At 41.2% G+C, this 72,089-nt stretch overlaps 1 protein-coding gene and 1 long non-coding RNA gene across 2 annotated transcripts; both read right to left on the bottom strand.

Moving 5' to 3' along the window:
• Nucleotides 1-25,973: 25,973 nt before the first annotated feature.
• LOC142369934 (uncharacterized) lies at nucleotides 25,974-28,808 on the bottom strand. Its single transcript, XR_012767743.1, has 4 exons — nucleotides 28,605-28,808; nucleotides 27,669-27,860; nucleotides 27,387-27,483; nucleotides 25,974-27,162 (listed from the first exon to the last, which is right to left on the bottom strand). It is a non-coding gene; the product is annotated as an uncharacterized LOC142369934 (long non-coding RNA).
• Nucleotides 28,809-30,434: 1,626 nt separating this feature from the next.
• On the bottom strand, nucleotides 30,435-62,678 carry cnn3a (calponin 3, acidic a). The gene is made up of 7 exons (XM_075452470.1): nucleotides 62,435-62,678; nucleotides 37,838-37,959; nucleotides 36,692-36,758; nucleotides 36,412-36,549; nucleotides 36,182-36,298; nucleotides 33,581-33,727; nucleotides 30,435-31,517 (listed from the first exon to the last, which is right to left on the bottom strand). Exons 1-7 carry the CDS (start codon nucleotides 62,489-62,491, stop codon nucleotides 31,176-31,178), a joined length of 990 nt encoding a protein of 329 aa, XP_075308585.1. The 5' UTR covers nucleotides 62,492-62,678; the 3' UTR covers nucleotides 30,435-31,175.
• Nucleotides 62,679-72,089: the final 9,411 nt, after the last annotated feature.

Genomic DNA, 72,089 nt, shown 5'->3' with positions numbered 1-72,089 from the left:
TTTCTACAGAATGATTTGTTTTAAAAGTTTTGTTCTAGATTCAGACCACATCTTAGCACAGAAACAGTACTACTGAAACCAAATGATCTCCACATGGTTTTAGATTATGGATTTGTGTCTCTTCTTGTCCTGTTAGATCCAGGCAAATGCCTGGTATCAGTGTGATACAAGGCTTCATAGCCAGCAGACAAAACATCACCATGGTACATAACATTAAAATCTTACAGGAGTAAGGTAGCTACATAGGACAGGTCAGGCACTGCAGTTGTTCTCCGCCATCTCCACAAACTGTGGACCACTTTTAGCAAAAACTGATGAAAATAACAACTGTTTCTGGTGTGATTTTTCTTCTAAAATTCTGAGATGTGGCAAAATAGATTCTCACTTCTGAATCACTAAACTTCGTAATAAGTTGTGTATAGTTCAGGAGCAATCTCTGATCTAAAATAACCTACAAGTTCAGCTGCTGTTGTTACATCACATGTGTGAGGTTGAGTCCAACCAAAGTGCAGACATTTTAGTCTTACATCAAGCCAACAACAAGCCAACAACAAGCCAACAAGCATGTCAGAAGCATCAGTGAACATCTTTTTGTTTCTTGTTGTTCCCAGTGTGTAATTCACTCTCTGCATTGTAGGACATTTTTTTCGGCAGATTTAACATGCTGAATTGACAGGAACATAATAGTTAACTTAATGTCACACTCTTCGCATTTATCATTTTTCGAAATAAGTTACATTTTGGCCATGTAGAGTGAAAAAATTGAAGACCAACCATGATTTAAGAGAGACTAGCTCTCTAAAATATTACTGAAAATTCTTAGAATTTATTAATTGATGAGGTCAATCACTAACTTACCTCTCTCTCACTCAGAGCCACAAACCCGCTTACAGAGAAACATACAGACCAGCTTTCACCAGTGTCCACCTGAAAGTTCATGTTAATCTTGTCTTCAATTTTTGTCAAACTTGTTTTTTACCCAACTATTCCAACTCAGTTATTTCCGGATCCTGCCGATCTAAAGCCTTAACAGGTGCCTCATAATGCCTCATACACTGACAATTTTAAAGGTTTTGTATGATGTGTTGATGTACACAGCTGTGTAAATCCAAAGATATTTTGTTGTTCTTGGATTTACTTTCTATATTATAGTCTCAGTGAGACTAAATGATATGAATAATAATATATGTTCTTATGTCTGATCTGTTTCTGTATTAGCAGAAAAGATTTCATCTCCATTGCATGGGTAGGTTAGGGTTAGAGGCCTGCTGACAGCATAGTTGCATTCTTTGGGAACTGGAACCGGGCAACACAGAAACTAAAGACCTGGTTTATCCTGCTGACAGGAGCAAAGCAGCTTTAGTTAGCGCTTCAAAAGTCCCAGATTCAGTAAGGCACAAATGGAAAAGGAGATGTGAATAAAAAGAGTGTTATGGAAATGTTGGAAATAACTTCATTTTTTTCTTTTGTTTTTACAGCAAAATATATATATATTTTTAAAAAAAGGAAGTAAGTAACTTTACTACCTTTTCCATTAGTATTCTGTTATTGCAACTCTGACATTGGCCATGATTCACTTCGTGTCTCATAAGTGCTGTATTGTACAGTAACATAGGCCTTTCCAGTTTGTCACTAATTTTGGAAATGCAGAACATTACTTTATGTTTGGTCATCAGCATGAGTTTAAGTGTTTGAAGTCTCGGATTTAAGCAACTGACTGTAGTCCTGTTCTACTGCCTGACACATGGCATCCGTAGTGTAGCGTTACTTGATAAAATATAAGGATTTACCAGAAGTTCTCACTGTCTCAATGAACCTTATTTAACCTTGTATGTAGGGAACCACCTTCAAAGAAGGAAAAACACAGATCACACATCTTACGATTCTGGTATGTTAAGTTAATATTTCAATTAATAATCAGTCTCATATCTCGCTATTTTCGTGAATTCTCGTTTGGTTTGACAGACATTACATAAAGAAAGCATACACACAACCTGTTGATTTTGTGTTATATTATGAGGCAAGGGAGTGTACAGGTGCTTTGGTGCTGGACATTTTCGGCATGGAGCCAGAAAAGGTAACCACGCTGTACACATCCTCCCTCACCTCTCCAACACCACAGTCCACAGACCTGCAGTCCAGAGAGTCCCAGTCAGAGAGCTAGCTAGCAGCCATGGAGTCCACAGAGCTAGTAGCCATGGAGTCCACAGAGCTAGCAGCCATGGAGTCCACAGAGCTAGCAGCCATGGAGTCCACAGAGCTAGCGCCCATAGCTTCCACAGAGCTAGCGCCCATGGCGTCCACAGAGCTAGCACCCATAGCGTCCACAGAGCTAGCATCCACAGAGCCAGAGCTAGCGCCCATAGAGGCCAGAGAGCCAGAGAGGCCAGAGAGGCCCAGTTTGAAGCCCCTCCCTCCCACCGTATTTTTGGGATGTTTGGATCCATCCCTTGAAGGGGGAGTTCATTCACCGCTAGGAATGAACAAATGTCCAAGTGTCAGAGTTGGTTTGGTTGCTTGGTCCGATAGCCGACAGCTCTCATGAGATGAACTTGCATTCACAAAATTATTAACAAAAAGTTGGCAAGCTTACGCTGGCTTTCTTTGTAAGAAAAACTAACTATGTGACAATGTATGCAGCAGCGGATGTTCCTGTTTTGCCATGTTTTTCCTCAGTCACTCTTGCCCTGGTCATCAGCTTCACTCACGTCACCTGTGTTTCTCCCCTCAGCTACACTCACCAATCACCCTCAGTATTTAGTCTCCAGGTTTTCTCATGCTCATTGCCAGATCCCCACTGTCAGGTTTTTTTTTTTTTTCAAGTTTTGTTTTGTCATAGTTATTTTGTTTTTGGTATACCGGCTGAGCTGGGCTTTTTGTTTGGATTGTTTAGATAAATCGAGTTTAATTTTGAATATCTGTATCCGGGCCCTCCAACACCACGCTACACCACCCAACGTGACAGAATCTGAGTAAAGTAATTTTGAGTTTCATGATACGCCTGGGTGGATCAAAGCCAATGTCCTTCTTTGATTTACGTTTGTCCAGATAAGGTAGAGAGTGTTTAGTCTGGTTATTCTCCAATGTTCTCCTAAGACCGTCTTTTGTTTGTTCAGCTTAGTTAGCACTAAGTCGTTAATGCATGCATATGAGTTTATGGGGCAGGTCTGGGGGAAGAGAAACTCTCCAAATACTTTCCATAGGGCAAAGGTTGTTGTAAATGAGATGATCTCGGTTTCTTCCTTGGTGTAGAAATCCCCCATATGGTCCTTACACAAACATTACCACACAGGAATGTTGCTGAGCCTCCAAAATGTTTAAGTTTTGTATTAACTCCATGTTTAAGTTCACTACAGCATTTATAAAGAAAGAAAAGGTTTATGTCTTGTTAGCCACAGCCATTTATATGTATATCACAAAAAAAAGCTCTGATACATGGGCACTGATCAGTGCTATAAATAGACATTTATTCTTATTTGTAATCTAGAGGAGTTATATACAGTGTCACAAATGATTTTTTTTTCTTATTTCCTTTCTGATCTATTTAGAGATCAGTGAAAACCAAAGTTGTATGCACTAAGGTGATTATTTTATTTTTTTATTTCTTTGTAGATATTTTACATCTTTAAGCATATTTGGTTTGACAATGATAATACAAAGTTTAGCGTTGTTAAACACATTACCATTTCATGATCTACATGTTCATTTCTAACAAGGTCAATATGATTATTTCAATACTTATTTGCTTATAGAAACCTATTTCTCAGTAATTATCAATACGCTCACTTGCCTCTGACCAGAGGTCAAATGAAAGGAACTCCCAGTCTTTCCATACCATTTGATGTAGAGAACAACATGAACAACAGACATCTGGATTTTTGTTTTATGTCCGAGGCGTCAAATGTGTTTTCAGTGCTCTAATTAAAAAGTTTTTGCACTCCTATAATGTTGTCATTTCTTTTCAAATAACTCTTTACTCCCCTCTCCTGGCAGATGTAGGTATACACTGATTTAAAAATGTTTAGATGTAACAAGTGCTATCAGAGCAGCCATGCTATATATTGTTCTGCATAAGTGACTGCATCTGCATCAATCAAGGACAGATTGTTCAATTATGCCAAACGTGTTTCATTAAACTCAAATGTAAATACATATGTACACTGAAGAAAGCTGCATTCAATTATGAAAAACAACAGATAAAAAGCACCAGAGTGGTGTAAAAAGAGAGTGGCGACACTCTCATAGACTTCTATAGAAAGAAAGGAATGCAGAAGTCACGTGGGTTGTGGACCTGCCGAGAGTTCCAAACACCAGCAATTCCAGGATTGAACCCCATTCATTCTTGTTATATCGGATGTATTTTTCTCGAGTAAGTTGATGAAATTACAAATTTTCGTTAGCATTGTGAGGCATTAACTGAGTGCTCTGTAGCAAATTAAGTCAACAGCGTCATTTTATGTAGCCAGTCATTGTTAATTAATCGTGTTAACCAGCTAGTTGTAGTTTAACTGCAGTTAGTTAATGTGAGCACGACTTCAGTCGCTGTAGAGCCTGCATTTAATTCAAATGTATTGTAGTTATTAGCAGTTTTTATTTTTTCATATAAAGGCTTTCTTTAATTATTAGATTTGTCCTTTGGTGGTGACTGTATCAGTATGCCTTTAATTCCTGGTAGTGATCTATCTCAACTAGAAAACATATTTAGCTTTTGATCTGCAAGATTGATATGGTAAGAAGCCCTGACGAGTGGATCGTGGAAAAACGGAGATGGCAGAAAAGGAGAGCAAGAGTCACTGTCCCCGGGGAAGACCCAGGATACGTTGGAGAGACTATGTTTCTTACTGACATGTTTGCAAGTGCTTCCACCACGACCACAGCACCGGGTGCAGGGCCAGGGCCGTCAACATCATCAGCAGCCTCCAGTGCACGAGTGTAGGACAGTGTTGGCCAAATACAGAGGAAGAAGCTATCGAGGTGGATTCAGAGGAGGAGGAGACAGATGTGACCCAGGGACAGATTGAGGAGGTCAGAATAGCCAGCCCGGTAACAAGTAGGCTAATGTTAGGCGAAATGTTAGCAGAATGACGACATGTTTTTTTAATGGGAGGACTGAGGGCTCTCCGTGTGCGTGGAGATTTAAATTAGGTATTTATAGATAAACGACTGGTAGGCTACATATAGGGCTCGGGCACACGCGTTGCATTCTGGGATATGGTCGCCATATTGGAGGCACAATCTCGTAAACAAACCCTGAGGCAAGACGGAGATCAAGGACCAAACAGTGAGAGAAAAGTGAGAGAAAAGCATGTTAAAATCGAAGAAAGGATGTGGGATATACCGGGATACATTACAGAAGGAAGCCAGAGATCGGTACATACAGAAGATTGGCGTTATAAACGGACTGGACCCTTATGAAATACCGAGCAAGGAATGGATTGTCGACGAAGATTTACTGCCTAAGTTCACCCTTTCGGACATAATTGCGTATATCAGGGCTCTCAAGTTTTCTTGGAGTGAGATTCGGGCGGGGCAGGGGCCGGGCCGTGTGCGCGGGGGAGGGTTTCTTTCGTTTTTTTGGGGGGGGGGGGGCTGGTCCCTTGCAGTATTCCATCGCCATAAACTAGCTAAAGAACAATTGTTTTATTTATACCAAAATCACAAATCTTCACTTTTACACTAAATTCTGCTATATTTTAAAATAAATTGTTTTAGGTATGCAAAGTCTTAACAAACAAAATTTTTTTATGAGTGTTGTTGTAAGTGTTTGTGGCAGATTTTGATGCTTGACGACTGATATTAGGGGCTCCCATTTAAAGCACTGTGGCTCAATGTCAGCCATTTTCACAGTCATGATGGATGACAGAGTTCCATTCAGAGCCAACGTGTTCCTGGTCTTGGTTTTATTAAGCCCCACCATGGAAAAAACCCTTTCTGCATCAGCATTTCAGTGTGGCAGAACCAGTTTGGCAATTGTAGATAGCCTTGGGAACCTGCTCATACCAGTCACCTTTGAAAAGAATTAACCACGGAAGCCTAATTACACTCCTACATATATTTTTCATTTTTCATTAAGTTGCTCATGTCAAAGGGTGTGTGCTGAATATTTAGGCCTACTACTCCAACGAACACTTTAATCGGCAGGTATTGGTCTTTTACAAAGAGTAGGAAAACTATAGTAACTAACAAAAGATTCAAATAAATGAAGATATGACCTGCTGATGATCCTGACGGTTCTCTTCCACCTCCAGCTTGTCTTCAACTTCTGCACGCATTCAGAGCATAATAGGCTATGTCCGCTGTGCATTCATGGGACGCGTGCTTGCAGCTTAAAGCTATTTCAGACCTCACCCGGCAACAAGAAATTCTGTTTTCTGATTGGCTGAGAAATTCTATTTTGTGATTTTCCGATGGGTTGCTAAATCAAGACAGCTGTACCAGAGCTATAGTTCTGAGCTGTACGAGCGCACCTGCCATTGACTCGTTTATAGTATCGGCCATTATAATTTCTGTGCGACGAAGTTGATAATTTCTCAGCGTGAGAAATGGCATGTGTGGCGTGTGAGCGTGTGAACTTGTTGAAATGCGTGTGTCTTGAGAGCCCTGCGTATATAGTATGTGGTGTCAGTGCTTATACTGCAACAGTTTCAATTATAATGACACTTTACACTTTTGTCATGTTACTCTACTTGTAAATAAATAATGAAACACACACACTTGGCTGTATCTCAAAGCATATTTATTTCAGACGACTTCAACTTTGCACAACATTCCTGCTCATGGTGGTCAGAGTACAACATACAGACACAATCTTGTCAAAGAATGTTTTGTCTTCACCTTCGCATGGCAAAACTATGTTGATAGGTACTTTTGCTGACAAAAAGGTGTATTGTTTCTGACAGTTCCAATCGCCCTTTCCATGTGAATTTGGAGATGGGCAATTTTCCTTGTATTTTCCACATTAAATTAAGATTAAGATCAGATTTATTGTCATGTATACATGCGTACACACGAAATTTGTCCTCCGCTTTTAACCCATTGAGACATCCCTTGCTTCCAACTGACAGTGTCCTCTTGTGAAGGCGGGGATCTTTCCCTCAGCACACAAAAGTCTGTAACTTACCAGAATGAAAATACAGAGAACACACTCTCATCGACACCGGGATTGAGTGGAAAGTTATGCTTGATCGTCTTACAGCAGCGATCCATGCTAGTCGACGACGCTTTGTTATCTCGGACACTTGGTCTCCATGGGTGCGCCTCCAAGCAAGCAGGAAACCGGTAAAAAGATAAACCATTTACGATTTCCCCCCCATTCCTGTCACGGCTTACGCTATTGCACCCCACGACACAGCAACGTGCGACCATAGTGGCAAAGACAATAAGTAAAATAGATAAACCAACGAAGAAAGTTCCGAGACCAGGCGGGAGTACGTCTGCGCGCAGTGGAAAACAATGTAAACAAAACAGTTCTGAGCCTCCAGTATGGCCGCCGCTCACGTAGTGACGTCACGTGCCCGAGCCCTATTCACTACATCAGTATGGGGGGAATTGATCATGCTGAAATTATTATTTATTTTATCCAGTCTGGCTGGAACAGGAATAAAAAGCCTAGCCTGTTTTTTGCACAACCTTGTTGGTTAGGAGGTGGTCACCGACTGTGGTGTGTGTGTGTGTGTGTGTGTGTCTGCGCGTGCGCGTTTCTGTCACAGAGATCATTCAGAGTCTTTATTTTCAACTAATGCTATGAGTAGATTTACTTTAGTTTGATGACCTGCTCGGGAGGATCGGTGCCGTGATCTCTCGGCAGGACACCAACTACAGGCGCTCCATTTCAGCTGCGGAGCGCCTGTGTTTGGTGTCCTGCCGAGAGATCACGGCACCGATCCTCCCGAGCAGGTCATCAAACTGGGTCCTGGTGAGCCTGAAATACCGCTGGAAGCGGCCGTCATCCAGACACAAATCCTGGTGAAGGCGGTGAAATTCTCCGAGCTGAGTGCACCTACGGATGATGTCACTGACCCAGACACTACTCCATTTCAGCTGCGGAGCACCTGTCCAGTGGTGTAGTCTACGTTGAACGCAGGTTTTTTGGTGGATTTCCGTATACCCACCTAAAATGCTCAGTATACCCACCTAAAATTCGTTTTTCAACATTTAGAATTGCACAGCCACGTTTCATCAACTACCACTTCTCATGGAAGCCTTGTTATAATTTAACAATACAACGACAACACTTCAGAATAGCATTCATTCGGAAATTGCGGCAGTCAGTCAATCTCCCAGCGATTCACTATCAGTGTTTTGACAATAACGTCCCATAGAAACTCTTCTTCTTTGTATTAGTTGAAAGCGGTGATTCTCTAACGCACAACAGCGCCCCCTATAGGAGTGGAAGATGGAAAACTAAAATGGATGTGTGTGTATGTATATATATTTTTTTATGTACATATATAAACGAATGTAATACACATATATATATATATTACAATTAATTAATTCTGACAGCCCTTGTGTATGTGTGTATATATATATATATATATATATATATATATATATATATATAAAACAACCTGTCTCAAGATGTGATGGTGTTCTGCTGCTTTAAAACAATCACTCTGTTAGGCCTCGCTCTATGAGGGATGAGTACAAAGATTAAGTGTCACAGGGAGTCCCATTGCCACTGAGATACACAGCACACAATCCACACAATCAAAGTGAGTTTATGCTGTCCCTCATGCATGCAAGGGGCAGGTAAGTGCAAAGCTGCGACCCCACAAACATGTTTGTCCCTTAACACGTTAAGACAGCATTATAAATGTGCTGTTACCAGAATGGCAATGACCAAGTCGTAGTGCCTTATTAAAAGCCCTGTGTTATGTCATAGTATTGTAGTACTATGGAACTTAACTTTTCAATGACTATTACAGCGCGCCACTGGAGGTACGGCGTGCATTAAGGGGCTACTATTGGTCCCGAGGGGTCCCGAGTCCCGACCCCTAGTTTGGTACCACGGGCCTATGACTGGCCAACTATACAGTATATCCACCTCAAAAAGGTAGACTACACCACTGCACCTGTCCATCTGTCTCCACGTCACTGTTGTCCAGAATCTCAACGCTGATAGGCTGTCGTGACGCGAATATTTCGCCAAAGTTGGATTTTCTGAACTCGCGCGAATTCGCATCTTGTCATTCGCGTGGCGGTATTCGCCTCATTCGCGCCGCCTCAAAACCGCCATTCGCGCCGCCAGCTCGAATCCGCGTCTATTCGCGTCTTTGCATTGACTTTGTATGTAATCACGTCGCGTGAAAAATTCCGGTCTGAACGCACCGTTAATGCGCTCATACAGCGAGTTTAAAACCTGCTTTGTGATACGGACTTCAGCTCAGCAAGAGGCTGAATGGAGCCATTTTCAGGCTTTATATACACACAGCATGGGGAGGAGCTAAGGGAGGTGTGGGAACTTAGCTGCAGCTTGTCGTAAAAACGAAGCAGTACTTCTCGTTGTCTTTTCTGGTTTTTACTGATTAAAAAAAAAAGACTATTACAGGACGATAAAACAACGACAAAATTTCAACTCGAGATACAAACGTTTTTTTTCCAACTGAACTTTTTCTTCTTCTCTTATTCAAAACCTGACCTATTCTCAACTGACATATAAACAAAGAAACGTCCCCTTGTGGTCTTAACATGTAACACCACATACCAGAATAAATTAAATCAGGTTTAGAAATAACTGTTCTTTTAATACTATCTATATAATATTTAAACTAAATCTGAATGTAAATAATAATGATTAAAGATACAACATCCTCCCCCTCATGAAGACAGTTCATATCAGGCTGAATGGAGCCATTTCAGGCTGTAATCTGATCCAGGTCATGTCAATTCATGTCAGCTCTAGGGGGTACAGCAGTTGAACTCTTCTTAATATTGTCCCATCTGATGTGCGTACAGCACAAGATCTCACAAGACCATCTGTTCCTGGAAAGAGTTCCCTGATGATCCCAGTCTTCCAAATCTGGCGCGGTGTCCTGTCCTCTCCAATGAGCACCAGATCACCCTCCTTGAGAAGGGTAGAATGTGAGTTCTTACTGGTATGGGCAGATCTCAGCTCCAGTAAGTACTCCCTTTTCCACCGGGTCCAGAAGTCGTTGAGAAGACGCTGGCAATATTTCCATCTCCGTGTTAGCTCCTCTCTGCTGGAATGGGGGGTGTGACTCTGGCAGCATGAAAGGGCTTGGGTGGCAAGGAGCAGAGTCTCCTTCCAATCAGAAAGTGAGCTGGGGTGAGGGGCTGAGGCTCTTCAGGTTCATTATAAACAAAGGTGAGTGGCCTTGAGTTTATTGTTGCTTCTGCTTCTGCCAATAGAGATGTCATCTCCTCAAAGCTCAGTGAAGCCCTTCCCATCACTTTCCTCAAACATGTTTTAACACTGATCTAACCAGCCCCCCCCTGCAATATACTTCCATGTGATTCCCTTTTCATTGAAATACCTTAAGAGCTCAGGCTCCTTGATGGCCGTCCAGAGCTCTCTGAGGTCCACTCCAACAGTCTCAAATGGAGGTGATTCTGTGATCTGATCCCTTGGCAGGGGTGCTGTTGTCTGCTGCATTGCCTTTATTCTGAATCTTTTACAAGTAGAGCAGGCTGTAATTATTGTCTTTGTCATTTGTCTGGCTCGTGGAATCCAATATTTGTCTCTTAGTTGCATTAAAGTGTCTGTCATACCTGAATGCATCACTTGGTCATGACAGCGCTTGATCAACATTTCAGAGAGTCTGTGGTCTGAAGGCAGGATGTTTGGATGCCGCTCACGTTGTTGTTTTCTGTGACGTCTTCGCATATTCCTTGTTGAAGATAGTCGTCTATTACATCATTGTATCTCTTGAACAGTGTTACATCAGCCTTCAGTTTTCTTTTCAGACCTTCAAATCTTTTTTGGGCAACTCTCAGGTTGTCTGGAAGCTCTGTTCTATCTTCATGCTATGACAACTTAACCTCATATCGCCCTTCTTTGTAGCTGACTGACCTGTTGAAGTGTTCTTGAGCCTCAGTGTCCGCTGCCCATTCTTCACCCTTGCAGGAGATGCCCAGAGACTCTATTTCCCAGAATGCACGCAGCTGGTTTGAAACCTGCATGATCTCTTCAGTGCAGATCTTCATGCATGAAGTCTCACTCATGCTTAACATGGACATTGGGCCTTGTTTGGCTGGACACAGCCAAACATGGTCTCTATGGCAACTGAGGGGTCTGACAGTCTTTCAACTCTACCAGAAACCATCTTCCAGTAGACATCAGCACCTATCAATACAGAAAGTTCCAGGTCCTGGTCAGTGCTGCCTGAGACATCTGCTGATGTCAGTCCTCTTCTTTCTAACTGTTGCTGGATTTGCTCTCCTGGAACCTGCATGATGGCAGAACTAACTTGTGGTGTTTCAACAGCCTCAATCTCAAGGGTTTTCTCTTTGTCACAGATGTTTTTCAGAATTAATTTCACAACATTTCGTTCCATTGCTACTGGGGTGTCACTGCCAAAGATGTGGAGCTTTAAAGTCTATTTTCGCACAACCGGTAATCCTAATGTCTTTGCCTGCTTCTCCAGGATAAAGCTTTGTTGACTTCCTCCATCCATCAGACAACGTATCTTCTTCTTTCCCCTTGTTCCCTATGCCAATGCTGTTACTGTTTGCAGGAGAACCGTGTTCTGCCTGGCTGTACTTGTCTTAACTGTGTGTGAGGTCACAGATGAGATGACAGCCTCAGTTGTTTCTTGAGCGCTGCTCTGGATTTCACTGGTTTCGTCTTTGTCACACATTGTGGGGTGGTGTCTCCGTCCACACACACTACAGGACACTTCCCTTGGATTTGCAGAATTTGGCCATGTGTCGCTGTCCTAAGCATATGAAACACCGTCCCATTTTCTTCAGTTTTTCTTTTCGCAGGTTAAGTGTGTTGACTGTACACAGTTCAGATTTATGACTTGTCTTGTCACAGAATATACATCCTGGAGGGAACTGCGAGCTGCTGGTGTAGAGCATGGCAGCTGATGGAAGACTTGGTTTCCTGAACCTTCCGCTTGCTGAATCAGGTTTGTATCTGTACTGTTTAGGGGCCTGTGATTCATTGTTGTGACTTCCTGCTTTGGTCAGGTGCATGGCACGCTCTCTGCTTTCAACTTCCTGCTGTAGAAAGACAATGAGCTCTGGAACCTTCATTTCATGGTCTGAACCTATTTCACGTGTGTAAGCAAGAGCAAGGTCATCTGGGATCATCTGCAGTAATATGGGGCACGGCAATCCTCCATATGTCTGACACTACTCCCATTGCCTCCAAGAATCTAATCTGGACCTCACATTCATCATAAAGTCTGAGAGCACCAATGTCTGCGGATCTTTTAACTGGTGTCAAGCTCAACAGTTTAGACATGTGTGCACTCACAATCAGGTCCTTTCTTCCAAATCTCTCCTTGAGCACATGCTCACGGTTCCCTTCTTCAGTCATTAAGTCTCCCGTTTCCCAGGTTTCTGCACCAAAAAATGTGGGAACTTAGCTGCAGCTTCTCGTAAAAACGAAGCAGTACTTCTCGTTGTCTTTTCTGGTTTTTACTGATAAAAAAAGACTATTACAGAACAAAATTTCACAACGACAAAATTTCAACTCGAGATACAAACGTTTTTTTTCTAACTGAACTTTTTCTTCTTTTCCTATTCGAACCTTGACCTATTCTCAACTGACATATAAACAAAGAAACGTCCCCTTGTGGTCTAAACATGTAACACCACAAACCAGAATAAATTAAATCAGGTTTAGAAATAACTGTTCTTTTAATACCATCTATATAATATTTAAACTAAATCTGAATGTAAATAATGTAAGAGGAGATTTATTTTGGTGTGAATACATATTCGGCAGATTGCCTTATTTTGCATTGTTCATTATTTTGCATTGTCCCCATTATTTAACTAATTGTTTCTACATTTATAAATATTATATTCTGCTGCTTAAGTGTCATCTGGAACTATGGATATAATATGGCGCACTTTACGTGCAGGTAATCTGAGTGATGATTAAGATTGGCGGAGTGATATGTAAGAGGTGAGAATTGACGTTTTTTGTTTTGGTCGAACATTAATGTGGATCGAGTTTTATGGCCGAAGTTGTCCTCGTGCTCTTACTTTACCCACAGTCCTCCGATAGTTTGTGTAAGACAATAATTCAAACATCCAAAACCCGGTCTTACAATAATAATGATTCAAGACACAACAGGAGGTGCTAAAGGGTTGACTACCTGGGTTACGTTCAAGACCCTTAGGTCCACTACATTTTCCTGAACGTTTTAAGAGTATGATCTTCCGGAAACGTTTGTCAGAGATTTTCCAGTTTTGGCTATTCGCGGAACAAAGAATGCATCCAACATCAAACAGCCCATGTCATTGAAAATGGTCGATAAAATGTAAGTGGCATAGCCTACCAACCGAATGCAAACAAGGTTTGGATTTGAATTGAAATGTAAACGTTTATTTTCATATTTGTGAAGACTGTTTACAACATACTGTATTTAAACAAATGTATAGAGGCTAGTGGATAAAGTAATAGAAATTAAGCAAAGGCTTCTTTGTTTCTTTAAATTTTAAGCCCTCACCTTCCCTGTAAGATTGGCTATTACACCTGAGGTCCGTTTCACGTAGCAGGTTTAGTGAAAACTCTGAGTAGGTTAACCCTGAAATGAGGGAAACCCTGAGTTTTCCGTTTCACAAAGGGAGGTAACTCAACCCCGAGAAAGAGGGGTAACTCTAGCCTGTTTCACAAAGAGAGGTAACTTAACCTCACGGTCAGTTACCGGAGTAACAGACTCTCTGAACCTAACCTGGTCGGGACCAGGTTTTATTCAAGAAACCTCGAGTTTCTTTCTGTCTCCGCCCTCTTTCAGCCACACACGCCATTTGAGTTCCTCATTCATTCAGTCAGCAGAGCGAGTTCTTCTACTTCTAGAAGTCCATTAGGCACAGTAGGAGATTACTTTTTTCACGAACATGTCCTTTTGACAACGATCCCGTGGATGAAGGTGCAGCATAATTGCACAGAGAAATAAATATTCGTCGGAGATGGTTATCAGACCGCGCATAGATTTTTGCATTTACAGACAATTATCTTTCTGAGCGGCACCATCAGAATGTGTTGGGACAAAAGAAAAAAAAGACATAAAAGACAAATAAATATTTGTATGAATAGGCTTAAAAAAGACATATAGGCCTATTATATTTTATAAAGGCACTCGTGTCTTGGGGGTGGATTCCCTCCGGGGATTCCCTCAGCCACTGCTCCCGTTAGAGGTGGTGGCCACCACCCGTTTTACGGGCATCTGCCTTCTTTCTGTTGGCTCAGTAGAAGTCTGTGTTTGTTTAAATAGGCTTAATTATTTAACATAACATGATATAGATGATGACTCTAAATTGTCCTTAGGAGTGACTGTGAGTGTGTATGGTTGTTTGTCTCGTTTGTCTCTATGTGGCCCTGTGATGGACTGACGGCCTGTCCAGGGTGTACCCTGCCTCTTCCCCATTGACTGCTGGGATAGGCTCCAGCCCCCCCGCAACCCGACGGATTCAGCGGTATGGATGGATGGATGGTATATATGAGAAGACATAGTTTATGTGTGTGAAAACAGCATTATGTTGGGAATAAAATAACTGCACAGTGAAATAGCCACTTAATATTTACTTTACAGTGTAAAACATGATCAAAATGAGGTACCTCCATGCCGAGGTCTCACCTGTTTGAACAATGTTTTTATATTTAATCTTAAACTGCTGCCAAGAGCGCTTCTCCCCCGCGAGATTGCACCTAAATTAAATAAATGAATGGGTTACCATTCAAGCAGTTTTCCTGTAATATTATTGTGATTGCAAAGGACTACATTTAAACTTACACTTTTGCTGCTGCAGCGGTGTTGCACTTATTTCTAAAAACGTATTGAAACTCGCCGTATGAGCGCATTAAGATTTCCAATTCGAGGTTGGTGAAAAACGTAGCCCCTCCTCTTCCCCGTTGCCAAGGTGACTCGTCGAATCGGGGCTCCATTGATGCTGGCTTTTTAAAGTTGTGGTGCACGCGCTAAACTCAAGGTGAACTTACTCAGAGTTGATTAACCTCACTCAAATCAGTGTTTGTGGAACCGAAAACTCAGGGTTTTCTATCTCAGAGTAGATCAACTCAGAGATCAGGAATAGACTCAGAGTTGGTTGAACCTGCTACGTGAAACGGACCCCTGATAAATAAATCATTTTATTTAAAGACCAAAAAAACTTTGAAAGATAAAAAAATTCCTATTCTCCCCCTTTTCTCTCTAGATATTGCCTTGATTACATGATGGTATTAGAATTAAAATGGCAAAATAGCCCAGGTGCTTTGAAAATAAAGAAAATCATAAAATTAAGTTTACAAACATGAACTTACTTGTTCATACTCAATGCAGAGCACCACCCATGTGCCCCCAGTCCCAACAGTGAAGAAGTTTCATCACTGAGCTTGAAGTGGAAATTATAAAGCTTAAGCCATGGTTAGAATCTTTTGATGAGTCTGTGCCGTGACTGAAAATGTTCATACAACTTGGTAGAGATCAGAAAAATATGGTTTATTATTTCAAATCCCAAATTTGGCAAAAAATGTAAGGCTTTCCAGGCAAGAGACAGGTTATCCTCGGGACAGAAAACATCTTAACAACTGAAAGCAAAATAATAACAGATTGCTAAACCTAACCAAACAGCAACTGAAACCAAAGTAACAATAGCCAGATAAAGATGACATAATGAGGCAATGAAATAATGTTTCCACATTGTCCTGTCTGTGTTTCTACAACCTCCATTTAAGGGGAGTATATACTGTTCACCATAATAAAGCTGCTAACAGACTTTCATCGGTAGCTTCCATGGTTTCAGCTTGTAATTTCAACAGAGCAGGTGCTCCCGCCATGAATATAAAACAGCTACCCTGCCCTTAAGACTTGACATACTATGCCTAAAAATTTGGGCCATAAGAATATTGTTGTAAAGATAGTTTAGAGTATAGTTACACAGTATATGACATTTGTTTAATTTGATATGCTTTTTAAAACCAAGCTTAAAGGGATATACCATCCCCAGGCCAAATTAAGTGTATCCCCGCATTCCCGAGACATAAATAAGTGTGTGGGAGCATTTTCCTGGCGACCCAGGCATTGTCCGAATCTCACAGCACTGACCACTGCTTGGTTGCGCATAATACATACATGCTAGCGTCGCCAATCGAAATATTTCGCCCAACGTGAATTAATTTACTTGATTTACGTTCTAATTACTGTGTGAGTGGTGTACTTTCACATCGAGTGCAAATGACTGTGTAAATCTACACCTACAGTAATTAGAACGTAAATCAAGTAAATTAATTCACGTTGGGCGAAATATTTCGATTGGCGACGCTAGCATGTATGTATTACGCGCAACCAAGCAGTGGTCAGTGCTGTGAGATTCGGACAATGCCTGGGTCGCCAGGAAAACGCTCCCACACACTTATTTTAAAGAGCATTACACATCTGCAGCTCATCCAGAACGCTGCTGCTAGAGTTTTAACCCGGACTAAGAGATCTGAACACATCACACCAGTGTTAAAATCTTTACACTGGCTTCCAGTCAGTCACAGAATAGATTTTAAAAGCCTGTTGATGGTTTACAAATCCCAGAATGGTTTAGGCCCAAAATACATCTGTGATATGTTCAGAGAATATAAACCCAGCAGAGCACTTAGATCCAAGGACTCAGGCCAGCTGGTCCAGTCCAGAGTTCAAACTAAACATGGAGAAGCAGCATTTAGCTGTTATGCTGCAAATAAGTGGAACAAACTGCCACTGGAGATTAAACTTTCACCAAATGTAGACATTTTTAAATCCAGGTTAAAAACATTTCTTTTCTCATGTGTCTATGCATGAAATATCTTTTAACTTATCTAGACTGTTGCCTGATTTTAAATTCATTTAAATGATTTTATTTGTTTCTCTTTATATTCTTTTATGTATTTTTAATGCTTCTTGCACTCCCTGCTGCAATGCTTTTATTTTATGTAAAGCACTTTGAACTGTTTGTACATGAAATGTGCTATACAAATAAATTTGATTTGATTTGATTTGATTTGATTATTTATGTCTTGGGAATGCGGGGATACACTTAATTTGGCCTGGGGGTGGCATATCCCTTTAAGCTTACAGTTTTTCACCCACAGAGTGGCACAAAATGTTTTCACTACTTTTCCTTGTTTTGTATGTCACATTTTTTAGGCATTTTCCAGTATGGGTAACAAAACTTTTTTTCACCTCTGTGGAATGACTTAGTACTGTTCTGAGTTTATACTGCAGTGTATAAACTGTGCTGCTCACATCATATGTGTATAAACATATGAACATATGTTTCAAATATGCTGCTCACATCATATGTGTATAAACATATGTTCATATGTTTATACACATATGATGTGAGCAGCACAGTTTATACACTGCAGTATCAAAGCTCCAAATAACTACTAACTGAATTTACCACTCATTTGTCTGCTCACCCGAATTGGTATGTTCATAGTGAAGACACTGACTTACTCTCCAAGCATCAAAGGTACATCTAATCCAGTGTGGGCTGGACTCTGGATCCTTTATGTTTTGATAAGAGCTCTGTAAGCTCAACAAAGGAGACTGGTGGGGAGTTACGCATACCAGACCTAATACTCACTAATTGCATGTTAAACAAAGGGGTCTTTTTCTCTGCCTCAGTAGATGAAGAAAAAGCTTGCAACACCATTATTTTGCAATTGTGTTTCCTGTATTAGTAACTTTGTGTTGGACACTGAACCAAAAATAAAAGTTTTCACTCTCATGAGACCAAATAAACCTAAAATAAATGTGATTTACTGGAGGGTACGGTGCACAATCTGATTAAATCTAGTGAACCTAGACTATGTTAACCTGTGGGACAAACAGGGACAGGGTGCATCAGGTAAACTCTTTCTTAGCCTGAGTTAACTAAGAAAGAGAAAATGTCAGGCTTTCAGAACTTTTTGTGCTTTTATGCCTTCCAGGAACAGGCTTCTGTAGCTGCCATGGTTACCGTGTTTTCTCGGGCTCTCTGCAACTGAGTGCTGTGTTTTCACCCTGGATTCTGCAAACCAGCACAAAACAGTGATTATTCTTTATGGGGCGGGGGGAAGTTGGAGTTAGGAAGGGCTTTGAATGAATGCCATTACATTCTCATGAAGCTCATTGGCTGCACATTCTTTGTCTTTAATGTTCTGTAATCCCTGGGTGCCTGACCAAAGGCACCACAATGGGAAGTGTGTTTATATTTAGACAGAAGGACATAGGCTGCCACAAGATAGTCAGATGCTTGTCAGAACAGTTAATGATTAAAAATCTTGTATATATAGTGATGCTTAAAATGTCCTAAAAGCAGATAAAAATACATACCCCATTGCAAAGTATTTGCAATAGCGCCTCCGTCTGTTTAGTGTCTGTTTAGTAAAAGTCATTCATTAAAAAGCTGCTGTCATTATTTAATGTGAGTCTCACATCCACTATCATACACCCAGATTTAATATATTTATGAATACAATACACAATATTTATTCAGTATATTTCTTAACACTATTAGAATTACAAGAAGTATACTTCCTGCATCTAATAGAATAGAATAGAATAGAATAGAAAAATACTTTATTTATCCCCCAATGGGGGAAATTCAAATTCGTCAAGTAGCTCAACATTTTTTTAAATATTTACAATGATTGAATTAACAACAATAAAACAACAATAATAATACTACTACTAACTAAATAATAATAAATGACTAAATGGCAAAATAAACAAATAAACAAATAAATAAAAATCAATCAATCAATTTGAGAAGAACTCAGCAGTCACTGTTAAAAAGCCTTATGGCTGTGGGAACAAAGGACCTTCTGAACCTCTCAGTCCTGCAGCGCAGAGAGATGAGCCTCCCACTGCAGCTGCTCCTCTGTCCTGTCAGGATGCTGTGGAGAGGATGTTTATTATTCTCCATCACAGAATCTAACTACCTCCTCATCCGTTTCTCCGCCACAGCACAGAGAGGGTCCAGCCTTCTGCCTACAACAGAACCAGCCTTTTTCACAAGTTTGTCCAGGCGCCTACAGTTTCTGTCTGTAGTGCAAATCCCACAGCAGACAGCAGCGTAGAACAGTGCACTCTCAATGATAGTGTGATAAAACATGCACATCATATCACTGCAGACATTGAAGGACCAGGAAAAAGAGATGGCTCTGGCCCCTCCTGTACACTGCGTCTATGTTGGCAGACCACTCTAGTTTATTATCCAGCACCACCCCCGGGTATTTGCAGTTCTGAACAGTCTCTATCTCCCCTCCATCAATGCAGACTGACTGGTATGGGGTTTTTAGATCTCCTGAAGTCCACAACCAGCTCTTTGGTTTTGGTGGTGTTCAGGAGCAAACAGTTCTTTTTGCTCCAGTCAGTAAAGGCCTCCACGAGGTCCCTGTACTCCTTCTCCTGTCCACCGCGCACACATGCCACAACAGCCGTATCATCAGAATACTTCTGAATGTGGCATGACTCTGAGTTGTACCTGAAGTCTGATGTGTACAGGGTGAAAAGAAAAGGAGCCAAAACAGTACCCTGCGGAGTCCCAGTACTGCATTCCAGTGTTCCAGAAACACATTTCCCTATCCTGACATACTGTGGTCTGGCAGACAAATAGTCTATAATCCATGATGTCAAGGAGGGGGCCACACCCATACCGAGCAGCTTGTCTTTCAGTATGGGAGGCCGTATGGTGTTGGAGAAGTCAAAGAACATGATTCTCACATATGAACCAGGCACATCCAGATAAGCATATGCCCGATGCAACATGTACAACATCGCGTCTTCCACTCCTATGTGTTTCTGGTAGGCAAACTGGAGGGGATCAAGAGCCTCAGCAACCTGCAATCTCATGCAACGAATAAGAAGTCTCTCCAAGGTCTTCATGATATGAGATGTCAAAGCCACCGGTCTTTAGTCATTCAGCTCCACCGGTTGCCCTAATTTGGTATGAGACAAGAAGTTTTCCACAGTACTGGGACTTTTTCCATCTGAATGCTCATATTGAAGAGCCTCTGAAGAGGGACTGCTAGTTGACCAGCACAGTCCCTCAGAAGCCTTGGACAGACTCCATCTGGGCCTGAAGCCCTCCCTGACTTAAGTCTCCTGAGCTCAGCTCCAACCTCCTCAATAGTTAGACACAGAGGTTGTAGCGGAGGGATGGCGACAGGAGTGATGTTGCTATCAACCATAGATATGGGGGTGGGGGTGCAGCGGGGCAGAGGAGGGCTAGTGGTGGGAGTTGCTGCAGAGGTGGAGGAGCAGCTGGACCGAGGAGGCCATGCGGTGGGAGCAGCCACAGATGTGGAGATGCAGCTGTGCTCAGGATGCCTGGAGGTAGAAACTGCCGCAGAGGTGGATGTGGAGCTGGGCTCAGGATGCCTGGTGGTGGAAGCTGCCGCAGAGGTGGAGGTGCAGCTGGGCTGATGAGGCCAGGCGGTGGGAGCTGCCGCACAGATGGAGGTGTGGCTGGGTTCAGAAGGCCTGGCAGTGGAAGCTGCCGCAGAGGTGGATGTGCAGCTGGGCTCTGGATGCCTGGTGTTGGAAGCTGCCGCAGAGGTGGAGGTGCAGCTGGGCTGATGAGGCCAGGCGGTGGGAGCTGCCGCACAGATGGAGGTGTGGCTGGGTTCAGAAGGCCTGGCAGTGGAAGCTGCCATAGAGGTGGAGGTGCAACTGGGCTCAGGATGCCTGGTGGTGGAAGCTGTCACACAGGTGGAGGTGTAGCTTGGCTCAGGAGACCAGGCGGTGGAAGTTGCTGCAGAGGTGGAGGTACAGCTGGACAGAAGAAGCTTGTTGGTGACAGCAGAGGTAGAGGTGCAGTCAGGCGGAGGAGGAGGCTTGGTGATGCAGGTTGCCATTGAGGTGGAAGTACAGCAGGGCAGTGGAAGCAGTATGTTTCCGCTGTATGTTATGTAGTAATGTAGAGGTTTCAGTCAGACTCAGGAAAGTTTATATTCACATCCTATAATTTCCTCAAATAACAAACATACCACAGAGTTTTCCAATTCTTGTAGTTTTGTTATTATTTCCATTTAGAATAAAACATTTTTTTCTCCAATTTCAATTTTTACTACAAAAAATAAGACTTTATTGATGTAACGGTCACCTCACTTTATGCTGCCAATGGTCCTGAGCCAGGAGAAAACAGTAAGAGATTTTAATGTATTTGAATGTATATCCTGTAGTGTTAGGAAACTTTTGTGAAAGTAAAAGTCTTTTATAAACTTTGCAGATAAAGGTTTTAGGAGATATAGAGTTTTATAATCAGAGCCACTCAGTCCAGGTAAAATATTTTCAACAACTTAATCAGTGGTAAACAGAGTCATCATCTATTATGTTACAACAAGAAAACAAGTGGTGCTAGCAATAAATGGTATTATGGGATTATAATTTTACAACAGTCCTACCAATCATCAACAGAACATGGACTTTTCTTGATTGTGACTTCCTTTTGTCAAGCTTGGCAAAGCACTTACCACAAATTAGAAGACTCCTTTGTTATGCCACCGTTGCTTGCCAATGCACCATACTGACCAAATAAACGTGACAGCACTGTAACGGCACAAAAATTCAGGTAGCATATCAATATTGCAGAATTGGTGCGAAGAGTGACTGACTATCCTTTATGTAAAAATACATTTTTTTACACTACCTGTTCAAGGTGGGACCAATGCACATCTAGGATGTCTAAATCTTTTGTTTATAAAGGTACATACACAGAACGGTAGGTTGTCTAAACATTGTTCCAGAAGCAAAGATTGGTTGATTTTTTTTTTTTTTTTCATCCTGTGATAGACCTAGAAAATGTATGTTTTTTATTTTCATTTTTTCCTTTTTCCATGCAAACCAATTGATAGGTGGTGGGATGTGAAGAGAACATCAACACATCGGAGAAAATTTGCATTTTGATAGGATCAGATACTATGCCTTTTAGTTGTTTTCTCACATGAGCAACAGAGATTTTCGAGAGAAAGTTTGCACAATTTTGCCTGGACTTTTTCTGTGGTGGCAGTTCAAACAAACACATTACTTTGGAAGATGTTCTACAAGAGTTGCGCAGACCAGCTAGATTTGAGAGAGGAGCTGTGGGGGAATGGCTGACTAGAGCATGCAGGAGGTAGAAAGTAATGCAGATGTAACAATGGGCAAACTGATGTATGCTATTCATTTATTAATTTTAAATTGTATTTGAATGTATCCACAATAACAGGGAGAAAGTAGATAGCACATACAGGTAAGCTGCTCGAACAAACTATTTCCAACATACAGTCATTAATGCAAAGCGCTATCAAGACGCTATTTGCAGACCCATTTGTATATTATCTCACCCATTGATTTAACAAGGGGGACTCGGTGGAAAACCTCTGCAAAGGTTCGGAGTGAATGTTGTGGACATTAGCATTCTCACATGCCACAGTTCCGGAATATCTCTTGAACATTTCAGGACTATAGTCCATGTGTGAAAATGTTTTTGATGTGTTTTCCATATTTAGAACTATCAAACATACTATTCAGCATGGAATACCAGTGGTACTGCTGTCTTTATATTTGTATCCTTTTAAATGTAAAAGGGCTCTGTATTTCATAAAACTAAACTGTAATAATAATAATAATTACCGTAGACTATCTAACTGTCTCTGGCACACCCTAGTGGTTCTTAAACCTAAACGCTAGAGATTTTGGATGGATGGAGAACCTCTGTGTTTGTTTTATGACATATGGAGAATAGCAGATGAGGCATCTTGTTGTGTTGATATAAATACCAGATATTGTTGTACAGTATAGATTCAAAACAACAATGGAAAAAGCAGGATGCAGGTCAGTAGAAAGAAAAGAGCAGCTCTTATCACATATACTCAGTTGCACGTGGGCTGTAAATGCTCTGGAATATTTTCTGGTATGTAGTCTCATTGACAGTTTACTCGTGAGCAGGGTGAAAGATCCCCAAAAGAAGTCTTGAGTAAAAGTTGTGGACATTTGAGTTAATATATTCCACCACTCCAGTGCATCTCTCCAGTATATTGGGACTGCATTGTATGTGGGAAAACTCCTTTCTTATGAAGATCAGATCATAACACATAACTACTACACATAATGTATGGTAGTAGAAGGAACATTTCAATGTGTCAAAGTTCTGGACGTTATCAAACCAACCAGAAAGTTATCTAATATTTTAACTCAGTCCTTGAGACATAATCATAACAAACTCTAAGGCTGTGTTCGAAACCGCCTACTTTTCATACTATTCCTACTAGTCATACTTTTTTAAGTTCCCGGATGTACACTAGATGCATACTAGATTCGCCGAAATGTTGAGTATTCATCATGAGGTTACTTGTCACACTCAAACTACCCAAGATGCAACGTAACGTGACGTCGTCCATCGCCATTTGAACGGTCAAATAGGCCTTTTTCAAAGTTTGAAGGAAAAAAAAAAAAAAAAAAAAAAAAAAAAAAAAAAATAGGCCTTTTTCACACTTCCTGTATTTTCTACCGGAAATACGCAATGGACATGGTAACTTACTTCCGCTAACAATGGCCGAAGCTAAGAACAGGAGCTACTGTAGTGTACCGGGCTGCTCGTCTTATGCCGTGAAGAATCCTTATCTGCATTTCCACAACTTCCCCAGCAATGTCGAGGTTAAAAAAAAGTGGGTTCAGGCGATAAGGAGAGAAGAAGGACCAGGTTTTGTGATTAAAAAGGGCTGTACGTTAGTGTGCAGCCGTCATTTCACATCGGAGAATTACGTCCAGGGGCTAAGTGTTAGCAGGCTAAAAACAGATGCGGTTCCAACCTTGTTTAGCTGGAATAAGTTCACTCCTCATAATATCAGGGAGTCAGTGTATGATCGTGCCCAAAAACGGCAGTTTGTACAACTGTCTTTACTGGCATTGGAAGAACAAAAAGAAGAAATAGCAAAGAAGGCTGCTAAACTGGACCACGACTATGCTACGCCACCCCCGGCAGGTAAGACATTTTACTTCTTGTAAACAACTAGCATAATATAATGTGTGAAGTGACAGAACGTGCCATTGTGCTGAACTCACATAGTTTAAAAGTATTTCTTACCTCATATTGCTGTCTTCCTTGGCTAGTAGTACGTTATCAGTGTTTCCCGCAGGAAATTGCTTAGTCAAGGTGGTGAGTCGTCGGCCGGGAGGGGTGTGGTACTTGGAATGGGACGGGGGCTGTTAGAGCAATAACGGAGCTGTTTAAGAGCTGTAACACTTTTTTATTTACATTATTAACTATTTACATTAACAACCAGTAGGTGTCGCAATTCAATGTTATCAATGCTGTCTTTTAATGTCTGAGCCTGGCAAAGCATTATTACTTCGGTTTAAAAAAAAAAAAAAAAAAAAAAGTTTTTTTTTTTTTGTTTGTTTTTTTGGGAACGTTGGTAAGGCGGCAGTGCGAGTTTGCTAAGGTGGCCGCCTTAACTATAATGCGTTGCGGGAAACACTGGTTATGTTCTTGTCTTAGTGGTCTACTTTGTATAGGCTAACACGTTATCAACAGGGATCTAGCATTTCCACACAAAGTGGTTGTATAATTTCAGTAAATTGTATAAAGGACTGAATTAATTTTGTCTTCTGATCACCACAGGTGTTGTACATGAGGTGACATCTTACATCGAAGAATTAGAAGCTCAACTGGAGAGGGTAGCCTTGCCATCCCCAACTGTCTTCAGTAAATACTGTGTGTCTGATGCTCAAATTAAATTCTACACTAAATTTCCATCTGAGCGTGTGTTCAAGATCTTCTGGGAACACATTGCACCATCTGCGTCTCGACTCATCCACTGGAGCAAAGCTCAGAGGATGGGTGAGAGAGCCATTGTAGACATCGGACCCAGCCCCTCTCGCAGGATGCCATTAATTGAAGAGTTCCTCATGTACTCTATGCGAGTAGCTGTTGGAATGAAGGAGCAGCTCATAGCTGACCTGTTCGGCACCAGTGTAGCCACAGTTAGCCGAGTGACCATCACTTGGGCTAACTACCTGTTTGCAGTCCTGGCGACGATTCCTCTTTGGGTGGGTAGGGACAAAATAAGGTTGGTCATGCCCGACAAATTCAAGACACACTTTCCCAATGTACGTGTGATTCTTGATTGTACCGAGGTTGCTGTGGCTGCAGCCTCTTCACTGACCTTGCAGTCAGAAATGTTTTCCCATTATAAAAACAGGACCACCTTAAAGGCACTAATTGGAGTCACCCCCCATGGGTTAGTGTCATTCTTTTCAAAGCTGTACACTGGAAGCATCTCTGACAAAGAGATAACAAAGCTCAGCGGAATCCTTCCCTTGCTTGAGCCAGGTGACGAAGTGATGGCAGACAAAGGCTTTCTCATTGATGATCTCCTCTCTAATGTTGGCGCAAAACTCATCATTCCACCCTTCAAACGTTCAGCCCAATTTGCAAGAGAGGACACTGAGAAGACACAGGCGATCGCCCGTCTCAGGATTGTAGTTGAGAGGGTAATAGGCCGAATTAAATCGAATCACATCTGGGACTCACCTGTACCGCTCACTTTGATGGGCACCGTCAGCCAGATCTGGTACAATTGCTGTGTAATGGTTAACTTTCAAGGACCTTTATCCCGTGAGGAGTATTAAGCTCACAGTTCTGAAATACTTCCTAAGCACACATGAATGTATTTTGTGTTTTGTATTCATGCCACCTTGTTTATCATTTTTAATATTTACATGTAACTGCCTCTTTGTCACTGTTCCTTTACGAGGTAGGAATATAATTTAGCCAAACTACCACAAACAGGTAAAATGAAATCATAACACTGCAATAAATACACTTTCAACTGATTCATCTGAGACTGAAGATATTTATTGGAATTCATAACCATTCTGGGCCTTGAGTGCCATGACTCAGGCAATGTTGAGTAATTCATTTAACTGATGAGAGTATGCACAACTGAATAACTAAAAAAAAAAAAAAAAAAAAAAAATCACATTATAGCAACACAGTAAATAAATTTCAAGACACACAAGCCATTAGCCTGGGTAAACCCTGCCTCTGCTTCAAGTGGATTTTCATTTCATTGCAGTACACATCCATGTATGTGGTGTAGTAAAAAAGGTCTAATTTGTCCTTCATTTTGAGTATGAATGCATCATCTCGGAAAATTCTTTCAACATATAATTCTGCCTGAGTATCTGTCACAAAGTCACACCACTCAAGCCCGGTTACTGCCAACTGTCCCTGGACCTGCCAGTAGTACCGGTGTGACTGCCTGAGGATGACATTTCCATTTTCCCTCTTAAGGTGTGCAACCTGCGAAACATCATGTTTTGTTGTGCTCTTCACTTCTACAAGTCCAAATGGCGGTGACTCTGAAGGGTCATAGACCCTACCATCAGGACTAGCCCCAAGATGCGGTGCTTCAGGGGAAATGACAAGCCCAACAGGCAGCACGTTAACTCGCATTAATTCAGAATAGCTTGCCAGGACCTCTGGCTCCATCTGCAAACCTCGCTTCATTGCAGCTGTTTGCTTGCTAGAGCCCCTTATCATCTGGGTAGCAAGGGCTTTTGCTGAAGCCACAGGATCCACATTCCCCCCCCCAGGTGGCACAGGCCTCTCGAAAGCGACTGGCTGTTAACCGTGGCTGGCGTAACTGCACCCACGCTGGACATGTTGACTGTTGTCTAGTACCCTTCTCAATTTCACTGGCCATTTCAAATGATACTCGCAATGACAGTAGGTGCAATTGCTGGTGCAATGTAGGAACAAAGTCCAAGTTAGAGACAGGATACTGATACCAAGGAAGCGGTAGATCTGGGAATTCAGGAGCCAAGTTGTGCTGGATAAGGTCATTGGATGTTTCAGGTGGACAAAGGTATGACATAGGGCATCCAAATGGGACTGGGCCAAATTTAGATGGAACCAGCTCAATTTCAGACAAGCCATCCAACACGAGAGCAATGAGAGGCTGGGGTTCTTCCTCACGTAGCTTGGGGCCAGCAGCCATCAAATCAGGGTCAGGAAATGGTCCTAAAAAGCAACAAGATAAATAAATAAGGCCCCTCTTATTTATTTCAGCTGATTTGTTAGGAAAAGGGGTGTGTTTTAAAAGAGGAAAAATAGGCAAATACTGTGGTAATTTTGTAAAACATTTCCAGGGAAGCCTCAAAGGTTCAACATAGATACATTTAACCATCAGTATGAAGTCAGAACTATTTAGCAGTAGCAACAGTAAAATGGGCATATATTGTTACCTGCATATGCCTGGTACAATGTGGACCGAAGACCACTCTTGCCAGCTGTGGTTGACTTTCGGACCACCACTTCACTTACAGGTTCTGGATGGATTCCCTAAAAGTAAAGATAAAATATGACAACTTCTGCAGGAGTTGTTGTACTACACAAGCTACAGTGTCTCTCTCGCTCCGTGTGTGTGTGTGTGTAGCCTGTCTGAGCATAGTTACTCCCAAATGTGAGTATGCCGTAGGGTTAGAGTAAATAAACAGAATAAATAAACCACCTTATCTTACACGCACCTGAGTTCTCGGTCTATGCCATCGCTGAAGATCGCTTGTGCAGGCCAGAGCTGGAGGGACAGACTGCATGCCATACTGTGAATAATGTGCTGTCTGATGTAGTAGGGCCACAATGTGGTTGCAAAACCCTTTTCCTGCTGCACAGCTACAAGAAAACGTCACCAGGTGTCCACTGTCAACAGCAAGTGATATCTGTACATAAATGAATAGGAATTACTTGACAAACATGACAGAAACAGATGAAATAGCAGTAGAGACTTTTAACTTGTGGAATGAGATGAAAGAAAATGAGCAGAGTCAAGGCTACAGAAACAAACAAGTCTGTAGTCTAGAAAGTATTCCTGCAATATCAACTAGTTGGCCTAGTACAGTATCTTTGGAATTGAAACTTCTTATAATCCCAGATTGTGTACTGAACTACGTGTGCTGTATTTGTGTCATTTAGCATTATACATTTGACTGGGTGGTTGCTTTGTGAAGTGAAGCTTTATTAATGGCAGAGTAACTGATATTTTAGCTCACTACAATTTCAAAGTACTGTATTTTGCCCAACACTGCAAGAGTGAACGTTGCAGTGTTGGGTTGCAGTGGTTCTCGAGCCAGAACAGTTGCGCGTTTGCGCCGAGTATGAATCAGCCTTTAGAGGAAGAGAAGAGAGCTGCAACGGCAGCGAGCAGAAATCCTGCAACAGCAGGGAACTTAACAGGCTAAATTAGCCTGGCTAATGCTATCTATGGTCAAACCTCTAGTTTGTGAGGCTCCTCGCTTTTCCTTTGAGACCGGTAGCACCTAGCCCTCACAAAAACCTGGCCATCTACTACATTTGATACTATGATGATGACACATGTAGAAAGACACACAATACTGTTAGGTTCACAGTTGTTGACAGTTCAGTAGCTAGCCGCTAACATGCGAACTACCTCTCTAGCTACTTACCTTCATACTTGTTGATGAAGTCTTCGTGAAAAAATTTGTATCCTTTTTTCATTTTCGTTTTCTTCGTTATTGTCCTCTCCTCCACGATCCTTTCAACATCGGCGAAAGAAATGTTTGGCAAATTGCGAAGATACGTTGAGTATACCTTATCCATTACAGTTTTAGCGTTTACCGATACCGTTTATCTCTGTGGGATGAAGTGAATTGACGCTAGGCCGGAAGTAAAGTACCATGTCAATGACGTATATCCGGTTTTTGTGAAAAAGGCCTATTCAGTTAACGGGACGAGAGCAGTCAAAACGGCGAAACCGGAAGTGCGTTGCTCACAGCGGCTAGCTTTACTAGCGGCGAATTCGTGGGAACAAAATTGTAAATAGCCGGTATTTTGTCAGATTTTCAACACCTTGGGGGTCTAAATGACTACTTTCTCGCCTGAAAATGTTTCAAATGTTGCTAAAGTTATATATTTACAGAGTTTATAGCTTAAGCGAAATCAGCTTTTCAGGCCGGCTGATGTCGGCTCGGGCAGGAGTGAAGTGCACTGTGTGTAAACGCTCTGCATACTGTCTGATCGATGAGTATGTCGTTTTCAAGTATGTAGTATGTAGTAGGCGGTTTCGAACACAGCCTAAGTCTTTTATAATAAAATTAACACACAGGAAGCCACCTACTATTCAGTAAAAATCAAAAGGAAGTGTTTACAATGAGACTAGTAAGTAAATTCAAATTATATTATTTACAAAAGACAAACTTTTGAACATGAAACTTAATTAAACCAAGTTCCCAGCTTTTAAAAGCTGGTCAAAAAAGCTGCTAACACCCACGAATATCTGGCATTTGACTGACACATCTCATGGACAAAAAGAGATGAGATTTTTTTTAAACCTTTAACTAAAAACACCTGGGAAACTTATTCTCAGACCAGCTGTGCAGCCTGATTATCTCAGAGAAGTGATTATCAGAAGCACGACCTACAGGATGCAGTAGAATGCATGTTGTCTAGTAACATACCAGTCCTCAAAGAGTTTGCGGTATACTGGTCTGGTAAGTTTTAGCAAACAGGGCATTGATGAAAGTCCGCTACTACAAGCATTAAAAATAGACTGCAATTTGTTTGTTGTAATGTGTGTACTCTCATTCCAAAGGGGAAGTTAGTTTTTAACTGTGAAAGTCAGAAGATATTTATTCACTCGAGATTCACGTATATCCATATAACGGGAGTGAACAATATAGCCTCTAAAAAAAAAAAAAAAAAAGGCATCATCTGTCTCTATTTCATCAATACTTTAAGCCAAATGAATGAATGTGTACTATTGCACTGTTAGCTCATAGCTGCCCTGTTCTCTCCCGTTATATTGATATACGCAGATCTCAAGTAATCTAAATATCTTCCGAAGGATGCAGACTTTAAAACTGTTATTGGTGAGTAGATGAACGTATTTTATGCCAGAAATAAGGTCCAGCTAGGTTTAAAAAAAAAAAAAAAAAGACGAACTTCCCTTTCAGAAAAAAACAAACTAAAAACATGAACACCCAGCAGTGCAATCTTTTTTGAGTTGCAAAATATTTATGCCATTTGCAAATCACTGCATTTTTTTTAAATTCTCACAGCCTCCCAGATTTTTTGGAAAGAGAGTTATAGAATAAGAGTGACTGCTATTGACAGTTTGAAACAGGATTGTTTAGCTGAACAGCACACTGTCATGTCAGAGCTTCAGTTATTCTGCTCCAAGACGACATAATCGGAAAGGACTTTTAATGTTCTTCGAGGTTAAACCTTCCTCCAACATGGCTGGACAAGTGATGTTTCAAAAGAAGTGTGCAGACAGGTTTTGAAAATTAAAGAATTTCAGGCTTTATTTGAAACATACAATTTTCATTCTTGATCACAAAATAGTAGAATGCCTTACAAAGAATCACTGCTATAAATACAGCTTGGAAATACAAAGGAAGAATAAAAAAAAAGGTTTGTAATGTGATGCATAAGGAGGTCTGACTGGAAAGTGGTTCAAGTTTGGTCATCTGGAATATATGGTAGCCATCAGGATTTGTATACATATCTGATCATTTAAACAGGGAAATCTTAGTTATTAACCAAAGAAAAACATTAGAGGAATTGTAATACTATTAACAATGGCAGTAAGAACCAAAACAGAGAAAATGCTGAAATCAGCCTACTGTTGAGAACTTCATGAAGGAATTACTTCCACATGGACAATACCACATGGTCAAGGAAATTCAAAACATTACAACGCAATATTTCATGTGTTTCACTTCATACTTCATGACTGCTAAACATGATCACTACTTCAGTGTTACATCATTAAGACTTTAAAACTTTTTTTAAAAAGTGGAATTTGAAAATATTGCTTTCGAGTTAACTATTTCTGTATCTCATTCTATTCTATTACAACCTCTTAAAAACATTTGCTGTTCAAATAGTCAAGTTGAAGAAGAAAAGCAAAACAACACTTCAATAGATTAAAATGACTACTGAGGATAGCAAAAGGCTTGCTCTGTTGGGTAGTTGATAAAATATGCTTAATACTGCTCTGAAAGTAAACATCTCCACTAATAGTCAATGCTCTGATCATTGTAGTGGGAGTCGTAGTCATTACTGTAACTTCCATGCAACTCGTCCTCGTGGAACTCGGCTTGATAGTCACTGTCGCTGATTTCCGAACCGTTGGTGCCGGTGCCTTGGCTGCCGTTAGTGTGAATAACTGGCTCAGTTGGGGGTGCGCAGTACTTGGGATCATAAACTTGTCGTCCCAGACCGTATACGCTCATACCCCTCTGGGATGCCACCTTATTGGTGCCCATTTGGAGGGAGATGGTGGAGTTGTCCAGTGGCTGCAGTGCAACTTTCTGGTCAAAAATGTCTCGGCGGGTACCAGGGGCAGACATCCCCGCCTGAAAGAAACCCAGATTGACACATGATAAAGGTAGAGCATACTTGTCTTGTGCGATTGTGTAAATCTGTTCTAATTGGATGAATTACTGGACAGTGAAAGAGCCAAATGCCCTTCTTGAGTAGACATATTTAAATGTACAAAGTTTGAAGTTTAAGACATAGGTTAAATTAAAAAGCAGAGGAAAAAAATGGGGATAAACAAATTTCAGTGTAGAAAGAAGTAATCAAAAGAAATGCATAAATTAAACTTACAGATGTATACTTATAAGCAAGAGTATCATAAATAAATTAATAAAACTGAAAACTAAAATTAGAAATATAATTTGTCACATTTTCTATCTTAATCACTTATTAAACAAAGTTTAGATAGATTTTGTTATGTTTAATGCAACACTGGTTCATTTATTGAGCCATTTAATCATTTTCAATTTTTTTATTTTTGTTTTCAACTTTGATTATTACAGTTCTCTGTCCAGTATACTTTCATAGAGCCTGAAAGGAAACGCCACCCCTTGGTGAGTTACAGGGTACCACATTATACCACCTGTAACTCTTGAGTACAGTTATAGGTTTTGTGGAGCTAGCTAATGCAAAGAAATTCTGGCTGTTCTAAAAGCCCTTACTGTGTAGGAATTTAGTTTTTAATTCAGGAAATGGCTCCTATAAAAGCCAAACAAATTCGGTTTTTAATAGAGATGTGGCTACGAAATCCTTTTTTTTTTTTTTTCGCCGTGAACTTACATTTACTTCAAATGTATGAGAGTTGATAATCCGATTTGATAATCCAATCCATATCAAATCGGCCTGTATAATATGCCAACTAAGCAGTGCGAGTATTTAATTACGCCTACAATAGGACTGCACATTATATTGTTGCAACATCAACTGTGCGCATGGGCAATAGTCACATACCAGAATGTCAATTGTTAAGTCGAGCAAGGTTTTACAAACTGATCATGCTACAACTTCTCAATCTCTTATCTACATGATACAAAGGGTAAACCAAAACAGTTCTCATTCTTTTCCCCATCATTATTCCTGGAAGTAATCTTGGCACAGTCTTTTCCTGATGAAGCATTATTTACCATTTCCTCTTTGATAGGTGGGGATTTAAATTAAAATTTTTTTTTTTTTTTTTAAATTTAAAACGGCATGCATTCTCTGACTGTTCCGTCAAAACAAAGAATGCAACGGAAACAAGCTGGAAAGGTGAGTTAGTCATCTGAATGAGCCACAGTGAGTCTTTCCCAAAATCAAAAATAATTCCTTCCAGGTTCCCACTGCTGCCGGCTACATGAGGCTAAGAATGGGCAGTTGGGCTCATCCTCTCCGAGTTACTCATTGCCCACTAATTAGAAAGCTAAGAAAAACCTAGATTTTTGTCATTAAGCTCCAACTTTCATTATATATAGTAACAAACATTAAAACATTTAACTAAATATTTGTGTGAAGTCAGGTCATTGTTAGTTCAGTTTTTAAAATTCAACATTGTTCTAGGTCATGGAGGCATTTTTTTTTTTATTTTTATCAATGTGCTCAGACTCAAAAATCTGTATTTCAATTTTAACTTATACATCGTGGTTTGTTTTACATGCGTGTTTTCATTAAACTTTTAACTTTAAAAAACTAAATAATTAATGTCACAATGTGATACAGAGTTCACTACTTCAAGTTAACCCACAGCTTTTCATCTTTGGTAATTCACATGTCAAATGCAGGCGGATCAGCCCTGTCCACGCATCAAGCAGGAAACAACCGAGTGATAACAGCGTGGTCAATTAGAGTTGCAAGTTCAGCCAAGTTGAAGGGAAGGAGGGTAGAGCTTTGGAATTCAAGCAAATACTACTTTATTAGCATCATGTTTATCCTAATGTGAGTGCACTATCCTGCAAAGTAGCCAAATAAACCAAGAAAAAACCCCAACATTTTTCTATATCCAATTTTGCAGCATCTGACCACAACGTTTTTTTTGGGGAAAAAGTCAGTTTTCTTGGCTTTTGCCTCCTTTTTAGAGATAAATAGATCTATTAAGTTTGGTGTTCTAAGAGAAATTGGATTTTACCTGACTGGCTCCTTTGTTGGTTCCCATCTGCAGACTGATGGTAGTCTGGTCATAGGGTTTGTCAGTCTGAGTCTTTGGATCATACAGATGTCTTCTGGTCCCATAAGCTGTCATTCCAGCCTGACTAGCACACTTGTTCGTTCCCATCTGAGAATAAAAGGCAAATGGATTTCTAATCATCCATCTGATTGAAGTAAACCTAGAAGTAACTACAGACTTTTTTAAAAGAAGTACACCTTCTTTTCATTCTAGCAACATATAATTCAATCCTAAAATTGAGCAAATTCGTCAGATGAACAACAGCTCTTGATTTATCACATTGTATCACAAAAACTAGCCCAAATGCATCATGTCCAACCTTACTGCTTTCATAGGATTTAAGAGGACAAGCAGCAACCAGGGGCTGCTGATCAAATCCACTTGATTGATCATTATCATTTCCCCTCCCACCCCATCATGGACCGTTTTCCCTGCTCCCTTCTGGTAAGAAGTTCAGCAACATCAAAAGCAGAACAGCCAGATTCCAAAACAGTTTCATCCCCCACGCCATAAGACTACTAAACTCCCAATAACGCCCCCTCCCATACATTTGACACTAGTCACTTTATATGGACAATGTGAACTGTATTGCACTACCATTTCTTTTTTTATTTCTGTAAATAAGTCGTATATTTTTATTCCATTTCTTTTATATTTTTATTCTACTTTATATTTATACTGTTTTACCGTCTTCTGTTTCTCTGAGTCTTGCAACGGAATCTCGTTCAAATATGCATTGCAAATGTGTTTTTGAATGACTATCTAAGAATGACTGTCTAAGTCTAATCTAAAAAAAATTAGCAAACGTGTGCACCTCTATAACTGCAGAAGTTTTGCCAGTTTTCTGGCGTGGAGAACTCAAAATTCCAAAGAACGAAGGCATCAGCTGTGATCTTTTAGAATCAATTGTTGCTGCACATCAAGGGTTAAGTTGTAATTTCCAAAGAAAGATTATTCACAGGTGGAAAACATTGAAGACCGTTGCCAGTCTTGGCAGGAGTGGACATTGCAGTAAGAGCAGACCATTGAATGATAAAAATCCTTAAAAAAAAAAAAAAAAAAACATGAGTCAAATATAAAAGAAAATATGAGCAAGTAGAATAGAAATAGAATAGAATAGATCCATCCATCCATCCATCCATCATCTTCCGCTTGTCCAGGGATCGGGTCGCGGGGGCAGCAGCTTGAGCAGAGAATCCCAGACGTCCCTGTCCCCGGCCACTTCCTCCAGCTCTTCTGGGGGGACCCCGAGGAGTTCCCAGGCCAGCCGAGAGACATAGTCTCTCCAACGTGTCCTGGGACGGGCCCGGAACACCTCACCAGGGAGGCGTCCAGGAGGCATCCTAACCAGATGCCCGAGCCACCTCATCTGACTCCTCTCGATGCGGAGGAGCAGCGGTTCTACTCCGAGCCCCTCCCGGATGACCGAGCTTCTCACCCTATCTCTAAGGGAGAGCCCAGACACCCTGCGGAGGAAACTCATTTCGGCCGCTTGTATTCGCGATCTCGTTCTTTCGGTCACTACCCACAGCTCGTGACCATAGGTGAGGATAGGAACATAGAGTGATCGGTAAATCGAGAGCTTCGCCTTCTGGCTCAGCTCCTTCTTCACCACGACGGGCCGGTGCAGAGCCCGCATCACTGCAGACGCCGCACCGATCCGTCTGTCAATCTCCTGCTCCATTCGTCCCTCACTCGTGAACAAGATACTTGAACTCCTCCACTTGGGGAAGGATCTCGTTGAAATCTGAAAAAGCATATTGTATGACCTGTTGGGAAGGATTGCTAGTACTGAAAAGAACATGGCGGCATGGATTATTTTTGCAAACTTGCATGCAAGGCCAACCATAAGACTTCTGAAACAAAATGCTTTTGACAGATTAAACTAAAGTGGAGATGTTAAGCCATAGTGCACAGCAACATGTTTGGGTGAGACCATCTGTCCAACAGCTAATAGCTGAGCCAAAATTGGTCCATGAAACAGTAATGATTCCAAACACAACATAAAGGCAAAAGAATAAAGGTTTTGCAAGTCCAGACCTCAAACCAATTGAAATGCTGAGGAAGGGTCTTAAGAGAGCTGTACATGAACAGATACCCACAAACCTCAATGAACTAAAGAAACATTGAAGAGTGGGCCAGATGCCTCCACGACCATGTGAAATACAAATAACATATAGAAATCATCATCAGAATCAATACCTCTGCATTTTGGCTTTGTTAAATAAATAAATAATGAAACTGTAATATTCCATGCGTTAATCTTGGGTTTTATTTTCATTTCAGGACCTGGCAGATGAGATTTTATTTTGTCTCAATAGGTACAAATCTGAAAGAGAATGCAGTGTCCCTTTTGATAACCTTTATTTAGCCAGAGAACTCCCATCAAGATGCACTCTTCTTCCAGGGAGTCCTTTTCACAGGATTGTAAATTAAGACCAAATTTCAAGCAGTTCTGTTGTTCTAACATTTCTTTAATAATATATATTTTTTTAGTACTAGTAGCTAAACGGGTTTCATTTAAATAATCAGTTATGTTAGTCAACATTAGTTAACAGTTACCTGTAATCCAATGACACACTGTCCAGCCTTGATCTTTTCTTCATCAAAATGTCGAGCTTGTTTGTCTGCATATTTTACTCCAATATCAATCTTCGTGTCCATTCCTTTCGTCTTTGCCTGACAGAGATGACATGGTGGTCAAAGGACTTATGCAACACTGAATTTGTCTATAAAAATAGAAACGTGTGCTCTTATTACACAACGGCCCAATGAACTTTATGTTTGCTCACCATACTAGCCAGTGCAAGCAATGTGGTCTGTACTTGTGTCATATTCCCGTTTTCAAACAGGTCATTGGCCTCAAAGATATCACTGGGCTTTAGGCCATAGGCCAGGATAGCTTTGATGAAATTCCCAAGGTTTTCCAGCTGCACAGAATAACATACAAAAAAATAAAGACATTGACGGAAATTAGTGAAAGCTTAGTTAAGGAGACCGTTTACTTTCCGATTATTACTGGTAGACAATTTCAAAGTCTTGAAGTCTTTCTGGTTCAGAAAAAAGTATTACCTTGTGCCAGTTCAGTTGTGAAAGGTTGATTTTCTTGACTGAACCAGGCTGCAGCTTATTAATTAGTCTAAATGAAACAGAAAACACAACATATTAACAATGAATAATGTGATCTGTTTAAGGCAGGCATGTTCACCACAGGTCCTCGAGGGTCGCTGTCCAGCAGGTTTTTGACGTTTCCCTGCTTCAACACACCCGATTCAAATAAATGCATAATTAGCAGGCTTGTGTGGAACTTAATCTTTTGAAGAGATCCATTTCATCGGAATCAGATGTGTTGTTAAGCAGGGAAACGTGTAATACCTGCAGAACAGTGACCCTCGAGGACCGGATTTGGACATTCCTGGTCTTAGGTCTGCAATCACGTACTTCTAGCAGTTGCTAAAGTTTGTGTCAGCGTGACTGATCATCAAAGAACTGACTTGATGGTGCAGTAAGTACTATTACCTAAAAGGGAACAAGCCTGTAGGCTTGTTCCCTTACAAGCTATGGCTGTCTTGTAACTTGGCTAAAACAACAAGAAATACGGAACACACACACACAAATTTACATCTTTCTTTTCTTCCCCCTTGTGGACACACATTTGACATAATGCATTTGGCAAAACCTAAAACTAACCATATGGTGAGTGGATCTTAGATAGCCCATTGTCTGGATTCAAAATTATTAATATTTACTTATATTTTATACCCCCCCCCCACCAAATATGTAGGATTCTGCACCACATGATTACTTATTAATGTAAAATTTGGCTAATTAAACTTCATTAATGAGGAGGTCAATGTATACAAACACTGCAAGAAACATAATAAGCCAATTTCTGCAGGAGAGAAATACTATGGACACAAATATGGTTCCTGTAAAATATGCAATTTATTTTCATGATTAGTAGTTGTTGCAAAGGTTATGTTTTGGCAGGGGTGATTTGCAATGTCATTAGTAACCAAGTAAAACAGCTGTCTGTAACCAGTATGTAGGTTTTATAGATCTACATTACCCCACAGTGCTTGCTCATGCGCAACATACATCAGTTCGAGGCTCACAGCATGCAGTGACAATGTGCATTCAGTTTCAGCTCCCAAAAAATTCAATTGATGAAAAAAAAAAAAATGTATATATGCACACGCACACACACACAAAACTTACTCGCAGAGAATGACACCATCCTTTAAACCTTTCTGGAAGTTCTCTCCAATAGACATTCCTGTAACCTCCTCGATCCAGAAGCGGAGCTCCTCCTCCTTTTGTGAGTCATATTTTTGAGCAATCTGAAAGATAAGTTAGATAGCCCATTGTCTGGATTCAAAATAATCAAGTCTCAATTTTATTTTTCAAAAAAGACAAAATCACAAATGACACTTTAGGAGAAGTGTATTTTGTCATGTCCTATTAAGAATAGTACATGCGCATCAATGATTTGTCAATGCGGCAAGAGCAAGTTTCAAGTCACATTTAAAGCAAATATATCCTATGATTATTAACTATGTTGTGGCAGCAGAGACATTGCAAGCTCACAGAGTGTTAGTACAACAAACTGGTGCTTTGGGTGAAGGGTCTGCTCTCACCCTTATGAGGGAAACTGCTGTAAAGCATGTTCACAATCAGATCAATGATTGAAAATTTCCTGTTGTGAAACTTTACGTAGTTAACTCAATGAAGATTCAGGGGCTTTGTGATTAGAGAGGAACTTTATCTTTTTATTTTTTTCCAGCAATTGTGCTTTTTGTTACTGTTGTAATGCCATATATTTTTTCCTGACATTTTGCCGTTGTCCTGTCCTAAATAAAACTGACCCGATGAAAGCTGCTCATTGTTACATTTTGCTCTTCAGGAATAATGGAGTTAAGGTTAAAATTTGTTTGGTCCCTCTAGGACAGGGGTGCCCAACCTTTTTTGACCCAAGATCCACTTTTCAAGTCGCCAACCTTCCGAGATCTACCAGTCCAGTGTCAACATCGCAAACCCACACACATCATTTCCAGCCTGCAGTAACTAACCAAAACTGACCTTAATATGAACCAAACAGAAAAATAAACCAAAAATTAAATTAATTTCAAATCAATTAAAAAAACTTTATTTATTATTTGGGCAATTAAAGGCACATAGAGCAGCTGGAAATCACTTCCTACCCTAAGTGGGAGACCTGGCACTGGGAGAAGGAGGCTAGCTTCTCGTAGTCAGGAGTGTAGGAGCTGGATGCAAGGCGTAGGCAGGCTGCAAGGTGGTCATCAGTCATTGTTGATCTGTACTTGGACTTGATGATTTTCATGTGCGAAAAAGCAGACTCGCACTAATAAATTGATCCAAAAAGAGCTGTCGGGTTCAAAGTACATCTTCTGAGACTGGGATACTTCTCCTCAACCAGTAGTTTCCAGAACACTACATGCTCTCCAGGTTGAGCGGATGTTGATCTGGCTTTGATCTCAATGTCATTTTGCAATGTCAGAATCTCATCCTCAAGAGCTGAGCTTTCAGGTCGAAAAGTGATTCGAATTTGGCGGCAATGTCATCAACATCAATTCTTGCACCAAATGGATAACACATATAGCTGGCTACAGGCTCAATGGATGCAAAGCCTCTCAAACTCTGACGAGATGCTCTGAACATGCTCCTCATAACGTGCACTGTCAAGCTGTGTCACACCTTTAAGGGCGGTTTATGGTCGGAAACCAGGTCGTCTGCGTGTGTGTCGTAGTTAACGCAGACATGCCCCCCCCCCCCCCCCCCCCTTACGCAGACACTCTGGTGCACCTCCCCAAAATTGTAACTCACCACAGACAGTGTCGTCGCAGACATCGTCGCAGGGAGGAGAGAAATAAGGCCTCTGATTGGTCAACTCTACATCCGCTCTACACTATGCGTATTTCCGGTTTGCTAACCGGCTAATGGTGACACTAACCGTGCTAACCGTGACGATTCTTTCGCCTCTCTGCCAGCTCCAGTAGTAGCAATATTTCTTCTATTTCTCGATCGATCAGCTGCATCTCAAGCAAAGTGCGCATTCGTCCAGTCGCCATTGTTGTTGAATGACCTCCGTAACCGGAAGAGAAACACGCCACCCACCACACCCACAATCCTAGCTTGTTCGCGATTGTCCCTCTTGCCTTGTGGCGTGGAATTAACATAGCGCAGACCGCGCTTCAAAATTGGGCATAAATCAAAAATAACTGCGTCATGTCTGCGACAAGCTCACTGCGACACACTGCTGCGAGAGTATACACAGCCCTTTACCTTGACGTTGTAGTTCTGCTTGCATGTGAGGGTAGCTGCGCAGGTTACCAAGCTGCAGCCTGCTAGACATCAGCTGTAGCTTGCTTTTAAAACGTACTCACTGAACTCATGTTGCCACAGGTGGTCCTCTAGCTTTGTATGGTAATCCACATGTTTTGAAAGCCTCAAGAAGTCCTTGATTTCAGGCAGCAGCTCCGTAAATCTGGCCAAAAATTTACCTCTGCTTAACCACCTGACATCCGTGTGAAGCAGCAGGTCTGTGTGCTCAGCATCATTCTCCTCCAAGTGAGCACGGAAAAGCCTTGTCTGCAGACTCCTGGCACGAACTGAATACATAATCTTCATTGCAATATCCATCACTTCTTTCATATTTAAAATCGTACCACACAACGCTTGCTGGTGAATACGCTTGCTCTTCCTTGGTGCATATTATTTTCAAAAACCATCCTGATGAAAACACAATTGTGCCACATTCACTATATCAGTCGACTTCGACTCAAATTGGAGGGAAAACATCCACAACAATTCCCTCACATCGCCTTGTAGTAGTATTGCAGGAGAGTTGCACTTCTTTAATGGCCTTCATGATCTCCGTTTTATTTTTAAAGTCGTTAAAAAGGCTATCCGCTGCCTCAAGAAAGGCTTCCTTCACAATTTCGCCGTCTTTGAAAGGCTTCCTTTGTTTAGCAAGAACGTGACTGACTCGATAGGAAGCAATAGTTGCGGCCTTACTCTGGGTCTTCAGTTTGGTGAAGACTGACTGCCGTGCTGCAAGCTGTGCTTTCAAATCCCGCACTTTTGTGGCGCGTAAAGGCTTTTGCGGGGAAATCTCTCGTAGCTCCCGTGTAACCGTTTTCTAATGCCGCTCCAGATTCCCTTTCTTTGCCAACGCCACCGTTGCATTGCAAATCAAACGCACTGGCTTTGAATGAGAACAAACAAAAAAATAATCTTCTTCCCCATTCTGAGTGAAAATGGTAGGTCTTGGTGCGTTTCACCTCAGCCATGTTTACCTTTAGGAGTGGTAACCGCTCTGGGTGTTAGCTCAGGGCTCTCAAGTTTTAAATGCAGGTAAGAGTGAGACACCCCCCCACCTCGTTGAGCGGGCTGTTGGACGGGTCGCAGGAATGGGGGTCTTTCATTAATGATATAATCATTAGTGTTGTTGTTATTAAAGCTGCGGTCGGCAACTTTTTTTTAGTCATATTAGCTTGAACTCTCATGGGATTCTGGAAGTAGAATATTAAATAGGCTGTTTAGAAAAAAAATAACGAAATCTGTAGCTCCCTCTGAAGCCTGTAATCATGCTTGCAAAAACCGAGCACTCCCAGCTGTTTTTAACCAATCAAGTTACGGTGGAGGAATCCTACCTGTCAATCACAGCTTGTGCACACGCTGCTGAGCGTGAGTCATCCCCAGCTTGTGTGCGCTCACACTGGTGTGAACTCACGTGCACAACCTCGTCCACTGAGGGGGAGGGGTTTGGGGGGCGATTCGGAGCTTGTTAGAGGTTGGGGGAGGGACCTGAAAGTTGTATCAGTTCGAATTTTCCGACTTTAGACTCGGAATTTTGAAAACCTGCCGACTGCAGCTTTAATAACTGCTCTGCTCAGACTTATGGGAGACGTGCTCCTTTCCTGCAGTTTCCATAGCGATAGTGGTGCGCCGGAGAAATTTATATTATAATTTCTTTTCAGCGTGAGAATGATTCTTTTCATTTTTTTCCTACACCCCTCGCGGTTGACTTGGGACCAGTCCGACTGGTTGGGCAGTACTCTAGGATATCTGCAGCCTAGGGGCCTCCACTTAAAGAAAAGAAAAAAAAAAAACAATGGGTAGACTATTTGAATACTACAGGAAAAATAGAATTATTCAGCTCCTATAAGTGACTAATACAGGCCATTACTGTGAGATAACATGTACCTCCACCAAGCAGAAGCCATTGTTATAACCATCTTAGACACACAAAAATGTGATGACAAATTTCTGGTCATGCCTGTATCACTCCAATTCATATAGATCAAACAGCAATAACATTATGCCCAAAGTCAGCAATTCAGACTTAGGCTAAGAATGATACGTTTGTTATGTCGTCTGTTAAGATTGTAAAACTGCAAAAACAACATTTTTTGCACTACTGTTCTCAAACTACTGCATTTAGTTCCCGCTTTATTGGAGACTAAACTAAAGAGCAGTAGAGAAAAATCTGGAAGTATTATTTTCCTAAATCACTTCACTTCTTTTCCAGACTTCAACACCCATTTGCTTCTTCATTATAAATTTCCCTAATTTCTCGGATTTAAATTGACTAAGTATTTGTGATGTCATGACCGCTATAAAAGATTATGTCAAACGATGACCTTTAGTAAGAGTGGGTCCAGTGACCTGTTGGTGGTTTGAACTGGAAAGATTGTAGTAAGCTGACAAAACAGTGTTGTATCAGGGTTGTTATTATAATCTACACGAGTGCTGGAATCATAATGCAGCCAAACCTTTGACCACATAATGACCAATTATGAATTCAGTTCATTTTAGTTTATTTATATAAAATCACAACACAAATGTCTTCAAGTTACTTCAAAGACAGTCCATTTCAAGTGAATTACAATCCTATTTATTGTAATTAAATCATAATCCAATTAACTAAAATCCAATTCAACAGAAGCCAAGAAACCAAGAGATTGCATCAAAACTTCTCTTTGATCCAATCCCTTGTCCTAAGCATCCATGAGGCAACAGATGCCGACATTTGAATGCTTACATGCCATCATTAAGAAGCATCTCTAGATCATTTAGTATATGTTTGAAAGTAGTTTTCTGGACATGAGGGAATTATATAATCAACCAACAACTTCTCTTACAGAAGGTGGTAAGTGATCGCTAAGGGAGTTTAAGAGCTGCATTTTCACCACAGGAACCTTTTCCAGAAACCAGGGTCTTTTAGGGTTTCCCATCCTTGGCCGCTTCTATTTAGACCTAATTAATTAGACCCATTTAATTTAAAAAGAGTTCCAGGGAAGAAATGTCAGCCCCAAAAAGGACCGCGATAGGACGGCAATACTTTTGAAACAAACCTTTGAGGTCAGGCTTGCAGAAATGAACATTTATGACTGGTTAAACATTTTACTTTCAAATTTCTTTCACATTCCAAAAAGAAAGGTTACTTTGAACTCTATTCAGTGGTTATGAGATAAAACACCACCGTTATAAAGACAAATCTATGTCTGAGCCCTGCACACACACAGCCATGCACATGAAAAGTGTTACTATGCTGAAGAGATTGACAAAGACACCTTCAGGGAGCTACCCAAAATTTAAATGCTAATAGTGGGAGATATTACAGGACCTAACAAGAATAAGACATATGTACTAAATTGTGTGTTGAACGTCCACAAAAAAAAAAAAAAAAAAAAAAAAAAGATATTATCATTTTATTTTTTTAAATAAAAAAAAAAAAAAATACTAAAACTTCTAGTTTATCCATAATAGGATTATCTTTTCCTTATTTACATTTTTTAAGCATTTAAGTGTGAAACCAATACAAGTGCAACATAATTTGCATGGTATATTTTACAGTGCCATGAATTGCAAGTTAGCAGAGAACATTTTGCAAGGTGTCCCAATTCCAAGACTTGGGCATGAAATTTTCAACAGGGTGACCAAACATTTTTACATGAGAAGAACGTATTTGCAAGCAAGTCTGGAACAGGACTGAGGTGGCTAACTAAGGCTTCATCTGTGAGGAAAAGATGAAAAATGACAATTTATGTTTCAACCTCTGATGAATTAGGCTACATAACATGGGTGAACACGCTGCTGTTATGTGTTGTCAGGGTTCTAGCTAGGATGAAATTATAGCGTAGTGGTGTAGGCGATGGAGCGAAGCGACCAAGCCCGGGGGGGATGGTGCGGAAGGAGGGGTGATCCCCCCTTCCGCGATGCGGAGATTTTGGAAATTAGGTAAAAATTGGCCATTCTAGGGGTACCCAAAGGGAGAAATTGTACTTTAAAAACAATAAAGTCTTAATGGGAGATGTTCCCATCTTTGCTTTTGGCAGTGTGTTACCTTCATAACGGACCTTGTCAGAAGACATTAAAACTTAGACATAACCAGGAATAGAGATTAAAAAAAAAATGTTTATTAAAGTTACACACTTTTCAGTTATCCTGATGACAGACAAACAAACAGACAGACAGATAAACCAACGCAACCAAAAACATAACCTCCTTGACTGTGGAACAAGCAAACTAATCAGTTATCCCTTACCCATACCAATAACAAAGCTAAAGCATCCATGTGTCATCCTGTTTTTTTCCCCTCTGACCTCTCTCTAGCAGTACAAATTAATCTGATACCTTTTTTGCTCACTTCCTCTGACAACAATGGGCCTCATACAAGTACCATTCGTACCCACAGATTTGTTCTTAAATCGTCCGTAGGAGTGATTTAAGAGAATTTGGCATTCACCAATCTTTTCGTTTTCTTTCAGGTACGAACAGAATTTACGAGAGCAGTCGTAGGAGTTTCGTAAAATAGTCCGCTGTTATTCAAATCAAGTTTGCTTGACTAATGGATTGTATATTTAATTATTTTGAAGAAAACATAAATAAATATACATTATACCCCATAATGATGTTGACATTATTCTGTTTGACTTAAATTATGCACTAATTGAAGGTTCATTTGAATCTGTATATAACAAGGTGGATGGGAAGCGTAACGAGCGGCTGTCTTGCTACTTTTGGATGCCTTAAAGCGATACAATGTAACTTCTCAAAAAGCCCACTCTGGAGCTCCCCCTACAGGCTTGGAGGTAATGTACGGTTACACTGTCGTAAATACAACACCCTTTCACTTTCACTTTTCACGTTTGTTGACGAACCGGCGAGGAGTTAGAAGGTGCAAGCTATGTCGACCAAGAAGGTAAGAGTGATCAAATGTACCTGGGAGCGTGTGAGGGGTCTATTTGTTTTTGCGGTAGGTGTGCCAGAAAGCAAGTCAAAGTACTTCCGCTCAGCTCCCGGGCCGCCACCGGGCCGCTCCAGCAAAGTTACATAGCACAGTTTTTCCAACTCAGACCCCCGAAGGGCATAGGAGACAGGCCAATCGTAATATTAAAACTCATTCTAGCCACACAAATTTTTTCAAGCTGTTATTTTAAGGTAGAAATGTTACATAGTATTACTTTAATGCGCCAGACTCTTGAAGAGAACGTGTGGAGACAGACGAAGGCTGACATCGCGATTAAGATTCCCAAGGACTGTGCTGCTACAAATATGCAGCTTGCTAGAGCCACGACTCCAGAGAAAAACACGCCAATCAAACCCAATTCCACCACACGCCCAGGTCCAAATCCTTGGATTTTTGGCCACTGGAACCTTTCAGAGGGAGATTGGAGACAGATCGGGGGTGTCCCAGTCCTCTGTGAGCTCCCCTTGGTCATCAAAGCTCTCATCAGTTTATCACCCATGGTACATCAAATTCCTATACACCGCTGTCCAACAAGTACAAATTAAGAGGGACTTTCATCCCGTGGCTGGACTGCCAATCATAATTGGAGCACGAGACACATATACGCATCAAAACACCCGTGCTGTCGTGGAGCGCACTGAGCTGAAGGCCAGGTGGGTGTGTCTCGATACCTCGTTCATGGCGCAATATTGCCATGAACAAGGGTCTCCACCTGAACCAGCCCAGGCAGACCAGAAGGTGTGGTGCCAGAAGACCCCCCTCATGGACCACCCCATCAAAGTGCCATCATGATGAGGCAACAACTGATTGCACAGCTTTAGTTGCAGTCATCGAGCGCCTGCCCATGTCGAGACGTTTTTTTTAAGCCATTTTCATATCAAACCATTTATTTTGGTGACATGGTATTAACAGCACTCGTCATTGCTTCCCATTTCTTTGCTTTAGCAGGTCCCGTAATTCCACTGCTGACACTGCTAAAAATTACAGATTTTCCTTTTTGGATCTCTGAAAGCAGAACTTCAATCTCAGAACCCGTAAAGTTGTTCTTTTTGCGCCTTGATGCCATTCTCATGACTCAACACTCAACACTTCCTGGCACAGGAGCGAGGAAGCACAGCCTTATATAGTATAATTTAGGGCGTGGAGTATGCAAATCTACTATCCTCGTGCACGTGAACTTAGATACGCACGAGTGGGATTCATCATTTACGCAGGTCGTTTACACACTTTTTCCGAAGTTAAGAGCGTTTGTTGAATCTGACGTGGCGTGTTCGTACGAAACCTTCTTACGAAAAAAGTAAGAGAAATTTAGAATGAAAATACGAAAATGTTCTTGCATGAGGCCCATTGTCTCTGGTATCTTATGTTCAAGCAGGCTGAGGGCTTATAATAGCTACAGCAACCATTTCTTGTTTAGCAAACAGTGGCACTTATGTAGAGTGCTACACATCTGTATATCATCAATAATCAATCAAAATAAAAGACTGAAAGTCAGCTCATTAAGACAACAAATCAACCAACGGTCATCACTGGGAGAACACTGCTATTCAGCTTTGATAAAATAAATTTATCATGACCCTTCAGCCATTTGAAAAACTGATATTCCAAATGAGTTCAAGACCAGGGGCCTCATGTACAAAGCGTCCGTACGCACAAAATAGTGGCGTACGCACCTTTTCACGTCAACGATCAGATGTATCAAGAACGAAAAGACCGTGGAAATGTGCGGTGCCTCACGGCAGCTTCAGGGTAGGCGTACGCACGTTTCTGCAGCTGTTGATTCTTTGGCGAAACCTAAGGTGACGTTGGGAAACTGTTATAATAAATAAATGTGAAAACAATTAGTCCTCAGACAGTGATGTGCACATTTGAGATAGATGAACAATTAATACTGATAAACAATTAATACACCCATGTGTCTCCATTTACACGAGTAAAAGCAACGCAAAGTGGTGCAATGCATACCATTAAAAACAATGTTTGCTTTAGCAGTATTAGAAGACTTTGCAAATGGTGCAATTCAAAGAGAGCGTGTGTTCACTACAACAGAGAGGATTAGCTGGCATATGATGGCTACAGGCTCATTAGCCGTTTTGAGGGCAATCCTCCTGGAACTGTGCGCAGAGCTGCGGCCGGCGTTGTAGCGCAACACAGCGATGAGCCATGCGCCGCCTGTGCTCACAGGTGATGTGCACACTGGGGTTCCTAGCAACAGGGGCATTCCAGAGGGAGCTGGCCAACCGATTGGGACTGTGCCAGTCTACCCTGAGCCGCGCCATGCCAGGGTGTGGGACATAATTATCCGCATCTCAGCCACGTATATCAAATTCCCAACAGGCCAACATTAAAGCTCAATTTGAAGCGAGAGCCGGTTTTGTAATCTGAGCTATCGACTGCACACACATTGCTATAAAAGCGCCATCACATGATGAATTTGTATGTTAACCCTTTTAATGCCATGGTTATTTTTGTGAAAATGCTGGGTTTGGGCATCAAAACTTCAAAAGGTTGTGGCTAGACAGTGGTAGCAGATAGAGCCTAACTGTAAATTAGAAAATTGTTGTGGATGACCCAAAGTTTATTTTGGGGGTAAATTTCCCCATCTAATTTGCATATTATGACGTCATAGGGTGGCGGCCATTTTGAATTTATAATTAATGATAGAAATTATCCAAACATTTGAATAAATAATTGCATATATTTTACAATATTTGCCCCCTACCATCACCAATTATGGTGTACACATACAGTATGATTAGGAAAACAAATTGTAAACCAGTAATGCATATTGTAACTAATATAGTACAATAATATAGCGCACAAGCAATGGTCGGTTATTTGTGTGAAAATGCTGGGTTTGGACATCAAAATTTCAAAATGTTGTGGCTGGGCAGTGGTAACAGATAGAGCCTAACAGTAAATTAGAGAAATGTTGTGGATGACCCAAAGTTTATTTTGGGAGTAAATGTCCCCACCTAATTTGCATATTATGACGTCATATGGTGGTGGCCATTTTGAATTTATAATGAAAGATCTAAAATTTCCAATACATTTGAATAAATGATTACATATATTTTACAATATTTTCCCCCTACCATCACTAATTATGTTGTACACATACAGTAGGATTGGGAAAACAATACATTGTAAACTAGCAATGTATATTGTAACTAATATAGTCCAATAATATAGTGCACAAGCAATGGTCGGTGGGTCTTTTGACTGTCAGTATAAAAATCTCATAAGACTGTGAGATGACATTGGTGATATTGAGTGTAACTGAAGATGAAGCAAACATTTATAATAACCCAATGTTTATGTCTGGAGTAAATTTACACATCTGATTTGAATACTGTGATGTTATAGGGTGATGGCCATATTGAATTTTGAAAATATTTTGCATAAATGTTGAAGTTATTTCAACATTTCCCCACCCACTAAATGCAATGTTCCACACTTACTCTATACTCGGACAAAATCAGAAAAAAGTGAACATAATGTGAACATAATGTTCATCTATCTAAGTGCCTCGAGATGACATTTGTTGTATTTGGCGCTATATAAATAAAAATGAATTGAATGTAGAACTACAACTAGAACTATTTACATGAATAACCACAACTGTAACTGTAACTATAACTAGCCTATGTATAGTGTCATGTGGAAACATGCATGTAAGGGTGTGTGTTTTTTTTTTTGAGGGGGGGGGGGGCTCTCCTAAAGTGTGCCTACCTATCCAGGTGACACTGTTTGAAATGTTTGAGAGTATGGTACCTCTCATTGCAGGGGACAGCACACAGACCCACTCCACACTGAGTACACTTGTACTTTGTCTGGTGGCGGCCTTTAGGGCGGGTGCGATCAGAACACACCACGCAATCTGGTCGGTCATCCGCATTGTGCAGAAAGTGACGTTCTGTCAGTCTACGTGGCATTTCCCCTCCGTCCACTGAAGGCCTGCCCCCCCTTTTCACCTCTTTCTTGCTCCACCCCTCCAGCAGTCCAGTGACAACATCCTCCACAAAAGCCTTCATCGTCTTGTGTGGAGTAGCAGTACACTGACTATATAGAATGTGGGCATTCACCATGCTGGTACTCAGAATAGCGTTGAAGATTCTGTTGTACCATTTCCTGGATCGGTGTGGGAAAAGGTACGTCTTCATACGCTGATCTGCGGTATCAACCCCACCCATAAATGAGTTGTACTGGTCCACACAGACAGGCCTGCTGATGTCCCTGTACCCACTGTCACTGTGCTTGGTCCGAATTCGCTTCCTGGTACATGTGTTCCCATGCACCGTTGAGAGCATGGTGAGACACTTTGTGTCATGCCATGCACATGCCAACATCTTGCCTTTTTGCATGAACACAGGGTCATCACCTTTTCTCAAGGACAACATGGCAGGTCGCAGGGCCTTTGGCATGCCCCTCCTCTGACTGCTGACAGTCCCACACAAGCCAGTGTCTTTGCTGGCCAACTCAGTCGCTACGGCTGGTGAGGTGTAATAACTGTCCATGTACACTTCATGGCCTTTCCCTGTATATGGTGCCATTAGCTGACGAACAATGAGATGTGATGCACCTATCTCATGCTCGTCAGCATTTTGGCCAGTGTACATGGACCATTCCAACATAGCCTGACTTGGCCTCGCTCAGGACAAAGACTTTGTAGCCATATTTGTCTGGCTTGTGGGGATTGTACAGCTTCAGAGTGGACCTACCCTTGAAAGCAATTGTCATTTCATCCAATGACAGCTGTTTGCGTGGCCCATAAACAGCTGAGAATTGTGGTGTAATTGTATCAATAATTGGCCGCACCTTGAAAAGTCTGTCATGGTCTGGCTGCCCCCTCTCAATGTAATTTCCGTTGTTGTTGAAATGAAGGAATGACAAAATAATTTGAAATCTATTCCTGGACATTACTTTCCCAAACCCTGGTGTAAGGGTTGGCTCAAATTCACTCCAATAATCATCTCATGCTTCTCAACCAGGCCCATGCTCAAGTGGAGAGCCATAAAGGCTTTCCATCTCATTGACTGTGACGTCATACCACTCGTGGAATCTAGAATTTGGCAGGAGGTCATGGGAGGCTAAGAATTCCTGTGCATATCTGTTCGTTTCAATTGTAAGCACATCCCAAAATTGGTCATTTAGAAACAGTGAGAGGAAATTTAGGGCCGAATTATCCTCATTCATGTCTCTTTCCCCTTTGTACCCAATCAGTTTGTCATAATGTTTTATCCAATCATTATGCCGCCTCTCACCGTCATTGCCCAAAAGCTCCCACCCGTCATTGTCAACGCTTTCACCCACAAAGCTTCCTCTCCCTCTCACTCCCCGACTGACGCTTGCTGCGCGTGGAGCAGGTGCTGCGTGATGACCAGCTCTCCCTCTCCCTCTCCCTCCCCTTCCCCTTCCAGCATTGCGCACTGCCTGGCTCTCGCGGGTGAAAGAAGTATCATCCCTGACACGACTACTCCCTCGAGTCATTCTCCGACCCCGTTTACCTCTTCCACCCGCCTCAACATTTCCTCCACTCATTTCGCCATCACCCTGCAAACCCTCCCCATGAGCAGGCACAGCGTTGCCGGTGCGGTAAAACGACCCAACGCCAAGACTTTCACCAGCCCGGTTTTCGCTGCGTCCCCCAACCTCCCCATGAACACCAGAACTATCAGCACCATTTGCATTTGGGCCAACTTCAATTTTGATGACCGCAAAAGGGTCGGGGGTGTTTGGTTGTGCTCGTGCAACACGTATCTCAGCCACAGACTCTGCCACAGGCGAGCCGGGAGAACTCGGAATATCATCCTCTGAAGGCATATATTCCGCTTCAGAATCGGGATCTGCAAACAGTAAGCCTATAACATCAGCTCTTGATATGTTTCGCTTTGCCATTTCACCGTAATCTGAACAATATAAACTATAAACCGCTAGCTCATCAAACTTTGCTACCTCTGTTAGCTCCGCTAAAAATCCCACACGTTTCAGTGAGATTTCCTCGAATAAAATACATTGGAGGCATACGTCATTCTGAGTTAGGAATGAAGTAGAACAGGTCTGCCCCCAGTGGAATGGAGTGTGAACAACATTTAACACTCTACATCACACAATAGGCATTTTAATTCAGTATCGCGTCCTGTCGCAATTTTGCGACCACGGCATTAAAAGGGTTAACAGGAAACATTTTCATTCGATCGATGTACAGATCATATGTGATGCATAAATGCAATTAACCAACATTGTGGCGAGGTGCCCTGGTTCAACGCACGATTCATACATTCTGAGTAACAGCATCGTTGGGAACAGACTACAGGGTGGCACTGTGTGTAATGGTTGGCTTCTTGGTGAGTAACTTCATTCTTGTAATTGTCCTAATATTATTCCCCGTGACGCGCATTGAGTATGTGCGCCCCCAATTTCTATCCCATCTTCACAGCATCATAGTCGGTGGTTAAAGTTAGTTTCTTGCTGTTTTTTGCTGGTTAAACTTCAGTTTAAGATCTTTCTAACAAGCCCCTGATCGTCGCTGTGGGCAAATGTTAATAACCCCGTGCGTAAAGTGTGAAATGTCTCAATCAGCCTCACCTTTTCCCCAGCGCACTTCTGCACGTTACTGTATGAATCAATCAATCAATCAATTATACTTTATTAATCCCCAAGGGGAAATTCCAGTTTCGGTCATGACAGACAACACAGAAACAGACAGGGAGAGAGAGTGTGACCAAGGCATCGCAGCCCGCGGGCTCACGGCCACGCAGGCGCCGCCAGATAAGAAGGAAGGGGAACAAAACACGTTGTGAGTTACACAAAAACATGGGTATTTAGCTTGGGGGTAATCAGAGTCACCCACATGTGCTCCCACCACCCCAGAGAGAGCAGTGTCACCCATAGTTACCCAGGTCACCCCCCCACCCGCCTGTTTTGGCCACATTGCGGCGGTGGGCAGCCAGTCTCCGCTTCTCATCCACCTTAATGTTGGACCACTTCTTCTTCACCTCTGCTTGTGTGGCTTCTCAGACCCCACAGCATAGACAGCCTCAGGCTCTCCCACCCACTCCTCTTGCGTTTGCTGCTTATGCCGGAGGACAGCGTGCCAAAGAACACATTTTTGCGGGCCTTCAGAAAGTAGCACCGACATCTCGCTTTCCGTGAAGTTCTTCTTTTTTCCCGTCTTATTCAGTCTTTTTTCTTTATTTTCTGACCGTACACAGAGGGGAATCGCAGGTGCAGGGCTCATTTAAATATGATTTGAGTATTTAAGTAGGGGCGTGGACAGGGAGGAGTCGGGTGCTCCGACATGTGCGCTCAATTCCACATTGATTGGGATGTACAAACGAAATGTGCTTGGAATGATGCGTGCGCACAGATTCATACATCCGACGTTGGAGGTCATTTGGGTTTGAGCGTACGCCATGTTTCAGTAGGAAATCCACGCAAGTCTTTGTACATGAGGCCTCAGATCTGTACAGTGACTGAGATATTATTGGAGAAGAAAATATAGACAGAGAGAAAGTTAGAACCAACAGAACGTCTCCAACATTTTCTCACGCAGTTCAAAGCCTCCTGTAACACACAACAAGCCCAACGACAGGCAATGTTTTGTCTTCCCTTTTTATGCCACAAAATTAGAAGTTTTGAATGCGTTTTTCACTGTTGGAGAAAAAGGAATCGGTGGCATGAAAGTGTAAGAAAAGTGTAAACTGAACGCCACGCTTGAAAGTCATGCATGCATGACATTGTTGATTTAGATGCAGTTCACACCAAAAATTTAACTATAAAGATAACTAAAAAAAAAAATAACTGTAAATATTACTTTACTCCAGTTCAAGTCTTCAACAGTAGCCAACTATATCATTCGTATCACTGTTAGAGCATTTGATAAATGGTAAATTTCTGAAAAACACTGCTCTGATCTTTATCTCATCTTTCCAAATATATATTTTCAACACTGACGAAGAGTCCGAGCTCTGTTGAGCCATGTATTCCTTTAACTCTCAGTAGTGATGATTTCAAGAGCTTCTTCAGCAATAAAATTGTTTCTAATAGAGCGAAGATGCATGGAACCATTCCCTCTATTATTACTGATGAATCATCAAGTACAGCAGCATTAGAAGTATCTTTAGAAACTGATTTGTATTTAGACTATTTTTTGTCTCTTTGATCTCTCTGAGCTAACAACAGCAATAGTCTCTTTCAACCCACCAGCTTGTATGCATCAAGTTGGATGACTTCTTCGACGCGCACCACTATAGCACAGCTTATTTACTCCATGCTCTGTGACAGTTGGCTAACTTCACACGGAGTTTGCTGCTGCTAGTTTTGTGCAACATGGCAGGATATTTATCAGATTTTGACGAGGACTTTGTGTATTATGGTCGTCCTTATGAGCTCTGCTGCAGTGGCGCGCGTCGATGAAGTCATCCCACTAGACGCCTGTGTAGAAAGCTACCATAAGCCCCGGATAACAACAACACAGCAGCTATGAGCTAACAGTGCAATACAGTGGAAACCGCTTATAGTGGTCACGGATATAGTAATCAACCGCTTATATTGATCAAAAGGCTTGGGACAGAATCATTTCTATACAAATGCTGTTTAAATAATTTGTTTATAGTAATCAAGAAATCCGCTTATAGTGTTCATTTTATGAATGTAAACATGTGCAAAAATAATTTTAAAACTACGTGTAGTTATTTTATTTTTTACTCCCTTGATTCCTTTCTGGACGTCTGCTTCTGCCCTATGCTTCTGCCCTATGCTTCTGCCTCGCTAGCTAACGTAACGAGTTGACACCGAGCAGCAAGCGCGCAAATCATGGCTGGAAAAAGGAAGTCATTTTCTCTAAATGAAAAACGTAGTCTCCTCGAGGCTTATGAAAAATTACCAAAAACGAGCCAACGAGATGCTGCGGCGAAGCTTGGCATTCCTCAGGCTACCTTGTGTAGTATAATTAAGCAACGAGAGACAGTCATGAATGCTAACGACGGAGAAAGAAAACGACAGCGCCCGGGAAAAGCCCCTGCGGTTGAGGCCGCCCTGGTGAAGTGGATTGATAATGCCCGGTCTCGCAACGCCCCGCTGAGCGGACCCTTGGTCAGGGAGAAGGCCGAGGCATTAGCAGCAAGCCTCGGAGAGGATGGTTTCAAAGTTTCTGTCGGCTGGTTTGAGCGATTTAAAAAGAGGGAGAACATTGTGTTTAAGAAGCTGCACGGGGAGGCTGCTGAGGCTGACACTGTCACGCAATGAGTGGCTCGAGCAACAATGGGTCAGGATGAGACAGTAGTACAGTGAGGAAAGCATCTGGAATGCTGATGAAACCGGGATTTATTTTCGGGCTCTACCTGACGGCACCCTGACCTTCAAATCTGACAATAAAGGAGGGAAAAAAAAACAAAAGAAAGGATTACGGCTTTGTTCGCCTGCTCTGCCGCCGGAGAAAAGAAGGAACTTTTTATCATTGGAAAAAGTCACAGCCCCCGCTGCTTCAAACACGTGCGTACACTGCCTGTTCGTTACGCAGCTAATTCTTCTGCTTGGATGACCGGGGCTCTCTTTGTGGAGTGGTTGAAGGACTGGGATCACAAACTGGGCCAAGAGAGGAAGAGTATCCTGCTGCTTGTGGACAACTGTTCAGCCCATAACGTGAAAAACTCAACACTGAGAAACATCCGACTTGAGTTTCTGCCGAAGAACACGACCTCAATTCTCCAGCCCTGTGACCAAGGCATCATCAGAACAGCCAAAGCTTACTTTCGCAAAGAGATGGCCCGCTCCGTACTACGCCAAATTGATGAGGGGAACAGAGCAGCTGCTGCAGACATCGCAAAGAAAATCAGCCTCTTGGATGCTATTCTGATGCTGCGGGACGCCTGGGCTGATGTGGAGGCCTCCACAATCAGGAATTGCTGGAGGAAAGGAGGTCTGGTCATGTAACCAGAGGAGGAACCGACAACTGTTGATCCACCTGCTGAGATCAGCGCTGACGAGTTTGAGCAGTGGAAACTTTATTTTCAGACATGTTAAAAAAAATGCACCGGCGGCACAGCAGAGCCGACGCACGTATTTGAGTTATGTCTGCGCACTGCGCAGTACTGTAATTAAACTTGCATGGTAATAAAATTCAGTAAATACTGAAGCTATCCGTTTCATTTAATTTTTCTCATTGAAAAACGATACAAATGGCATTTAGATGATATTCTGCATAAAAAAAACAAGTGAAATACCTGTACTGTAATACAAATTCGGTTTTAGTAATCAACCGCTTATAGTGATCACGTTGGTCCAGAGCCAATTTGAACACTATAAGCTGTTTCCACTGTAGTACGCATTCATTCATTCATCTTAAAGTATTGGTGAAATAAAGACAGATAATGACTTATTTAGAGGCTGCATTGTCTATGCTCTGTTCACTCCAGTTACATGGATATACACGGATCTCGAGTAATCTAAATATCTTCCGAAGGACGCCGACTTTCACCAAACTGTTATCGGTGAGTAGATGAACGCATTTTATGCCACAAATAAGGTCCAGGTTTAAAAAAAACGAACTTCCCATTTAATTTAACTTTACAAAGGTTGGGGTGGTCGGTGGCGTAGTAGGTTAAGCAGGTGCCCCATGTACAGAGGCTACAGTCCACGCTGCAGCTGGCCCCCGTTCGAATCCCTCACCAGACGGCCCTTTGCCGCATGTCATTCCCCCTCTCTCTGCCCCCTGCTTCCTGTCTCTCTCCAACTGTCCTGTCCAAAGGCATAAAAAGCCCAAAACAATAATTTAAAAAAGGTTAAAGCTGAAAATGATACCAACAGAAATATGTTTTTGTTTTTTTGCCGATATCGCCTTTGTAACGTTTTGTGAACCCATACTGATTTTTTTTTTTTTTCCCCTGCAGAACATACAGTCTCCAAAAACATTTTCGGGTCCTGGGTATGGCTGGAGTGCCCAGCACACAGAAAAGTACTACGCACCTTCGTGTTTACAGAATGTTATTGTTCTGTAGTGTAAATACTAACATTGTTACAGCTATTGCTATACAGTATTGCTCTTTTAACACATTTGACATTCTAATTATCCCTCCCCTCAAAACCCTTGCCAATGCTTTAGATAACCATTAAAACCGCAACAGTTAAATTTGTCTACTTTCCTTATACACAAAATATTCAATACGGAAAGATATCTAGGCCCGACTTGTACATGAACACAACAAATCGACCACACAGGCTGGAAAAACACTGTATACCAACTGAGTAAACAGGATCCTCAACAAGAGGTTTTTTTTAACTGAAGAATCTCAGCAATGTAATGAATGCAGCTGAAAGAAGAGTACTGATCACACTTTGTGAGGGAACCTGAACGGGCATCTGGATATCCAAATAGTCAGCTACCAAAAAAAAAAAAAAAAAAAAAAAAAAAGGCAATCTAGGCTATGTCACAAATTATGTACAATGTACATTTAATAGCTTATCTGGAACCTTCAAATCAAACTAAATTAACTGAAATTTAATTTCAGACTGAAAAGCCAAAACAAAGAATAAAAAAATACTTTATTCATCTTTTCTTTGTTTATAAGTCCTATGTAACTTTTTTTTTTTTAGCTTTTGTAATGTAGAGAAGGGAAGTGAAATGTGCCATCGCACAACTGTTTGGGAATTCTCAAGGAAGTGCACACACCGACAGCTAAACTGGACTAAAAGAACACATAAAACATATACAGATTAATAAACCAGAACCTCTGGCACAGTGCAAGTATAGTCTACAGTAAATCCTTTTTATTCAAATAAACCACAACATCTGCACTAAGTGGAGGTTTTTAGGACAGATGGTTTAATATCTATTCAAGGACAGAGATGAGTTTGATACCATCTCTGATCAGAAACTAAAGAGTTTTTCTAAAAGGCAGTTCTACTTTCAGAAGTTCAGATGAGTCACTTCCTGTTAGGAGAAGATTTTCCATAGTGACCTTTACATGCTAGAGTTTTACTTGGGATAACCACAAACAGACCACTCTCCTGAAGAAGGCCGTCTATGATCCAGCCTTTATTTATAGGTCAGGATAAAATTCAATAAAGACTTTGACAATCAAATGCAACTTGATGCAGCTGTGAAGGCAGTTTCAACTCTGGACAGCAGCAGAAGCCCTGGGTTAGCTGTATTTGAACACTGACTTGTTGTCATGGGAGCACTGATAAGGTGCTGTGACAGCGTGCTTTGGACTAATTAAAAACATTATGCTGTATCAGACTCATTTCAAAGCATACCATTGAGTGAAGGGGCTAATAAAATACTAACATTCAGGAGAACCCCTACCATATCATGAAATTGCAACAGAGGAGCATAAGCACAGGAGTGACAACCTGACACCGCCATAGAGAAAATTTGATATCTATTATTTTCTATATGGAAGCAAAAAACAGGGCCAACCTCATTAGAATGAAAATTGCTCACCCAGCAAATGAGCCAAAATGTTGTGGGAGGGTGATGGGACAGACACATTACTGGTTTCAACCATCTGTGTTTGTTATCACTGGGAAAGCACAAATTGTCTTTTTATTGTTTGAGCTGACCCGGATATGCAGCAGTCTTAACACAAAATATAACATTTGTTTCCAAAGAATTAAGATGGAGCGCTCTCCTATCCGGGCTTTAAAAAGGAAAATATATATATATAAATCTCAGCAGCAGTTAACAGCTGCTGGGGGCATATAAAAAGGACACATTGCACAGTCTACAGATCAACTGATAAAAACATAAAATAATCAATGTCATACAGAGTACACAGCTCAGAGTATTTAACACCCTTCCCCATTCTTACTGACTGAATGCATGGGTTAGATACTCAACTTTTATTACCATAAATGTGACAGTTTTTAATAAAAACTCTAAATGTGAAACGACAGTCAGAAAAACAGGGAAATGTTTGATTAAATCCTGCATACTTATACACCAACAACAGCTGCCATTTCAGCAACTTAGCCATGAAAGCTGCGATTCAATGCTTTACTAATTTCAGCTGCACAATAGGAAATTCCACCTGCTGAGTTTCCCTGTGGGCTGGCACACTGGTGCAATGGTTAACAATGTCCCCTCACAGCAAGGAGGTTCCCAGTTTGAATCTCAGTTAGTGCAAAGCTTACATGTCCTCAATCTGCTCCCGTTTCCTTACACAGTCCAAAGTAGTGCTGTGCGATAATATATATGTTGTAATGCGATATAAAAATGTCTACTGTACGATATAGCCCTGTATTGTTTATATAGTTTTTTTTTAATTAAAATTACACGTTGTATGAACAATACATGAAGGCTAAATGTAGGCTAACTGCAGCAATGCTACTACTTTGCTGTAGCATTTTTACGTCAACCGCAAAGACTAATTTAAGGCAGTGCTAGGGGAGCATGCATGGATACAAACAACAACGTGGCAGAGGCGGAGAGTACGATGGAAAACAATGGAAATAGAACCAGAGGAATTTGTGCCGAAAAGAGGGAACCGGAATTCCATAGTGTGGTTTTGGTTTGGATTTAAAAAGTCGGACTGGGCGATATGGGAAAAAGTCATATCACGAAATATATATATACATTTTATATCAGTCAATATCGATATATATCACGATATAAAACAAATCCCTATTTTGTGAATTTTAAAATGTTCCCTGTTACTCTTAAAGGCCTACAGAAAGCTGACACTACACCCAATACATAATGATAATACATACACAGAGGAACAATAATGATCATTGGACTCTACACCAAAACATTTCATAAACGCATGAAATTTGCGATTTTGAATTTGCCGCTAGGAAACCTTCCTGGAATTCCAGACTGGGGGCGGGGCTTCCATGTGACGTCACAAGTGCCATGGTTTTTCCTGGCTGCCTCAGTGTTGCCAATTTAGCTAGATTTAGCGACTTTTGGCCATCTCTGGCGACAAAAAAAAAAATAATCTAGCGACTTTCGGGCTCAATCTGGCTGAATCTAGCAACAATTCAACTTGTTTTGTGAGTGACAAATCAGTTGCCCCGCGACAGAAGCACTGCAGGACGGTGGCAACCCGGCATTTCCTGTCAAAACCGCAGTTTCAAGCTAGCTACAACGAGGGTAGGTTCACTTCCTGTTTTCAAAACAACAGCACGTAATGGCTTTCCCTATGATAAAAGGCAACGGGTATTTTATTTTGTCAAAATAACTGGAAGTGCGTTGCTCACTGCGGCTAGCTTTAGCAGCGCCGAATTCGTCGGAACAAAATGGTAAACAGCCGGTGTTTTGTCAGGTTTTCAACACGTTGGGGATCTAAACGACTACTTTCTCACCTGAAAAGTTTCAAATGTTGCGGGGACAGAGGAAGCAGAGAGACCTGCGGTCCGAACTTGTGTCTGTGCCTCCCTGTCCGCCTGCCTCCTCTCTGGTGAAATCAGCCGGAGCCATCCCGCCGTGTTCAGCTCCCTGCGGTGCGGACACTCAGGGGGAATCCACCTGACGGAGAGCGGACACACCGCGGGATGGTTGCCCTGAAATCAGCCGGCAGAGCGATCATCAAGAGCCCCGACGTGGACATGATCGCTCTGCCGGCTGATTTCCACTCTCCACCTGGCGGAGAGTGTGTTCGCTCTCCGCCAGGTGGATTCCTGTCCGACCGCGGGTCTCTCTGCTTCCTCTGTCCCCGGTGGTGTGAGCTGCTGCTGCTGCTGAGGGCAACACACGCATTTCGTACATCTACTCGCAATAAAAACTGCACTGAACCCAACGTTTTATATTTCCAAGCGACGTCCCGCGGCACACATCGAAATTTGCCGTGAAGAAGCTGTCCAGGTCTGGCAAACTGCTGGCTTCGCTACTAGAACTACTGGTGATTGTTCCAGCAGCTGGCACTCGTGACGTCACGCACCTGTCGTTCCAGTTTGCCAAATTCGAGTCAAATGTGGTGATAGTTTATTGGGCCTAATCAGGACTATCCAGGGGCCTAAAATTATTTTAAAATCATAAAAAAATTCCATGGTATATAAGGAATCGATCTGCTATTTCAGTTTTGTGCACAAAAAAAACACCTTTCTGTAGGCCTTTAATTGAGATTTGATGATATCAGAAGGTTCATTTTTAATTAAATATTTATTTTCTGTCAAAGTTGAACATGACAGATAAATACAGAACCGGTATTTTAAATTAAAATCCTATATCTGACCGGTCAACTGTTTGCTCTCCAGCAGCGGTTGTCTCTCTTGCTGTTCGGGAGCTCTCTCCTGACGTCTCAGCTGATGTAGACATCCCTCACAAATGTAGTAAACTTACTCAGTTACTTGTAGGCCTATAAGAAACACACAGGAAACTTGTTGCTCTGAACTCTGTGCGCTGCACTCGTTCGCTTGCTTCAGTGAGGAGGTGCCGCTCTCTTTATTAAACATTGACCAGGAACACAACTACGATGCATGTGCGTGTAAAGATTGTCTATAGAGACAGACATCACACTCTAACATCAACTAATCAAAAACCCCAATTAAAGCATTAGTCTATGCATGCACTGCCACAGCTTTAAAGCAATACAATGCAACTTCTCAAAAAGCCCACTATGGAGCCCCCCCTGCAGGCTTGGAGGTAATGTACGGTTACACTGTCGTAAATACAACATTCTTTCGCTTTCACGTTTGTTGACGAACCGGCGAGGAGTCAGAAGGTGCAAGCTATGTTGACCGAGAAGGTAAGAGTAATCAAATGTACCTGGAAGCGTGAGAGGGGTCTATTTGTTTTTGCGGTAGGTGTGCCAGAAAGCAAGTCGAAGTACTTCCGCTCAGCACCCTGGCCGGTCCAACAAAGTTACATAGCGCAGTTTTTCCAACTCAGACCCCCGAAGGGCATAAGGAGACAGGCCAATCGTAATATTAAAACTCATTCTAGCCGCACAATTTTTTTTCAAGCTGTTATTTTAAGGTAGAAATGTTACATAGTATTGCTTTAAAAAAAAAAAAAAAAAAAAAGAAGGAATATAGTTACACTTGCAGAATACTATTCATTGTGCTAGCATTATGATTGAGCCCGATACAATAATCGTCTACAAGTTTGTTTCACAAGGGGACGTCTTTGAGCAAAAAAAAAAAAACTTGGCTCACACATTAAAAGCCAGCCAATCATAGCTGTTTGCAAATGGTTGCTTTTTGGGGAAGTGAACATAAAGCCACAAGGACCCTACAGATTAGGTAACATTGTGGCATACAGAGCAACAACAAAGTATGAATCATTAAGCTGATCACAGATTAATCAAGTTTATTTGTCAACATAGCCTATAGAAAATGATAAAAACTGGTAAGAATGGTGCTAAAGAAAGCTGTCGCTCCTAAAGCTGTTTTTTTTTTTTTTTTAAAAACATCACTGTTTGACTGGAAGCTATAGTTCCAAAGAACTGATTTGATAAAGTAGTGTTGACTTTTTAAATCAAGACACCCACACAACTTAATTGTTTCATTTTACTAAAGAGTGGTGTTAGAAATCAGGGAGTGTTTAAGGTTCTCTTTAAATCAGCACCCATGAGGAGATCATAATCATTCAGTGATAAACGTACACCAGTGGAAACAGAGTGAAATATTTGGAGGATAAACCTGAAGTGATGGGAATTGCATGCAGGTTTCTCAGAGTGCACTCTACTGGATGACGTCATGGCAAATACATTTCCAATAATCCCAAAACGCCTGTCTGTAACAACAGTGACAGACACCTTTCATTTGTTTTTTCTTTATTCTGAGAGAGGTCAGAACATAGTTTTGCCAAGAACACTGAGTGACACTGCTGCAGATTTGTAAATTACATTATTAGAATGAGATGTAGCTTTGGCCGGACTTATTCCACGTTGAAAGCGGTTTCTAAAACAGTACAACGGAACCAAACACTGGCCGCAGAAAGAGTTAAGTCAGGAGCCATGCTTACAGGCCCAGCGCCTCCCCATCAAACAAAAAATACCATTCCAATTTTTTTTTTCTCCCCCCGCCCCCATCAGTCACAATCTCCTGCTGCGCAAGCAATGTCAAACCTGGCCTTAAAACGCAATACGTTTGCTCATTTTAAACCACTCGTGTAATCTATTCCAAAAAGAAAGAGGCACGAAAGGAAAGCTGGTTTCCCCATCACTGAGGGAAAAACAGTGGCGGAAATTTAACGTTCCATCAGGCCCTTTAAACAGGCTCTCCACATCCTCCCCCCAGCACTTAGTGGCTTAAACCTCATTTGTTGTAGGGTTCAGCCGGTTTTCACTTCTACAAGTTGCTCGCTCCTCTTTCTTTTTGGCGTGTTCGTGTAAAGTTAAAAGTTTCTGAGCTTTAAAGAAACTCGGGAAAACTGGGACTCTAAGGTGAAATTAGGCAGACTTCGCAGTAAAGAAAAGGTTAATACTGTAAAACTTGGATTCATTCGAAAAATCTACTGTCGCATATTGCTTTTCTCTTTGGAAGCACAAAGGAGTCGTAGTCTAAAAACACCAATGCGAACGCTCAGCATTTAACTCTTTGAAGCGGTTGAGAGGGGTTTATTATCTTTGAGGCACACAAAAAAAGCCACTTACTTTGCTTTTCACTTCGGCAGACAATCCGTAGGCTGGTCCCTTATTAAAATGTGTCATTTTGTCGGTTTTGCGCGTAATCCCAAATATCACACAGCCTGTTGAGGGAAAACTCAAACCAAACAGTGGCTTCTTCTGTCCGTTTACACGACTTGGATCAGAGCGGGTAAAAAAAGAAAAACAACCCACACTGCTGTGAGCTTTTCGCAGTGCAGAGTACCAAAGACTCCACTAAAGGCACTGCAAGTTCAGTTGGCAAAAAAATGTCGTCGTCAAATGCAGTGGCAATGATTGACGTAGCAACAACAGCCAATGAGAGTAGGCAATTTAGATCGAGTTACACCCTCCTTTTGGTGCTCGTCTCACATGGATGAGACACACAAACTAGTGTGAAGCAACATGATTAGAGAGAAGTGTTTGACAGTAAACATAGATGAGGGAGAAATGTGAGTTTACTAGTATCTGAAAGCTATTTCAAGCTATGATGGAAGCCCTGTCATTATTAATGGCATTATTAATTCGCTACACCTCATTTTCAGCAATCAAATTTTTATATTCTGCATTCACTGAAGAGGGAGTATTAATATGATCCTGGAACAATGTTGTTGATAATGTAATAAGAACTTTAAAAAAAATGCCTTTCAACTAAAAAGGTTTAAAGTAAATTAAACATGTCTAGTGGTATTGACTGTGGTACATAAAAGTTTTTTTTTTTTTTAGTTTGACAGTCAGCCATTTTGGGAAATCTTTTAATTGAGCTATAGGACATCCCTCATTACCTCAGTTACTGTGACTGACGTGGTATATTGAACATGCCAGTAAGGTTCCTTTTTGATCCACTGTGACTACTTAAAGCATACATTTCCACCAAGAATTCAGAGAAATTAAATGGACAATAAATATGGTGCACTATATTTCAGGGTGATAATGAGGTCTGGCGGTTCAGTTCCCTTTAAAATTCTCAATAAACACTGTAATAGCTCATTAGCATAAGTGGCATCAAAGTGAATGTCCTCCCTTTGCCACATAGTTTTTCAACACCCATATCCTGTAACACCCAACTCTGGACAATGGAAGGGGATACTGGAAATAACAGTTTATGTCAAAACTTTTAAAAAATTCCAGAAAAGTATATAGTTAACATTTACAATTGCAATAATTGGTAAGGACTGAAGTCTACTGCTTTTAAATACACTGTGTGTACAATTATTAGGGAAGTGAGTATGTTGACCATATCATCATTTGTATGCATATTTTCTAACTCCAAGCTGTATAAACTTGAATGTTTAATTGATTCACCATAGCAGGTGATGGGTGTCTGTGTAATGAGGGAGGGTGTGGCCTAAGGAGGTCAATACCCTATATCAAAATGTGCATAATTATTAGGCAGCTTCTTTTCCTCAGGCAAAATGAGCCAAAAAAGAGATTTAACTGACTCTGAAAAGTCAAAAATTACAAAAAGTCTCTCAGAGGGATGAAACACTGTTGAAATTGCTAAGATGTTGTGGTGTGATCACAGAACCATCAAATAGTCAACAGGGTCACAAGAAACATAGTGAGAAAAAAAGACGCAAATTAACTGCCAAGGATTTGAGAGGAATCAAGCGAGAAGCTACCAAGAACCCATTATATTCCATATTCCATAACTGCAACCTACCTGGAGTATCCAAAAGTAGAAGATGTTCAGTGCTCAGATACATGACCAAGGTAAGGAAGGCTGTGCAAGTCACATAAGCTGAAGCGTCAAGACTGGGCCAAGAAATATCTGAAGACAAATTTTTATTTTTTTATTTTCAGGTTTTATGGACTGATGAAATGAGAGTGACTCTTGACGGACCAGATGGATGGGCCCGTGGCTGGATCATTAAGGGCCGTGTATACTCTCGCAGCAGTGTGTCGCAGTGAGCTTGTCGCAGACATGACGCAGTTATTTTTGATTTATGCCCAATTTTGAAGCGCGGTCTGTGCTATGTTAATTCCACGCCACAAGGCAAGAGGGACAATCACGAACAAGCTAGGATTGTGAGTGTGGTGGGTGGCGTGTTTCTCTTCCGGTTACGGAGGTCATTCAACAACAATGGCGACTGGACGAATGCGCACTTTGATTGAGATGCAGCTGATCGATCTAGAAATAGAAGAAATATTGCTACTACTGGAGCTGGCAGAGAGGCGAAAGAATCGTCACAGTTAGCACGGTTAGCGTCACCATTAGCCGGTTAGCAAACCGAAAATACGCATAGTGTAGAGCGGATGTAGAGTTGACCAATCAGAGGCCTCCTTTCTCTCCTCCCTGCGACGATATCTGCGGCACTGTCTGCGGTGAGTGAAGGGCGGTTTATAGTCGGAAACCAGGTCGTCTGCGTGTGTGTCGCAGTTAACGCAGACATGCCCGCCCCCCTTACGCAGACACTCTGGTGCACCTCCTCAAAATTGTAACTCACCGCAGACAGTGCCGCAGATATCGTCGCAGGGAGGAGAGAAAGGAGGCCTCTGATTGGTCAACTCTACATCCGCTCTACACTATGCGTATTTTCGGTTTGCTAACCGTGACGATTCTTTCGCCTCTCTGCCAGCTCCAGTAGTACCAATATATTTCTTCTATTTCTAGATCAATCAGCTGCATCTCAATCAAAGTGCGCATTCGTCCAGTCGCCATTGTTGTTGAATGACCTCCGTAACCGGAAGAGAAACACGCCACCCACCATACTCACAATCCTAGCTTGTTCGTGATTGTCCCTCTTGCGTTGTGGCGTGGAATTAACATAGCGCTGACCGCGCTTCAAAATTGGGCATAAATCAAAAATAACTGCGTCATGTCTGCGACAAGCTCACTGCAACACACTGCTGCGAGAGTATACACGGCCCTTAAAGGGCCGTGTATACTCTCTCTGGGGAGGTGCACCAGAGTGTCTGCGTAAGGGGGGGGGGGGCATGTCTGCGTTAACTGCGACACCCACGCAGACGACCTGGTTTCCGACCATAAACCGCCCTTTAACGGGCATAGAGACCACTTCGACTCAGACGCCAGCAAGGTGGAGGTGGGGTATGGGCTGGTATTATTAAAGGCCAACTTTCGCTGGAAACCACTTTTGTGTCACTCATTTTAAAATGTGGTAGGTCACAACAAGTCATATGAGTATGCGCCAAAGTGTAATTCGATCTACTTGGGCTGCACTGGTCATTGAAGGGTCAACCCACTTAGAGACACAGACAAATGAGCGCGTGAGAGAAGGCGAAACTTTGATTCGTCACTCGGTCGTAAGCCTCGCCCATAGCCTTGTATGGCATGGCCACAGCTAATCTGATGGACAGGCGCTCCACAGCTGAAATGGAGTCGTGTCTGTGACATGCAGATGGGACTGCAGATAGAAATTAGCTTCCAAACTACAATCTGGTGCAGATCATCTCTTTACTTTGTAATTAATGTACTTTGCACATGGTCCCTGACTAAATAAAATAAAAAATAAACCTGAAATCACGGCACCGATTTCAGGTGATCACGGCACCGTAGCTCTATTTCAGCTGCGGAGCGCCTGTAGTTGGTGTACTGCCGAGAGATCACGGCACCGATCCTCCCGAGCAGGTCATCAAACTGGGTCCTGGTGAGCCTGAAATACCGCTGGAAGCGGCCGTCATCCAGACGCAACTCCTGGAGAAGGTGGTGAAATTATCCGAGCTGAATGCACCACCGGATGATGTCACTGACCCAGACACGACGGCGTGTGCGTTTCAGACGAATCTCGGACTGCCACAGCAGGTACAAGGACGCGATGGTACTTATATCAGCCATGGTTGATGAGAGAATGAAATGGATAGCCCTTGAGCTATTCGCTCGTTTTTTACTTGCTCGAATAAGGCGAGTAAATTCAATTTACACCCGCGACAATACTCGCGTGAGTAAGGCGGTGCGAAGACATGAAGACATGATTTTATCCGCCAACTTTCACAAATTCACAGCAATGATTGCCAATCGTTGCAGTGCAACAAGAAACTCCGGGCACAGTTCAAACATAGCGCGCTGCGGGCTGGCAGTGGCATAGCTCAGCTGGGGTCTAGGGGGTGTGCCCTGTGACGTTTTTTTTTTTAGAAACCAATCAGAGGTGCCTTATTGACAACAAAATAGGCCTATTCGCGGATGATGTTGTGATTTTTCTATCCCACTTGGAGCAGTCACTGCATCACTTGTTTAATACCATTAGCTCTTTTGGCAAACTTTCCGGTTACAAAATTAATGAATCAAAATCTGCAATTCTTTTCCTTAACCAGTCAGAAAGAATAAATCCCCCAGTTAAAAAACCTTTCAAAATAGTTAGGGATAGTTTCACTTATCTCGGTATCAGGATTACTCCCAAAATTGATGATTTGGTTGAGACAAATTATAATCCAGTGATAGAGTTAGTTTCTGAATCCATTAATAGATGGTCCTTGTTACCAATCTCCATGATAGGGCGGATTAACATACTTAAAATGAATGTTCTTCCGAAATTTCTTTACCTCTTTTATTCCATTCCTCTTGGTCCTCCTATTCATTTTTTTTCAAAGATGAAAAGCATGTTCTGTAATTTCATTTGGAACAACAGAAGGGCGAGACTTCGCTTATCTTTGCTTTACCTCCCCTATGATAGAGGAGGGTTGAAACTCCCAAACCTCCAATGGTATTATTGGGCTGCCCAACTACTGCCTCTTGTTGGTTCTCACAAGAAACGCCACGGTCCTGGATGAGTATGGAAAGGAAAATGTCATCCCCTCTGCCACTTACCTCCTATTTATACTCAGCTAAATTAAAAGAATTAAAGACATTGACACATAATCCCTTTGTTAAGAATACGATCCTGGTATGGTATGAGGTTCATAAGCATATGGGTGAGATACCTGTACTATCTCAATTTACACCAATCTGGGGTAACAGTGATTTTACACCTGGCAAACAGGATCTGGGCTTCAAAATTTGGGCAAACAAAGGCCTTAGAAAAATTGCAGATTTATTTAACAACAAAATCCTCATGTCATTTGATGATTTGAAACAAAAGTATGACATCCAACCAAAACATTTTTTTAAATACCTGCAGATACGAAGCTATATATTTAAGTTACAGAAATCTTTGTCTCTACCTACACTTAGCTCTGTAGAAGAAATAGCAACAAATCAACACTCTAAGAGGGGATTGACTTCATGTTTCTATGCTATGATCATGGGTGGATCAAAGGTTTCCTCAGATAGTAAAAGACTGGCATGGTGTGAGAATTTAAACTCAGGAATCTCTCCTGAGGATTGGCAGGAGATTTGCTTAAAATCTCAAACGCAAACAATTAACACCCATTTTAAACTACTTCAGTATAAGTGGATAATGAGAATATATGTAACTCCGACTCAGCTAAATAAATTTAACCCCAATAACCCTGACACCTGCTACAAATGTGGTGGAAAGGGCACATTATACCATTGCCTGTGGGAATGCCCTCAGATTCAGGCTTTTTGGAGTGAAGTGATGGACATGATTTTACATGTCACAGGTATAAAACTTTCAATAGATCCCAAACTGTGTATCTTTGGTGTTTTTTCAGTAAATCATAGCCTTAGCAAGGCAAATAGATCTATGATTACTTTCTGCATGCTGCAGGCCAAATATACCATAGCCAAAGCTTGGAAATCCACTAACAAACCGAGTATTAGCGTTTGGCTTGCAGGACTGTCAGACTCTCTTGCACTAGAAAAACTCACCTTCACATTAAAGGGTAAATATCTTGTCTTTGACAGTATATGGAGATCTTTTATGGTGTTCTTAGGAGGGAGGAAAGCATTGGAGGCATGTTCCCCCTGTTTGTAAACCACCACCACATGAAATTGTCAGGTAATTAATATCTGTTTGTTTCTTTTTCTTTTTTGTTTGTTTTCCTTTAAAAATGCTTTTCTCTTAGGGATAACCACCGGTGACTCTGAAGGTGGATTTATGTTTTGGACTGTGCAAATTAACGCATGTTACTGCTCTGTCGTAAGTGTCTTATTGAAGATATGCCTTACTGTGACAGTTTTGTTTTGCACCTGTATTATTTGTTGTAGTGTGATTGTTTATTCTGAAATTAATAAACACACTTGTTGAAAAAAAAGAGGTGCCTTATTGTCACGTCGCGGATATTCATGAGGAAAACCGGAAAAGCCAGTCGTTTGCCACACAGGCCAATTCTAGCTCACACAAAACAGCTTGAAACAAGGAGACAAGGATGATATTTTTGACAGAAACGATGCACAATGCATTCAATCATAGTGGTGACCACAGTAATATGTATATTTGTAAATGAAATAACGATGGAAGTGGATTTTTAAAGATGAGCTGGTTGGACCTTTTCGAGTAGAAGTTGGACTCAAAATCAACTCCCAAACCTACTGCCAGTTTTTAGAGACACTTTCTTCAAGCAGTGGTACAGGAAGAAGTCTGCATATTTCAAAAAGACAATTATTTTTATGCAGGACAATGCGCGACCACATGCATCCAAGTACTCCACTGCGTGGTTGGCCAGTAAAGGCCTTAAAGATGAAAAAAATAAGACATGGCACCCTTCCTCACTTGACCTGAACCCAATTGAGAACTTGTGGGCAGTTCTTAAACGGGAGATTAACAGTGAAGGAACACACTGTGGTTGCTGCTGTGTAAAAAGTTGATTGTCAATAGATCAACAAACTGACAGACTCCATGAATGAAAGTCTTATCACTGTTATTGAAAAGAAGGGTGGCTATATTGGTCACTGATTTTCTTTTTTTTTTTTTAATGTCATAAATAAATGTTTATTTGAACATTTTGAGTTGTTTGTTTATACTTCTCACAAGTGAGATGGGAAAATGTTTTTTATTTAGTTATGTAATAATTATGAACAATAATAGTTTCCTAATAACTGTGCACATATAGATATTCTGCTTAGAAAGCCAAAACCTCACTTTTACTTTCTTGAATATTCATGTTCGAGGTATAATAACATTTTCGATTGACCGAGAGCACTGTAGTTGTTCATTAATACAAATAATCCTTAAAAATATGACTTGCCTAATAATTGTGCACACAGTGTAGTGGCAGTCCATCTATATTAAACTGCAACTAAACCATCTTCAAGTTAACAGGAGCAGTCAAACAATCCAGCTGTGACACAAACCCCTTTATGTTGTAGTTTATTAATATTGTTCCATTCATGCATGAATCCATGTCTTTTGCAATGATCACTGCAAATGTCACCAAGGTGACACCAAGGCAAATGTCACCTCACCAAATGTCACCAATATGTTAAATAAGCTTGCTATGTAAACACTAACCAGCCAATAGGTAAATTAATTAGCATCAGAATTGCAAGGCAACACCTATGATCAGTTGAGAAAGAGAGATGGGTATGTGTTTGGTGGACAACCAGCATTTTAAAATACAATGATAGTTACTTGAGGATTTTAGATAAAAGTTCTCTTCTACTTTGTTCGTCTTAACTACCTAATCTGCTTCAGCAGAAAAAACTAGCCTATTTGTTCCATCTGAGCCCAATTTACAATGAAATGCCAGAAAAACATGAATACATCTTGTTACATACACTTGTTATTATGTGCATCAGGGCAAAACAAGGTTATGTATCCGTACTTGGGTAGTTAACATATCAAATACATGTAATTGATATTAACAATTCAAATGTAATTTTTACGAGTTAGAAACTACTCATAGCCGTGTTTAAGCCTAGTTTACTCACTCCGCACTACAAACGAGCCTAAGGCAATATTTTTATTAACTTCAAATTCGTTCTGCAATTGGCTGGAAACACATCTAGTGATGATGAGCCACCTGGAAATGACCATGATTAACTCAATGATTGCAATCAAGGAGTTACGCAATACTGTGACAGGCCTCACCTTAAATGGTTCACTGCTTGTACTTTTTTTTGGATTGTTCATTTATCTATGATGCGCAGACAATAGAACATTGTTCACCCTTTGTAGTTCTGGTAGTAGATAACAAGCAGTTTATCACATTAGTTTTGTTGTGTGTTGTCTTTGTTTTGATTTAAAGATATTTTCTTTACTCTGTAGAAGCTACAGCTATGTAAGAGTTATGTAAATGGCTAATAACAAAATTCTTGTTTTGAAAAAGGGTGAGTTTGATATTTCTGTTAATCAAATATGTTGATCATTGCTGTGTGGTCATAGTCACATAGTCAGGTGTGTTGTTTAGATAAATCTATCAGGAGTCCTATTGAGTTAAGATATTCTAAAATTTAAATTTCAGGTAACTTTAAATAGTCTTTTGGTATAAATGCTTTTCTGCATGTCTCCTGACCAACGTCCACTATGTTCCAATTACATCTACATCCTCTCATTTAAACTACCTTTTTATGAATCCTAATCCTCAGCCCAATTCTGCCTTGAAACCAGGCACAGAACAAAAATATTGTAAACACACATGGATATTTACATTAAAATTGTATTTTAAATATTGATAGACAAGACATTTCCGTTTAATAGGACCATTCTTGAGGTGTGAGTCCATCAGATGTTTGGCTATGGTTTTACAATAAGCTCCGGTCTTGACTAGGCTGGAAAAATTAAAAAAGTTCTTAAACAAAAGAAGGCATTTAGAGAGGCAGTGTTCTGCAAGGGCATCTTTGGTCAGTCTGTGCTCAGATGTCAGTGTTGTGCTTTCAGGCTATGTCTTAGGTTACACAATGGATGGAGATAGTCACTAAGAAAATATATAGAAGTTGAGAAATGTTTTATATCCTATTAATCACTTTTGAGCACAGGTCAGAATGTTTTACACTTATTTTAAGCATTTTGAGACAGATTTTTAAAAATTATAATTAACATATTGGACTTAATTACATTCTAATGTAACCCTCGCCAAAGTTTACATCCTCATGGTAGAAAACAGGCCAAATAATTTGCAGTTGTTCTACAATAGCTATCATTGGGAATATTTTGTTATTTGTGTACCAGCTTGTCCCGTATATGATGTTTGGCTCTGAATGAGCTTATAGAAAAAAATTATGTAATTCTGTTGAGAGTTTGCTCATATTTTGAGTCAGTCACATTTCACCTCTTCCTTTTGTGCTCCTTTATGGTGACTTCTGAGCCATAGGCATTCACAAAGTCTGGTAATCTGAAGAATGAGTTTTAGTTTTAGTCTTTTGTTTGTTTGGATTTTGTAAGGAAAAGATGGACTCCAGGGAGACCATCAAACAAAACAAAAAAAGAATGGACATCGAATGCATCTCAAGGTGCACCAATGTTCATACAAACCCTGACTTTGAGGTCAATAAACAGTTCTACATTTTCTATTTTAGATGACCTGACTCAGCAGGTGGGCGCAGAGGTAGTCTCCAAGTTTCGTGCAGAAAAGGCTTTGCTATAATTTTGTGGAACTCAGTGGCAGACTGTACAATGATGAATTTTAAAGAAATGGAATTAAAATCAATTAACTTGTTTTGTTTACTTCAGCATATCTTTCACTTCGTCCTCTTTGTAGGTGAACCAGGACATATTTAGTTTTACAGCATTTTGAGGTTTGCAGTAGTTTAATAGCAGATGAAATAGCAGATTTCTTGTGATTTATGAAAGCTGACTTTAAACAGCCACAAGCCCATTGTTATGCTAATTGTTGGGCCTGAAACTGCCCAGAGATATTGCAATTC

Source organism: Odontesthes bonariensis, chromosome 20 (genome assembly GCF_027942865.1).
Source record: "Odontesthes bonariensis isolate fOdoBon6 chromosome 20, fOdoBon6.hap1, whole genome shotgun sequence".
NCBI classification, from domain to species: Eukaryota; Metazoa; Chordata; class Actinopteri; order Atheriniformes; family Atherinopsidae; genus Odontesthes; species Odontesthes bonariensis.
The sequence above is the reverse complement of the archived record's forward strand: the minus strand, read 5'-3'. Positions and strand labels throughout refer to the sequence as shown.

Excerpts from the sequence above, each read along its gene's own strand:
- cnn3a (XM_075452470.1), bottom strand. The coding sequence starts at position 62,491 with ATGACACATTTTAATAAGGGACCAGCCTACGGATTGTCTGCCGAAGTG. Across the intron at positions 36,759-37,837 it reads GATGGTGTCATTCTCTGCGA|ACTAATTAATAAGCTGCAGC; the intron begins GTAAGTTTTGTG and ends TGTTTCATTTAG. Across the intron at positions 31,518-33,580 it reads CCAACAAAGGAGCCAGTCAG|GCGGGGATGTCTGCCCCTGG; the intron begins GTAAAATCCAAT and ends GGTTTCTTTCAG.